Here is a 72,089-nt window from a genome sequence, read left to right on the forward strand (position 1 = left end):
TGGTACCAATATTTTGGTTTCAGAATCCACAAAGCTTTCATATAATATATAAAGTAGTACAAATTGCATACGTATAGCATCTTCATTCTGTTACTGACACTACCATCAAATGGATCATTCCAATTTGGCGATTTTTATTAAATATAAAGGATGGCAAAGTGGCAAGTTCATGTATAAATACCCCTAGAGCTCAAATAAGAGATGGCACAGCTGCAAGTTCATGTATAAATTACCTATAGAACTCATAGCAGGATGGCACAGTTATTTTACACGATTTACTGCCTTCACAGATCTCTGGCTTTGACTGGAAAGTGGACCAGTAGCTGCACAGACAATTTTGAAAAACACAAAAGCAGAGCCACTGTCCGTGCGGGTGAGAGGGAGGTGAGCAGGCTGCAGAGTTTAAGTTTAATAAGCAGCTCCTTTCTTGTTTTTTTTTCCCGCGCTGAAAGCAGGGACCTGAAGGGGGCGGGCAGGATCAGTGCTGGCCAATCAGCTCCACACCTGCTGCTAATGCTCTCTCTCCTTGTCACAGCCCAAGTAGTTTGATCCGGCTGCAGGGAGTGTGACAAGGGAGGAGCGAGCACGTCGGGCTGCAGAGAAGAAAAGATCTGAGGGGGTGGGGCGTCTGACAATTGGCTTTTGGGGGAGGTGCTGTATTAAAGAAAAGCCGAGAAAAAGGGAAGGGCTCAATAAAGAACCGCGCGTTGGAGTCGGTGCGACAGCGACAGTGGCAGCAGCAGCAGCAGGTGTTTGTGTGACGCGATATAGAGGTGCGAGGCGCAGAGGGAGCGGCACTTGACAATGTTCAGGGAGATATTTGGGTGGTACTTGGAAACTTTTGGAATTAATTTCCCGGGTAATTTAGGAAGGTGCGCCACATGCATATTTGCGCACAAAAGGCTCATGTAATGTTCTGCGCTCATTGTCCGTCATTATTTATGAGGGGCTTGTGCTGAACAAACTTTGCATTTGTTGTAAACGATGCAGAGACTTAAAGTCCGTGGGGAAGAGCATGTATTGGTTCAGTGGCTGGAATCATTAGCCTCAGGCCAGCAGCACTCACTAAGGGAAAAACCACGTTCCTCCGGTAACTTTATGCAGAGAGTGCAGCCCCATCTAACATGGGCAGGGACGTGCTCAATATAAAACTTGATTGATGATTTACTATATTGGACATGTGCTGGGTAGGATTGGCTCTAAGGATACCTTGAAGTCTGATACAAGATGGCGGCACTCTCTGTACAAAAATACTCCAGGCCCAAAGAGTTTTGTTCTTTAAAGGAGAAGGAAACCCCCTAGGTGCAAAAATCCCTCCCCTGTGTGGCCCCTCCTTCCCCCTGGCCTACTTGTCCCCCCGGGCAAATGCCCCTAACTTGTTACTCCTCTGCGCAGGTCCTGTCCACGGAGATCACAGGCGTCTTCTTCCTCCTTTGACCGGCGTTTTTTGGCGCATGCGCAGTAGGAGCATTTACCGGTACGGATCTACTGCGCATACACCGGAAGTCACATGAAATCGGAAAACTTTGTGACTTTCGGTGCAGTAGATCCGTTTCGGTAAATGCTCCTACTGCGCATGCGCCAAAAAACGCTGGTCAAAGCAGGGAGAAGATGGCGCCTGTGAACTCCGTGGACACGACCTGCTCAGAGGGGTAACAAGTTAGGGGCATTTGCCCGGGGGGGGGGCAACAAAGGGGAGTTTCCTTCTTTAAAGGGGAACTATAACAATTGAAAATTTTGTATAAGCTTCATCGTACGGAAATAAGAAATTTTCAGAATACCATCAATTAAAAATTTCTGTACCCTGTCGGTAATAATTGTTAATCTTTACTACCGCCCTCAGCAATGGTCTCTCTTCATACAGGAGTCTAATGTTGATTGATGCCTAGACCTAATAGGCTTTTTGCCTAGATGTATTAGAGCTCACTCTTTTTTGAAATTACCAGAAATACTGTCTCTACAGGATTTATGCCAAAGTCTGTTGTTTGATATTATTTGTGCCGAAATCCATTATTTCAATGTCTTGCCAAGTTTGCAGGTGGTTGGCCAGTGCGGTGACCTGTGTATGTAAAGGGTCACATATTGATTGGGAATGCTGGAATGTCCCATCAGCACAGGAATTGACAAAAGGCAATTTCGGGTCACTGTGATGCATATGGTTTAAAGTAAAGTCTTCTTCCACTTGTGGGTGCCAAATGTTAAGCAACCTCAAGTGAATATAATTACTTACCTGAAACTCCGGGCCGGTGCTCCTATCGGCAGAAAACTGCACCAGCCCTGGGTAATTCCAGCGAGCACCACGGAGCGATCCTCTTCCAGCTTCTTCTTCCTTCAAATTTACCGAGGCAGACGCATGTGCAGTATAACAAAATAGCAGACTTTTTAGTTAAAGTTTGGCTTTTCGCTCTACTGTGCATGCGCAGCTGCAAGAAGAACCCGGAAGAGGGTCCCTTCGTGGTGCTCACTGGAAGAACTCCGGGCCGGTGTAGTTTTCTGCTGATGAGAACACTGGCCTCGGGTTTCAGGTAAGTAAATAGAATCACTTGGGGTGCCTAACATTTGGAACCCCCAAGTGGAAGAAGACTTTCCTTCTCGATTAATACTGGCTATGTAAATTAAACCAATACCCTTAAAGGGCACCTGTTGGGCAAAAATATTATACCCATAACCAAAGGTGCCAGCTAATAGTTTTATTTTTTTTAATTGCCCCCCGCCAGCACTAAGACACACACTGGGAGAGGGCTCCTTTTTCGAGCAGCCATGTCATACATAGCGTGTGCATAATGTGCTTCTGACGTCATTTGCATAATGAGCAACTCGCAGCAATTGCTCATTATGCGCATGCGTGTACCCAAACATGGCTACTTATACCGGGAGCTCCATCCCAGTGTAGATTGCCTAGCTCTGGAATGGGGGGGCAGTTTAAAAAGTGTGGGCTCTATTAGTCCGCACCTTTGGTTGGTTGGGGATAATATTTTTACCCAATAGGTGTCCTTTAAAGGAGAAGGAAATATTCCACATGTTAGGCACCCCAAAGTGATTGTATTACTGACCTGAAACCCCGGGGCTGGTGCTCCTTTCAGCAGAAAACTGCAGCGACCCGGGGTTCTTCCAGTGAGCACCACAAAGCGATCCTCTTCCAGCTTCTTCTTTTTTCTTGCGCATGCGCAGTAGAGCGAAAAGCAAAGCATTAGCTAAAAAGTCAGCTATTTTGTTTTACTGCACATGCGTAAAATTTTAAGAAAAAAAGAAGCAGGAAGAGGATTGCTCCGTGGTGCTCAATGGAAGAACCCCGTGCCGGTGCAGTTTTCTGCTGATGGGAGCACCATCCTGGGGTTTCGGGTAAGTAAATACAACCACTTGGGAGTGGCTAACATTTGGCACCCCCAAGTGGAAGAAGACTTTCCTTCTCCTTTTAAGGAGAAAAGGACTGTGATTTAAAAACTTAAGGACAGGCATGATGTGCAGGCATATTGGTAAAGGTAGGGATCAGGTTGAGCAGGAGATGAGAACCAAGATTAGAGGCGCATATTTGGCTGTTCTAGAATCTGAACTACAACTTCTGATATCGGACAATAGAAATTTTTACACTTATAGAAGAGCGGAGAGTTGTAAATTACCATATAGCAGCTGCTTGTTGAACTTCTAGCATACTACTGCTCTTATTGGGAGTCTGTCTTGTTTTTTTGCTCCACAGATAGGTGTAATTTATAAATGCAAGTTCAGTAAATCCAGACATAAGTGATTGCTTCTGTTTTTGTTTCAAAATAAGCAATTTCGCTCTTGTCAGGATGGTGTCACTTCCTCCTATGTCAGTAGGTGCAGTTGCACAGTGTGGGGGCAGATGTAGAAGTGCAAGATGTGGCTTTGGCTGCCGGTACAGTACCTTTAAAGGGCTCTATTAGCCCTCTCCTTTGGTTGGAGGTAACATTTTTACCCAACAGGTGCCCTAATGAACTACTCAACTTTGGGCAGCCACTACATCGCTCTTTGCTTGACTGCAATGGCAGCAGTGCTTTAAACATAAGCTCTCTGGGAACCTTTGGTTTATCAATACAGGTATAGGATCTATTTTCCAGAATGCTTGGGACCTGGGGTTTTCCAGATAAGCTGTGTTTTTGATTCCCATATTTTAAGTCTGCTGAAAATAAACTAAACCCTAAATAAGTCCAATACGAAACGAGTACAAGGTACTGTTTTATTATTACAGAGAAAAAGGAAATGATTTTAATAGATTAGACCAGGGATCCCCAACCTTCTGAACCCATGAGCAACATTCAGAAGTAAAAGGAGTTGGGGAGCAACACTAGCATGAAAACTGTTCTTGTGGTGCCAAATAAGTGCTGTGATTGGCCATTTGGTAGCCCCTATGTGGATTTTCTACATACATTGAGGCTCTGTTTGGTAGTGCACCTGGTTTTTATGCAGCCAAAACTTGCCTCCAAGCCTGGAATTAAAAAAGAAGCACTTCTTTTGAGGCCACTGGGAGCAACATCCAAGGGGTTGGAGAGCAACATGTTGCTCACCAGCTACTGGTTGGGGATCACTGGATTAGACTCATTTGCTTTAAATGGAATATATGGGAGATGACCTTCCTGTACTTTGGAATTCTTTTTTTTTTTACTGGGTAAAGCTGCACTACAGTATATGATGTAGAAAAGGGCCAACATTAAATGTGGCTTGATTTTTGTTCTTTATATGTAAATTGTCTGAAAGGGATAACCATAGACTTTTTTTTCCCATTCCAGCTCCCATTTTGAGTAGTATAGATCTGCAAGTGCTATGAGTTTTTTTTTTTATATTTAAAGCATGTTAATATGACTATATACTATAATGTGTTTTTTTTCTTTTAAGTTAGCAATCTGCAGTCATGGACTATGTTTGGTGCCCTTTCAATTCTGAACATAAAGTTCGTGGCACAGAACTTAGGATGCACATGACAACATGCCAGGTATTGCTTTTAACAAAGCGTTAATGAAGAAGTGTTCTTTCATGTATTGAATATCTTTGCTGCCTTATAGCATATGTAATATGTGGGTGTGTATAAATGTGAATATGGACTAATAATAATAATAATAATATTAGCTGTGAGTGCTGTGTGTATAAATCCATTATTAAGCATTGAACTGCAAGTGTGCAAGGTTTTACTGACATGACACAAGCACCCTCTACTGAAAAAAGTATAGAAGTGCATAGGAATACCATGCTTTTAGTGAAGGAAAGTGACATGCAATAAAATGTATAACTCCATACATGATTATTTCCCATCACAATTATATCTTGTGTATTAACTCACTGATTTAGAATATGTAGAAAATACTGGGGGGAAAAAAGCAATTTGTAAAGGAAAACACTTTATTTATTTGAAATATTATGTTACTTGCATTGTAATGCAGTGCGTTGATATAATTCTGGCCAGTGGGTCTCTAACCATAGAAACCGTGCAGGAAAATAAGAACATTCTACCCCGTGGGTCTGAACTTATGGAAGCATGCACAAATTCTGAACACAGAATAAAACTAAGCCAGTTAACACTGGAATGCATCAAAATTCAGATGAAGCTTTGGTGGAGTTTTCCGTTCCTTACATTATAAACATTGCCATAACTCTAGATGATCTCTCACCTTCATAGAAAAGTAATTAATCGTGTACAGTGGTATTGCTTGTTTTTTGGAGTATTCTGGATTTCCAGATAATAAATCCGACATCTGTATGTGTATTGGATGGGGGAGGTGATGTTTATGGAAATTAAGTTGTGGTCGAGTATTGCATAAAGCATGTATGTATTGCATAAAGTGTGTATACTTTTGCTGAATTTTAGAGCATGCCTGTAGAGAAGCCAGCTGAACCACACTTACCGGTACCTAAAAAGAGGACAAACTGGAATACTATGCTGCCAAACCCAACAAGGAATGTTGAGGTGGAAACCAGATTTTATGGTATGAAATAAGCTTAAAATTATAAAAAATTTGACGCATTAACATGTTTTTCCTCTAGGCATTCATAAGACTGCTAGTCATTTTGGGTCACATAATAGGGGAACCAGACATCCCCCTGGGACAGATGGAAGGGTTGAAGACCAGCACCCCATGATAAAGATGGGCATGAAGCAGGAAAAGGAGCAGACTTTAGCAAACAAGTTTATATAAGAATACATTTGTTTTTTTCATGAAAAGCCTTTGCTAAAGAGGATGTGTTCTGTTAAAAAACAAACAAACAGTATTAACTCTTTAAGTGAGTGCCATTCAAGTCACAAGAAATTCCAAAATCCTTAAACACAAAGCATAGGTTTAGGACTGAAAGCCCAAAAAAATGGTACATTAATAGCAGACGTACCAGTGAATTCAAAGGCTTACAGCATATTTCATTTTCTCTGTCGTCTAAAGGGGGACACAGGGACTCTTGGGGTTTAAGCTCCACCCTCCAGGAGGCAGGACACTAATAAATTAAATTTAAGGGGCGTGCCCAGATACTGGCTTAACCCCACACACTGTAACAATCCCTCAGTTTTTAAGTGTCCTGCTTCAAGGAGGATGGACTCCGTCGTCAAGACAGACATCTTCATGGGGGATCACCAGGGCAGGACTGCCTGTTCCTTGGAGTGAAACCTCCCTCGAGGGATGCCTCACCGGGGTCATTTCCCTAGCCATCTTGGCTATATCCGACCTGTACAGATAATTCCTGCCACCCGCTGGGGACAGCAGAGGTTCTGACCGGTGAGGAACCATATGTGAGTAGGAGCCCTTATCGTACTCCTTCACGGGTTGCTCTCCCCCCCCCCCTCCCCTCTCTCAGCCCATGCTGCAGTCCCTACCTCCGCCTAAACTGTCTTCGTGTGTTCAGGCGATACACGCGCGTTCCAACTGCGCAGTGGAACGCATCGCGCTGATGCGTTCCAGCGGCCATTTTGTTTTTTCGGCGCGAACTGCAGGAGGAGGCACCAGCAAGCGGGGAAGATTTGGGCGCCACTCTTGGCTCATTTAGACGGCGCACTCCTGCTTCCTGCACACGCCAGTAGCCTTTCCCTGCTCCAAGGCAACAGAGGTACCGGAGACAGCTTTCTCTTGGGGATTTTTTCATCTCCCTGCAGGCAGCAGGCTTGGGCTCAGCCTTTTCAGCACTTCCTTTACAAGGCACCTTCCCCTGTCACCATTCCTCATCAGGTACCTTAGATACTGCTCACATGGCAGAAGGTAAGTCAGGGGGACTTTTCCTCAGGGCTGGGGGGAGAGCACCAGCAGCACAGGTGACTTATTTTACCTGTAAATCCTGCCAGCTTAAGATCCCTGGGGGCCAGGCTGATCCGCTCTGCAGATCTTGTTCAAAAGGGCAGGGGCCCGCACCCACCCAAGGGGCCATCCCAATGATCCCCGAATCCGGGGACCCAAAGATTCTACTGCTCCTGATGAGGTGGCAGGCACATCTTCAGACCCCCCTGCTCCCCTCTGGGCCCTTCAGCTTTCTCAGTCCCTAGCATCCCTGCAGGGCTTACCATCTATTGCTAGTAACTTGGGCAAAGCCCTTGCCAAGCTGAGCCACAAAACTGGCGGAAAGCGTAAAAGGCTTCCCAGTCCCAAGGGGGACACTGACACTCATTCCCCTTCTGACGTCTCTTCGGCTGGAGAGGACGATTATCATTCAGAGGGTGAACTGCTGCCATCTGATGTCTCCTCAGAAGCAGAAGAGGAACATGAGGAAGAAGCTAAGAACAAGGAACTCCCTCACGACGTAGATGCTATCATCAAGGGGGTGATGGAGGTCCTAAAAATCACATTGACACCAGATCAACAAACTTCGTCGACTAACCTGTTCAAGAGGAAGCACAAATCCTCGGTATGCTTCTCATCGCATGAACAACTCCTCAACATAATACACGAGGAATGGAATTCGCCGGAGCGAAAGTTCCAAGCTACACGGAAATTCTCGAAATCTTACCCGTTCCCCAAGGATTTGGTGGAAAAATGGTCCATGCCTCCAACAGTGGATGCCCCAGTTTCGAGGCTCTCCAAATCCACAGCCTTACCAGTCACGGATGCCGCAGCCTTCAAAGACCCATCTGACAGACGTCTAGAAGGATTCCTAAGGGCAGTCTACTCATCGGCTGGGTCGACTCTACGACCAGCACTTGCTTCCGCTTGGGTGGCTAGGGCCATTCAAGCATGGGCAGAATCTCTCGTGGCGGACATTCAAGATGGTGTTCCCAGAACAGACCTTCTGTCTTCCGCACAGTCCCTCACGGAAGCGGCAGCCTATCTATGCGACGCCAATCTGGACACAGCACAGATTACCGCACGCACTTCAGCGCTGTCTGTCGCAGCCCGCAGAACCCTCTGGCTAAAAAATTGGTCAGCGGATGTCAGTTCCAAGAAGTCCCTCACATCACTCCCCTTCAAGGGACAACGACTATTTGGTGAAGAACTTGAAAAGATTATTTCACAGGCCACCGGGGGGAAAAGTACCTTCCTTCCCAGAATAAAGCAAGACCCTCACCCTCTTCCAGGAGAGGGAAGTTTTTTCGTGGCCACAGTGGACGGTTTTCCAGACGAAACAGTCCTCCCCAACATTCCCACTTTCGCTCCAAACGATAAGGGACGTCCGCCATGGAAGAACAAGTTCCACAACAAGTCATCAGCTGACAAATCCACTTCAGGCTGACGGGTCATCCCCTCCGGGGTCTCAGCAACCATTAGGGGGAAGATTGCTAAGATTCCGGGAGGTGTGGAACATACATTCGTCAGACGCTTGGGTAAACGAAATTATTTCCGAAGGCTATCACCTGGATTTCGCATCTCCCCCTCCCAGAAAATTCCTTATGTCCAGGGTTCCGTCCAATCCCACCAAGGCCCGGGCCTTCTTGGATTGCATCGCAAGCATGGAACACAACGGAGTTATCATTCCGGTTCCCTCGTCAGAAACATTTTGCGGATTTTACTCCAATCTGTTCCTTGTTCCGAAGAAGGACGGCTCCATCCGACCTGTACTAGACCTCAAATACCTCAACAAACACATACAGTCAGTACGGTTCAAGATGGAGACTCTACGCTCAGTCATTCGAGGAATGGAACCGGGTCAACTGATGATGTCCTTAGACATCAGGGATGCGTATCTCCACGTTGCCATATGGCCTCCCCACCACCGTTTCCTCAGATTCGCATACAGGAATCTCCACTACCAATTTGTGGCTCTGCCCTTTGGTCTGTCCTCTGCCCCCAGGGTGTTCACCAAACTCATGGCAGTGACAGCGGCAACACTACGTCTTCAAGGGATCTCGGTCACTCCATACCTGGACGACCTGCTGCTGAAGGCCAGAACTCCAGAGAAGAGCAAGAGGGACCTTCAACAAGCAATTTCACTTCTTCAGAGTTTCCGGTGGTCCATCAACTGGAACAAGTCCAGTTTGCTTCCCAGTCACCAGATGCTGTTCCTGGGCCTTCATTTCAACACAGTAACCCAACGGGTGTCATTACCTCAGGACAAGCAGAGGAAGATACGAGAACAAGTCAATCTCCTCCTTTGCAGTCAGCATCCCACAGTACATCTCGCGATGCGGGTTCTGGGTCTGATGGTATCCTCCATCGAAGCGGTACCCTTTGCTCAAATACATCTGAGACCTCTACAGACCAACATTCTGTCAGGCTGGAAAGGCGGTCCCCTGTCCCAGCGGATTTCTCTGCAGCGCTCAACAAGAGAATCGCTTCTCTGGTGGCTGAATCACCAAAACCTAGCCAGGGGACAGTCCTGGGCAACTCCAGACTGGACCGTGATAACAACGGATGCAAGTCTTCTAGGATAAGGAGCAACCTGGAACAACCTGTCGGTGCAAGGTCCTTGGTCTCCACAAGAAACAAGACTCCACATAAACATCCTCGAACTGCGGGCGGTCAAACTAGCCCTCAGACATTGGTCCTCCCTACTCACAAACAAGTCGGTCCGAGTACAAAGCGACAATTCGACCACGGTCGCGTACATCAACAGACAAGGAGGAACTCGAAGCACGGCATCTCTAGCGGAAGTGGAGCAAATCCTAACCTGGGCGGAACTCAGCTCGGTGAGGTTGTCCGCCATCCACATCCCAGGGGTAGCCAACACGCAAGCAGATTTCCTCAGTCGGAACCAGCTGGATCCGGGAGAATGGGAGCTTCACCCCGAAGTGTTCGCAGACTTAGTAAAAAGGTGGGGACATCCTCAAGTCGATCTCATGGCGTCCAGAACCAATCGCAAAGTGCCAGCCTTCTTCTCTCGCTACCGGGACCTGACAGCGATGGGAGTGGATGCCATGACACAAGTTTGGCGGTTCGACCTAGCCTACGTTTTCCCTCCGTTTCCCATGCTACCTCGGGTTCTGAAGAAGATCAAGCTCTCACAGACAACAGTCATCGTGATAGCTCCGTATTGGCCCAGGAGAACGTGGTTCTCGGACCTTCAAGAAATGTCCATAGCGCAACCAGTTCGCCTTCCATCCAGGAGCGACCTTCTCCAGCAAGGCCCCATAGTTCATCACAACCCGGGCCTGTTCGCTTTGACGGGATGGCTGTTGAGATGGCCATTTGGAGATGAAAGGGCATAGCAGAAGACGTCATCACCACCATGCTGAAGTCACGCAAAGCCACATCATCTAAAGCTTACCATAGGGTGTGGCGCACCTACTGGAACTGGTGCAAGGAGAAGGATTTTCCCTATCTGGATTGCGACATTCCCAGAATCCTGTCCTTCTTGCAGAATGGTCTTCAACTGGGCCTTAAACTCAGTTCCCTGAAGGTTCAAGTTTCTGCCCTTTCCGTCCTGCTTCAGACTCGTCTCGCATTTAACGACTCTATCCGCACCTTTCTACAGGGAGTAGCACGCATTGTCCCTCCTCTTCGGTCACGGATACCTGGATGGGATCTCAATCTGGTTTTGGAGGCTCTCCTCGATCCTCCCTTCGAACCTCTGGGAACCATTTCTGAACAGTTGCTTACTTCGAAAGTGGTCTTTCTAGTAGCCATCTCTTCTGCACGACGGGTCTCAGAACTCAGTGCCCTATCGTGTGACCCTTCCTTGCTAGTTTTCCACAAGGACAAGGCAGTACTGAGGACAGTCCCTTCCTTTCTACCTAAAGTTGTGTCATCGTTCCACGTGAACCAAGAGATTGTGGTTCCATCTCTCTGTCCGGAACCTAAAAATGCCAAGGAACGACATCTTCATGGTCTAGATGTGGTCAGAGCCCTTCGGTGGTACCTTGAACGTTCCAAGTCGTTTCGTCGTTCTCAAGCCCTCTTTGTCATCCCTTCTGGACCTCGGATGGGCATGGCAGCTTCTAAGACTACCATCACACGTTGGATCAGAGAACTCATCAGACGAGCCTATCTAGCCAAGGAACGAGCCCCTCCCATCAATATCCGAGCTCATTCCACGAGATCCTTGGGTGCCTCCTGGGCGTGGCGCAACTCGGCATCTTTGGACCAGATCTGCAGAGCAGCTACTTGGTCCTCGGTGCATACATTTACTAAATTCTACAACCTGGACACGTTTTCTTCAGCGGAAGCCGCCTTCGGCCGCAAAGTACTACACTCTGTAGTACGGTAACGTGTCTTTCAATTCCTCAACAAATTTCGCTCCCACCCTGCTGTCTGGGGCTGCTCTGTTAAGTCCCCAAGAGTCCCTGTGTCCCCCTTTAGACGACAGAGAAAACAGGATTTTTGATACTCACCGTTAAATCCTTTTCTCTGTAGTCGATAGGGGGACACAGGGCTTCCCGCCCTGAACGAAATATTGACCCTGTTGGTCTTATGGAGAAGTTTCTTCTGATTTACCAGTTCTGCAAGTTGAGATTATTTTTATATGTTTGCCTTTCAGCAGTTTCTTTGGTACCAACTGAGGGATTGTTACAGTGTGTGGGGTTAAGCCAGTATCTGGGCACGCCCCTTAAATTTAATTTATTAGTGTCCTGCCTCCTGGAGGGTGGAGCTTAAACCCCAAGAGTCCCTGTGTCCCCCTATCGACTACAGAGAAAAGGATTTAACGGTGAGTATAAAAAATCCTGTTTTTATAATTGTTTCAGTAGCTTTTTGGCAAAATGTGTCACCCCCACCCCTTCAACATACAAGTCATCAAATACATATTCATTACAGAAAATAAATTCCTGAAAATAAAATCCGGCAAACTTTTTCGTTCATATGGTACCAAAATATGTGACTAACCCCTGGGGGGAAAAAAACCCTTTTACAATAAGTCAGGCCTACAAAAGAGTAAAGTTAACGAGCAGGGAGCACTCACTGATCCTTGAAGGAGACACCACTGTGCTGCTACGTGTATCCTCTCCCAAACTGTGTATATTCCAGCAAGAAAATCCTCAATCACAGAGCACCAGCGGTGTTGAAACCATCGCTTTATTTGGAAAATGTTAAAAGCATGAATGGAGCACACAACAAACAAACTCTTGATGCGTTTTGTGGATAGACGCCACTTCCTACAAAAGAGTGAAATACAGGTTATAAAGATTAAACGGTGGTGTATAGATACCATATACAGTACATAGTGTGTGTATACATTTTCAGCGGTATTTAAGCCGTTGCAAATAAAACTCACTGGAGCGGATTTCTGAATATAGATGTGTAAGTGCAGTTTCCAGTAGCAACCACTACTGTTCACTTTGTCTAGCTTGTAGCACACTGTTTAGAGTTAATTGCACCTAATGTATGTTTGTAAATCCGCCTCACTGTAAGTAAAATGCCATCAAATAAAATCTACTCTTGTACGCTCAGCTGTTTTGTTTTTTTTTCAGGCAAATGCATTTATTTTGATTATCAAGCCCAGTTAATGAAATCTGTATACATTTTTAGCTTCACAAGATCCAGAGAAGCTTCTGCAGTGCCCATATGATACAAATCACCAGATCAGAGCCTGTCGTTTCCCATATCATTTGATAAAGTGCAAGAAAGTAAGTCTGCCATTTAAATTTACTCCTGGAACTTGTGGCTGGGCTTACCGGTGCCTGACTGAAATTTTACATGTGTTTTTAAGAGCAGTAGTGTCAGACTGATAACAAGTGATCAAGAAATTCTCTAAAATACTTTTCCATTGTTGTAAATGTACACCTGTACGGCATGCATATTCTATTTGCAGTAAGAAAAGATTTTAATCAGATTGTAAATGCTGTTCGGGCAGGGCTCCTTTAGCTATTGTAATGGTTGTAATCTGTGTAAGTGTATGCATCCATTTATTGTACAATACTATGGAATAGTATAGAATTGCTTTATAAGAATAATTATTTCAGTGAGGAACAAAATTTTACTTTTCTCCATAATCTGCTTGGGGGACACAGGGAACAGTGGGGTATAGCTGGCACCACTTGGAGATAGGACACAACATGAAGGTAAAACTAACTCCTCTGCTGGCTATACCCCCCCCAGCAGTAGGCAGAGCCATATCTGTTTTTGTTGTGTCCTCAGGAGGATAGGATCATTTACCAATGTGTTAAAAGTTTTTTTTCTGACAATGGGAGACAGGACAGCGCAGGACACCTACACTAGGCTGCCCACACTTGAAATCTTACAACGCGTGTGCCTGTCACCAGGGTCATTTCTGCTATGCCTTGACCACCAACCTAATCATACTCTCCATTCCCCTCTCATGAGAATAGTTAGCTTCTTGGAGACAAACTAGGGACACAAGAACGCCTTGGGGAAGGTGAGTATACTCCCCCCTTCCCTCCAAGCATAAAGCTATTTGCGTCCCCACCTCTGGCCCCCTCAGTCCTACACAGCCCTCACCTCTGACTGAAAGAGTTTAGAAACTGGGAAAGAGATAGACATCTCTCCTAAGACGGGAGCAATGCTGGTTTGCGGTATACAAAACCACAAGCCCGGTGAGACAAAGAGATTACCCTATCAGGCAGCGCAACTACTCCTGTCATACAGGGTGCAAGAGAGGAGAATTTGCGCCCTTTTTTTTTTTTTTTTTTTTTCCTCAGCGTCTTCGTCTCGCGCTGCCATTGCGCAATGAAGTATCGCTCACACGCGTTGACGTCAAAAGAGCGTCCGGGAATCGCATTTCATAACTGCACAGTTAGACCAGGAGATTCTGTCTCTCTCTGAGGCAGCCCAACTCGCCACAGGTATTCCAAAATTAGCCCTATCTTTGGATAAACTACTGTCCAGACTAGACAACCTAACATACAAGGTTACCAAATGCAGAGCCCTTCTTCCTCGTATGAAGAGAGGGAAGGTATGTTTAGAAACCAATCTCCACCACCAGCAGAACAAGAGGAAGACCATTACCTCTCTGAAGTGGAATATCTCATAGTTCAGACTTACAGGGGGAAGAGTCCACAAGATTCTCTTCCTAGGCAGTAGACTCCTTGATTATATCAGTTTTAGAGACTCTTAAACTGCAAGAACCATGAATCAATCAACCCGGGTACATTTAAGGCACTTTTCAAGTGCAATAGTAGGTCTTCAACTTTTCCATCTCACTCGCAACTAGATCAGATAGTTCAACAGGATGGGACAAGCCTGAGAAATGTTTTGAGGCAAATCGTAGGTTCCTGAAACTCTATCCTTTCTCGTCTGACCTTGTGGACAAATGTTCTCACAACCTTCAGTGGATGCTCCAGTATACCTGTCCCTGATGCCTCTACATTTAAGGATCATGGTCAAGAAGTTGGAAGGACTCCTTCGCTCCCTATTTCCTGACCTCCATCTGCCCGGTTTTAGCCATAGCTTGGGTTAGGACTATCCAGACTTGGTCCGATTCTCTCCTGCTAGCAACTCGCAGGGGCACCACGCCACAAATTCTCCCAATGGGCATCCCAGATCAAGGAGGCAAATGACTACATTTGTGACGCTTCACAAGTGATAAGTAGAACATCGGCATTATCAGTGGCGGCACAAAGATCCTTATGGATGAAGCTCTTGTCTGCAGACTTTTCATCAAAAAAGTCTTCCATTTAAAGGAAATCTTTTCGGCCCTGATCTTGACAAGATCATCAGTCAAGCTACAGGGGTCAAATGTACTCTACTCCCTCAACCAAAAGCTTGTTCCTTCTTTCGTAGGGGAAAAGGTTTCGTCCATCACAAAATAAGACAACCAGGACATCTCCTCCACGACAGTGATCCTCAAGCAGAGGCAAGCAGATCTTCCTTGCAAACCCATAAGTCCTCCTGTAGACCGGCAGACAAACAGGTCTCGGCATGACTGGGTACCCCCTCCATAGCAAGCCCTGAGGAAGATTGAGACACTTTGCAGATATTTGGCTCACAATCACCCAAGACTCCTGGGTTCACGAGGTTGACGTGGGGCTAAAATTTTCCTCCCTACCTCCCCCTTGCTTGTTTATGTCCAGACTCCCTCAGGAACCGACCAAGCAAAGAGCTTTTCAAGAGGCGGTGACCAACCTCCTGACCTCAAAATAAAAGGACGACCCAAGATCCCGGTTCAATGCCGAGTATAGGTTCCAATTACTGGTCTTTCTAGGTGTTCCTAAATTCATATCCCATTGATCTTCTCTGGATTTTCTGACTCTTGGTTTGACTAACTTTAATCCTGTGCTGCCTACTTTTGCCTATTGGGCAAATTACTAGCAGTGAAACTTGCTATCGAGGACTGTTGTCATCTCTTCGAAGGTGCACCTCACCCCGTTACTATCTACACTGACCACAATCTTGAAATTCATACAGACTCTTAATGTAACAGTTCAGTGTAAAAATAAAAACTGGCTATATAGGCTGTGCAAAATATAAAAATGTTTAAAATATAGTTAGCCAAAAATGTAATCTACACAGTCTGGTGTGACTGGATATCTAACATAATAGGGCCTCCATCCAGGGAGGGAAGCCCTGTGTCCCCCCCAAGTGACTGAGGAGAGATTTTACGGTGAGTACACCAAATCTCCTTTTATCCTTCATCTGACTGAAATAGTGTTCTGGCTATTATGTTAGACATCCCCTCACTCCAGCCTTTATGCATTCCATTTTTGGTCAACTAACTATATTAGGAACATTATTTATTTTGCACATCTCTTTATCCATTTTTTGTCTATTGCAACCTCTCTCTCCATTACCTCTCGTCTTTGAACTCACTTAGCCACGGACTTTATTCTTGATTTGCCACTCTCTCTAAGGGGAACACTGTTTTATGGGTAGTTATTGATTGCTTCAGTAAAATGACACCCTTTGTCCCTCTTCAGAAGCTCTCTCAGCAGTTGAACTCTCTCTTTCATCCAATACATCTTCCAGCTACATGGCTTCCCAACGGAGATTCTTTCAGACAGAGGTTCCCAGTTTGTATCCAGGTTCTGGCGCTCCTTGTGTAGTGCTCTGGGTATTGCTCTCCAGTTCTCAGCGTACCATCCTAAATCCAATGGAGCAGCAGAGAGTGTAAGTCGAGCACTGGAACAGTTCCTGAGAAATCACGTTTCCCTCTGCCAGGACGATTGGTCTGATCTCCTTCCTTGGCAGAATTTGCACGCAACAAGACGGCAGTGGCCTCTTCTACATAGGACCTCATTCCCACCCTAATATCGGGGACAGCTTTGGGACATCTCCACTGTTTCCTGTGTCCCTCAAGCAGATGATGGATAAAAGATTTTGTGTACTCACCCTAAAATCTTTCTCTTCAGTCACTTGGGGACACAGGTCTTCCCTCCCTGGATGGAGGCCGTCTCGATCTTTCTGACATGGTTACCTGCCGTCAGGTACGGTTATTGAAATACGTTATCTAACCTAGGCCTTTGGTACAAACTGATATGGCTCCGCCTACTGCTGGGGGTATAGCCAGCGAAGGAGGAACTAGTTATTTCATGTTGTGTCCTACCTCCTAGTGGTGCTAGCTATACCCCACTGTTCCCTGTGTCCCCCAAGCGACTGAAGTGAGAGAAATTTTACGGTGAGTACACACAATAACGGTATTGGCTAAACTATGTTTGCCAGTAATATATTATGGTGGATTATTTCCCAGAATCCAAGAACGTTTTAAATTATGTATATCTGTTTCTGTATGACCAGTGCACCCTCACCATATAAGTGTTATTGGATGCTAAATTAAGCAGGTATTTTACTATGAAACATGAAGTATGCTAAACAGTGGGGGTGTAGATGGTAGAATACTGTTTAAAATTAATTGCACCCTGCATTTTTACATACTGGAAATGCCCTCCATGTCAATCTCCTTGGAAAGCTCTGTGCAGGTTTGGGTGAATACTGAACCCTCTCCCAAGGTGCAGTAATCCCAAAGAATTGAAAACTGCAGAACTCCTGTATATGTCCGAAAGTTTATGCCTGAAACATTGCCTTTGGCAGTTAAGTTTTAAACTCTTATCGTGTCTGGCATGCAAATATCTGCTTAAGCAATAATAGATTGGCTCGACTATGCCTACAAAGTGTCAGTCGCTGCCTTAAGTTAATGGCCAAGAAGGAGATTTTTGTCACCCATGTTAAATTGGTTCTACTGCGGGTGACCTTTCCAAAAATGCTTCTCCTCCGTAATTGAAGTCGCCTGCGGCAAAACCTACACGTAACTTTGTTTTCTGAAGTTGCTATGCAAGGGAACTTTAGGTGACTTTGCAACGTGTAGGATTTACAACCAGCGATTTTCAATTATTGCCGGTGGAGAAGCATTTTCAGATTTGTAGCCTGCAGTAGCGCCAATTTATTTTTTCTTTCCTTCTATATTGCATCCCTAAAAAAGTTTTTGTTTTTTTTTCTATAGAATCACACTGATATTGCAATGCAGCTTGCAACCTGTCCCTTCAATGCTCGTCACCTGGTTCCAAGGGCTGAACTCAGTCGCCACATCTTAAGCTGTGATGATAGAAGCTGCATTGAACAAGATATTGGTAGGACATTTAAGGGACATTAACTGTAGTTTCTTTAATAAGTTAAATTTTAGCATCACTTCTCCTCACTCATGCCTTTTGCAAGGAGTCTTTTGACTAAGATCAAGTGTAGTATCTGAGTGGGATATCTCCCAGCTAAGGTATGTATGGAAGACCCCACCTGGTACTGGGCAGAGAACTACTTGATCCTATGGGCAAAGGCACTGTATTTGATTAAGCCCAAGAATGTGCCCCAGGCCTTGCAAACTTGGGGTACCAGAGAAACATGGTGGGGTCAGACAACATGATGACTGGCACTTTGTAATTTTTATATGCTCTTTTGGCATTAGAGGCAAAAAAACTATTATAATCCGGCCAATAGGCTGGGACAGTACACTGCCACACTTTTTAATGATCTTTCTTACTTATATATACTCCCAGTGAGTCACCTTGCACTTTTTTCTTTTTAGCACTTTTTTAGGATTGGTGCAATAGACCCTGGGGTCAAACACACTGGTCTAGGGGGCCAAGATGTGTGGCCATTAGGCTCCTCCCCTTGAAACCTAGACCCATTCTGCGTGCGTTTGACTTTGGTTTCTCCTCAAGTGGAACACTTGTGTTCCGACCGCTCAAATGCATTTTGGCTTGAGGGGAAAAGGAGAAAGGGACCCCATGCCTTGCAATGGAGACCTAACAACCCTTGCTTCCTTCAGGCCTTTTTGCCAGTGAGGTTAGGGACAAAGGGCCTGCTGTAGTCCTTTGACGAAGGCAGGTCTGACCATTATGGATTACTTTGCACTTTTTGGTTGTTACCCTGGAGTTTTTGAACTTTGCCTTTTGAACCTTTGCTTTTGCACTTGGGTGATTAGAACACTGGGCTTTAAAATACTAGTATGATGTACACAGTGATTTTCTGACACAATCTGCAACTGGTCTTCATTAAATCGGGCATCAATTTAGAATTTGAGAGGAGGGGTTTGGTTCTCCTTGTAACCTTTATGGTCATCATAGTTGTGTATTGCCTCTAGAGAAATCTGTCGCCCCTGCAACTAAGTTCACCTCATCCTTGCATGTTTCTGTATAAAGAAGAATTACGAATATAGAATGTTTTTAATTAATGTCTTTGTTAATTTTTTATAGTTTTTGTTTTGTTTGTCTTCTGACTCTTTCCAGCTTTTAAATGGCCCCATCTAAAAAAAACTTCCCTATTAATATTCCAGTCTCTTATTCAAATCAATGCATGGTTGCTAGGGTAATTTTAAATTGCAAACTGGAGAGCTGCTGAATAAAAAAGCTAAATAACTCTGAAACCACAAATTAATATTAAATGAAAACCAATTGCAAATTGTCTCAGATATTCTCTACATCATACTAAAAAAGGTGCACAACCCCTTTACATATTTTCATTTTTGGTCTGGATAGTTGGTATGCATGTGAACAATTTTATCGACAGAATATTTCTTTGTTTCCATTTATGTTTATTTAGCTGGTGAAAAGAGTTATTACCAAAGAGATGCAAGTCCCTGCACCTGGAAAACCCCACCATGTGAGGAAGATTGGGACAAAGGTAGGTGGAAAAAAATGCATGTCTTAATCAAAACTTTGATCTATTGAGACACATTGTGGCATATTTATTAACAATGAAGACTAACATTACCTGTGTTGTTACCCATAGCATACAATCAGATCTTTGCTTCTGTTTTCCAACTTGTAGGTGACTGTTCAAATCTAATTGCTAATTCATTGCTATGAGCAACATCACCAGTGATATGTGATAAATAAACTCCATTTTTTGTTCTAAACCTCTAAAACAGTCGTTTGTATATTAAAAATAATACAATAAGTCTGATGTCATGGCATTTAGGTTGATATTTAGAAGTGGGTTATACTTTCCAAAGGTATCAAAGCATCCCCACAAAGTGAGTGAATGCACAGTACAGCATCATACATTCTCATCTGCCTGGCAAATCTGTTATAAATGGTAAAGTCTCTTAACTGCATAAATACACTTTTGGCTAACTAAGTTAATAACAAGACTTAAACCATGTATTTAAAGGTATACTGTCATGGGGTAGAAAATTTTTTTTTTTTTCAAAATGCATTAGTTAATAGTGCTGCTCCAGCAGCATTCTGCATTGACATCTACCAGTCATGCGACTTGTGCTCTGATAAACTTCAGTCACTCTTTACTGCTGCACTGAAAGTTGGAGTGATATCACCCCCTCCCCCAGCAGTCCATCAGCAGAACAATGGAAAGGTAACCAGATAACAGCTCCCTAACACAAAATAACAGCTCCCTGGTAGATCTAAGACCAGCACTCAATAGTAAAATCCAGATCCCACTGCGACACATTGAGTAGGAGAAACCACCTGCCAGAAAGCAGTTCCATCCTAAAGTGCTGGCTCTTTCTAAAAGCACATGACCAGGCAAAATGACCTGAGATGGCTGCCTACACACCAATATTACAACTAAAAAAAATACACTTGCTTTTCAGGATTTAAATTTTATATTGTAAGTTATTTGCAGTGTAATTTAGAAATAAAAACATAAAAATCATGATAATGTAACTTGTGCAGCATGTATGGAACCACTTCTCCCCTGTGGATAACATGGCACCCCTTCTCCCCAGCACATAATTAAACACCTTAGGGGCCCCTAACAATAATTTTCAAATGCTATAAAACCCCCAGAACAAACCCTACCCGGCTTATGTTCCACATGCAGAGCAGGACACACACAGGCAGTTTAGGGCAGGCAGAAAAGAGTAGGAGACGGGGAAACCTATCGGGACCTCTCTAAGATGAACTACATACAGTGACACAGTGCTGGTGTCCCTTTGTATGAGAGTGCATGATGTGGGCAGTTTCAGTCTGGGTCTGAGGTGTGAACAGTACATGTCTTAAGGGTGTGAACAATGCAGTATTTTATAGTCTGAATTTGAGGTGTAAACAATGCAGGGTCCAGTTAATCTCTGTACTGATGCCTTTTAAACTTGCACATGGTAAGCAGACACAGCAGACAAACTTTCATGTGGGGGCCACACAAGAAGGGGTCGCGGGCGGGACACCTGTTGGACAACACTGAAATTGCTCCACTTATCACTTTTTAATGTAACTATGAGCCATTTCTCTAATTACAGAAAGCAAGGCTCTTCTTAATGTGCAACTGTGCGGTTTCTAAGATATTTGCATATATTTTGGGCTTACGTATTCAATAAGAATAACCCATTTAATTTTTTAGCCTTATAACAGGAATAGATTACTATTTGATGCTGTCTCCAGGAATTCATCAGGCTTCTTCTAACTCTTGCTGTTACCTTGGAAGTAGAGATACTTATACTTTTCTTGTTCAAAAATTACTCTCTTCTCTCCTTATCCATCTATGACGATGATATGCGAGGAGATTTTCCAGGTTTTGTTTTTTCCGCCTCAGGGGATGTCAATGCAAGAAGATGCTTACAATTGTGCTGATTTTCTGTGCTTTATTGCACTCTGGTTAAATAACCTATCATTTTTATTATTCTTCAGATCTGCAGAATAATAAAGCAACATTTATGTGGGGCATTCCTTCTTACCCTGTACCTAGGTAAGTTTCAAATTTGTGTGTTTGTATCCAGCCAGGCAAAAGAAAAACTATGCCAGCGTGATGAGTTACTAAAGCCTCCTTCTCTGATAGTATTTTAAAAAAAATAATGGTACTTAAACATGGTGCAATATAGTTTATGACTAGTTAACATTAAAGGTTTTTTTTCTGTAGTAAGTGAGGGTTGCCACTACATCGTGCTCTTACCTGTTTGATTATATTTATATAATACACAAAAGCCATGAATATCTTGTAAATGATATCCCTATAAACAGTGAGTTCTGATGTCATCAGCTATAAACGGTGAGTTCTGATGTCATTTCTGTCATGACTCACTGAAATTTGTGTATTAAAATAAATAAAATACCCCCAGTTGTAAAATATGAGAATATTAGAAGTTGCCTCAGAGTTACTCCTCGGTAACTTATAATATCCTTATATTTTACAAGAGGGGGTACCTTATTCACTGTATAAACACGTGTATTCACATCACTATGGCCCTATTTGTTCTCTTATATGATGATTTCATAACTCTTCATTAATAAACAAAATGGTATTTGGACAAAAGGTTACATTCTATTTTTACCTCAACTACTATGCTGCTCAGGGGCATTTATAAACACTGGGTAAATTTGCTCCTGAGCAGTAACCCATGGCAACCAATCAGAGGTTTGCTTTCAGTGTTAATTGTATTACTAAAGGTCCACAGTTCTGTGTGAGATAAGAAGTGGTGCTTAATCCGGAAACCCTGCTGCACAAGGTTTCAGAAGCCCATATATACCAAGAAAAAGTCAGATGGCACTCAAAACAGCAAATGTACTGAAACCCTTGCTTTCAGTGTTCAACCTTACAGCTGGCTGAAAAAAACTGATCACTGATTGGTTTGTGCAACTTTGCCCAGTGTTTATAAATGAGACTTGCTATGATACACTGATCTGCTTTTTGCTAAGTGTCCCTTTCATGAACACTTTTCTGACTGACATGACATGAACACTTTTTCCAGTAGCAACATGTATCTTATTTATTTGAAGTGGAAGCAGCTGTAGGTGGTAAAGTGAGTGCTTTCTATGCTATGCACATGATTAATTGCCTTCTTCTCTTCCTACAATTACTCAAAAGAACCAAGTGATTGGGATATCTTTTAATTAAAACAATACTGAGGATGTATACCCAATAGACTTATTGTAATCACTGAATGGAATCACTATGAATATGTTTATTACACCTTTTAAGCTATGAGAATCAACGAAGGCTAACAAATTTTAACAGTTCTGTTTATTCTGAGGATTACTGTTCAAACTAAATATTCTTTCTCTTTTTGTGGAATAGCACTTCTGGGACAAACATCTTAATGGATGCTAAGAATAACCTTGGTTCAAGCCTACGTGCTCCTAAATCGCTGCCTTACATTTTGCCTTGGAAGATGCGTAAGTAACCTAATGCAATAGAAATTTCCAAAAAACCTTTGGAGGGTTCTAGAGATTCGTTATATATATTAATTGGGATGCCCTGTTTCACGAAAACGGGACTCTACACCACACATAACTTGGGTTTGGCTATAAGGGGTTACACTCGGTCTCTCAATCACCTTACACACAGGTTAGACTAACATCAGACACCACAAAACATACCAATACCCAGAATACTAATTTGCGGCCACCATCTATAATTAACAGGCTATAGAAGGGTTAGATCCTACTAGTTCAACAAGCACTCAGCAGCCAAAGGGTTAATTTACACCCTCACACACTTTCCTGCTAGCCATACTAATTATTCAACACCTAAATAGGCAACTTTCCCTTTCCACGCATACAAAGAGTTAATACACTTGAGCACAAGCTTTCATGTGGGCAATGAGTTGGTTAGAGCGCAAGGAAAAAAGTATTAATTTATATTACCGCAGTAGACAGTGCATGTGTATAAAAAAAAAAAGTTACAGAAGAAGACAGAATTGCAAAAACAGTACATAAAATATAAGGGAATAAAACATTAAGAAAACCCCTAGGTACATCACCAAGTTCAGAATTTCCTGTTGCTGCCTCTGAGGAAAAAGTTGGGGAAAAACTGGGCATACAATCCATGGATTTGAAGCCTTCTTGCATGACCTGGGGCAATGAATCCGTCACATTGGTATTGCCTGCTGGGTCATTCTCCTCATTACCTTATGCATGAGGTAGGAGTGCCCAGGAACTTGTCATTTACAACATTTTCAGGCCAGATTCCCCAATATTGGTACTTGCCAGAACCAAATATTATAGTGAAAATATGGGCACGCATACAGTATGTGGGCGATCAGAAAATGAGTGGTGTCTCATGTTCCAGTCCCCAGGAACCATCCCTCCTAACTGGTGGGTATAGGCTGGCCCTGTTTGGTGTTATTAGGAAGCATGTGACCTCCTCATAACCAATATGTAAGTTATGAGGATGTGAATCCTATGACACAGGAGATATAGATTCTTTCCTATAATACATATTTTTCTACTAACTTCCCCCCTGCAATTTAGGCTCCTGGCTACTTTCTTTTTGATCAATTGATCAAAGAGCTGCCTGGCCCAGCTTCCTTGCCCAAATGGTGTGACTCCAAATTGTCTCAGAAGGCAGATATGGATAACCTTTGCATAGCCCCCTGTGGAAATGTCTAAGGGTCTATTTGTGGGGCCAAAAACAAGTGCCTCCAGTGTTAACCCTTTATAATGCCAGCACAATACTACTCTGGCATGGCGCACACCAATCGTTTAGACGGCGCACTCTTGGAGTCCACTTCAAAGAATCGCTTGTTTCTCAGATTGTAAGTAAAATACTAAACATCTTGATACACTGCAAACCCAGCACCATGAGATCTGACGTGTTTCGTGTCACTGCACTTCCTCAGAGACCTCGTCTACCATTGGTACAAATGTTATTTAAACCCCACATGATCCACCCCTACAATTAACATGTTAACCCATTAATCACATTGAATTAAAATACAAAGCTCATGTAAACCGTTAAATCAGTTAATCAAGTATGTACAAGTTAATTTATTTTACACATTCCAGACAAAATTTATATAAGTAAATCCATAGTATAATCTGTAAAAAAGTCTTTCTATAATTTCATTTAATAGCTAAAGCTCAAATCCATACTATTGTGAATACATTGCATCCAGTCAAGTTACAAATTTAATTAGGTACCTAAGTGGATACAAAAAACGTATTAATTTCCTCTAGTTTTTAACTTGTTGCGAGGAAGTGCAGTGGCACGAAACGCGTCAGACCTCATGGCGCTGGGTTTGAAGTGTATCAAGATGTTTGAATAAAGTATTTTACCTACAATCTGAGAAACAAGCGATTCCTTTGAAGTGGACTCCAAGAGTGTGCCGTGTAGAGGAAGCATTACAGTGTGCCATTGTGATTGGATTAGTGGAAGAGTTTATATGCCGAAAACTTCCCACACCAGTCAGTTGAACTGAAGATGTTTTCCCCTTCCCAATCCTAATTTGTATATGAAAATTCTGATTGATATTCGGACAACTCTTTTGCAAAGTGTTCAGCCAAATCCAAAATAGCAGATTCGGTGCATCCCTACTTTGGATATACACAACAGATTTCCAGTCATAACTAACATTAGTCTTATCCTCCTAACATTCTATGGTAACATGGCAGTTTTTACTTGACTGTTCAAAATAAGGCACCGTTTTTGCTGGAATAAATGGGCATTTTTGATGCTCTGTGACTTCAGAGTTCCAGAGCCTGTGGCTTCAAAAGAACACATAACACGCAATCACCATGATTGGTATTAGTTGGTTAAAGGCTCTTGCTGTTTTGTTTTCAAAAGACATTCGCTGCGCTCCAAAGTTTTCAATTCTTCAATGCAATTGCATGACAAATTAAGAATTCAGAGCAGTGTTCGAGATCAGTGCTGCCATTTGAAATTGTGTTTCACTGCTCAAAGCAGTCAAACATATTGATTAAGCCCCCGGACCCAGATGCGTTTTTACCACGCGGTTTGTGCCGTAGTGTTTTTTTTTTTGTTTTTTTTTTTGTTATATATATATTTTTTTAAAAAAAAAAAAAAAAAAGCTGACTGCCGTGTAAATATACTAACATAATGTGTCATTACCTAGCTTGAAACGGCTATGGATATTTACGCGACGGACTGGTTTTTTGGGGTTTTTTTTAAGAACTGCGGCGAAAATGCGAATGACAGGCGCATGTGTGTCCGGGACCTAATTGACACCTGTCTGCATAATATCTGTGTGATAAGGGGATTTATACTTACGATAAATACTTTTCTAGTAGGCCCGAACTGTCAGTGCAGACGCTTGGGTTTATGTCTATCTTCACCTCTGGAGGCAGGACAGAAGATTAACCCCTGACCCCTCCCCTAGTATATAACGTCTGGTTCCACCTACCATCCCCAGTTCGGTTATAAAGCTAAATTAGGTGGAGTACCCCAAACAATAGGAGAAGTTTTGGTCAAGAGTAGTAAAAAAGTGTAGTGCTATAAACTAGTGTCCACTGACCCATACTAAAATCAGCCTGGGTGGGACTTACTGCACTGACAGTTCGGGCCTACTAGAAAAGTATTTATCGTAAGTATAAATCCCCTTTTCTCTAGTCGGCCCTCCTGTCAGTGCAGACGCTTGGGGACGTCCAAAAGCAGTCCCGTAATATCAGGGTGGGCAAGACAAACTCCAAGCAAGGTAGAACTTTTTACTAAGAATCACCACATAAACAGGAGCAGTATAAATACGGATAGTGCGTTATCATAAAAGCATGAACATAGTTGCATATCGGAGAAAAACACTGAACATTGGGTGAATCATAATGAACTTGCAGGAAGAAAAAACAGTGAAAATAATTTGCTGTCACATCCCTTGTAGCAATAACGTGAACGGTACGAGTCTCAGAGATTGAAAAGTCAAATTGGGACACCTCACATTACTGTGTTACCACTGCTTGTAAAACTTTACGGCCAAACACGGCTGAATTCGAAGCAAAAACATGTAGCTTGTAGAACTTAATGAAAGTGTTGGGGGAAGGCCAAGTGGCTGCTCTACATATCTGTTCAGGTGTAGCCAAATTCTGAAGAGCCTAGGAGGTGCTCTGTGCTCTAGTAGAGTGAGCTTTGACTTTGAAGGGTGTAGATTGCTGTTTCAAGTCGTAAGCCTTGTTAATTGTCTCTACCAGCCATCTGGCAATGGTTCGCTTGGATACCCCAAAACCCTTTCGAGCTGTGGAGTACGAAACCAACAGTGAATCCGACCTGCGAAACGTAGCTGTTCTGTGCAAATAGGTCCGAACAGCCCTCACAACATCCAGTTTGTGTAGTTGTGCCTCCTCATCATGAGTTGGGTTAGGACAAAAAGATGGCAAAACAAGTTCTTGATTTATATGGAAACCTGAAACCACCTTGGGTAAGAACCCAGGTACAGTCCTGAGGACAACCTTGTCGGGGTGGAGAACCAGCCATGGTGCTTTGGAAGACAAGGCTGCCAATTCCGAGACCCTCTTTGCAGAAGTGATCGCTATAAGGAAAGTCACTTTTAAAGACAACCACTTAAGGTCGTAGGACCCGATAGGTTCGAATGGAGCGTCCTGTAGCGTGGAAAGCACCAACGGTAAATCCCAGGTGGGGGTAGGGTCTTTGAATGGTGGCCTAGCATGTAGTACTCCTTTGAGGAATTGTTGTATAGTGGCTTTCTCAGCCCACCTAGTGTTTGACAGTGCAGAAATAGCCGAAATCTGCGACTTCAGCGTATTGAGTGCCAGTCCTTTAGTGAAACCATCCGTAAGGAATTCTGTGAGGACTTGTGCGGTGCTGTCACTCCAAGTGATCCGTCTGGCGGAACACCAGTTTATAAAAGTACGCCATACCCTGTGATATGCCTTCTTTGTTGAAGATTTTCGTGCCTGAAGTAGAATCTCTATGGCTGGTGCAGAAAATCCTTTTTGGGACCACAACTGGGCCTCAAGTGCCAAGCTGTCAAACTTAGCATGGCTAGATTGTGGTGCCGGGCTGGCCCTTGAATGAGCAGATCCGGCCGAAGAGGTAGTCGCCACGGCCTGGAAACTGACATATTGATCAGGTCTGTGTACCACAGTCTGTTCGGCCAATCCGGCGCAATTAGTATAGTCGGAACTTGTTCCTGCTTGATCTTGGCAATTGCTCTGGGAAGAATTGCTAGAGGTGGGAATGCATACACTTTGTTGAAGTGCCATGGAATCACCAGTGCATCCGTGAACGCTGCTCTCGGATCTCTGGTTCTGGAGCAGTAGCATGGAAGTTTGAAATTTTGTCTGGATGCAAAAATGTCTATGTCCGGTATTCCCCACATCTGCAGCAACTGGGCAAATACCTCGTCGTGCAAGGCCCACTCCCCTTGGTCTATAGTCTGTCTGCTGAGGAAGTCGGCTTCCCAGTTCAGGACCCCTGGTATGAAAACTGCTGATATCATGGGTACTGTCTTCTCTGCCCATGCCATCAACTTTGCTGCTTCCCGCATTGCCAGGTTGCTTCTCGTTCCCCCTTGTTTGTTGACATAAGCAACGGCAGTGGCGTTGTCCGACTGTATACGTTGGACGTGCTTTGTCCAACGTCCCTGCAAAGTGAGAGTGTTGTACACCGCACCCCAGCCAAACTTGCTGGCGTCGGTTGTCACCACTTCCCAGCGTGGCCGAGCCCAGCTTCTGCCTGCAGTCAAATGTATGTGGACTGTCCACCAAGAAAGACTGTCCCTGGTCGCTGTGGACAGAGGAATTACTTGCTGAAGGTTCTGATGGTCTTTGTTCCAGTGTTCTTTGTTCCGCTGCTGACACCACTCCCTTGCGTAGGAACACTTGAGTGTTGACAATTATTGCATGAATTTTGTCTGTTGTGAGTTGGACAGTCTGGTGTTTGGAGTCGAATATTAGACCCAGGAACTGCATACGCTGTGATGGAATTAGAGAACTTTTGCGGTGGTTTATCAACCAGCCGTGTTGACTGAGGACTTGTAGACAAACCCTTGTGTCTGTTGTTGCCTGTCCTGATGACTGAGCTCTCAAAAGTAGGTCGTCTAGGTAAGGTAGAACGTGTATCCCCATGCACCTTAAATAGGCCATGAGTGGTGCCAGAAGTTTGGTAAAGACCCTTGGGGCCGTGCAGAGACCGAATGGTAAAGCTGTGAATTGGTAATGCTGGTCTCTGAGTGCAAATCGTAGGAACGGTTGGGACTGTGGATGAATTGGCACATGTAAGTAGGCATCCTGTAAATCGATTGAAGTCATGTAGCTGTTGGGTTCCATAAAGGCTATGGCGGAGCGTATTGACTCCATTTTGAATTTGTGGTTGTAAACGAATTCGTTCAGCTTTTTCAAATTGAGGACTGGTCTGAAAGAGCCTTCTTTTTTTGCTACCAAAAAGAGGTTGGAGTAGAAACCCTTGAATTTTTGGGGTTCTGGCACTGAAACAATTACTCCCGCCTGTAACAGGGTGGATATGGCCTGATTCAAAGCCTCTCGCTTGGCTGGAGGAACTATTGACGGCACAAAGCGTCGTGGTGGCATGTTGATGAAAGGGATCTTGTATCAGTTTTTTACAATCTGTAGGACCCATTGATCTTCTACATGTGTTTCCCAATGGTAGTGAAAGAGACTCAGCCTGCCCCCTACCCGAGCATCTGAGTCCTGCGGAGACCAGTCATGATGACGTAGGCTTCTGGGAAACAGGCTTTCTGGATTGCCTAGCTGGGTGCTGCCATTGTGGTCTGCCCTTGTTTGCCCCCTGGTGTGAGTTTGTGTGTGCCCCCCTGAATGAGGGGGATCGAAAGGAACGGTAGCTCCTAGTTGTGGTTGACCAGGGCCTTTTGTTGTGGAACTTGTTAGTTTGGTCGAATCTGCCTTTTTTTCCTGGCGGAAGAAAGGTACTCTTGCCTCCTGTCACATCAGTGATTATCTGCTTCAGTTCTGGACCAAACAGGGACTCTCCAGAGTATTTTAAGTTAAGCAGTTTGTTCTTTGATGCTGTGTCGCCTGACCAGTGACGTAGCCATAATGCTCTCCTGGCAACTACGGTGTTAGCGGTAGATCTCGCTGCTAATTGTGCCACCTCTATGGCTGTGTCTGCAAGGAATGCCAGGGTGGTATGAAGTTTATTCACCTCTGAGGCTAGTTGTTGTGCCGATTCTGGTGGTTGGGACATCAGCTCTTGAGCCCAGTGTTTTGCAGTGCGTGCCAGCCCTGCTGCCGCCGTCGCAGGGCGCAATATTGCTGTGGATTGTGTATAAGCTCTTTTGAGGGCAGACTCCAGCTTTTTGTCCATGGGATCTTTAAAGGCTGCCTCTTCCGTTGGAAGTGTAGTTTGTCTAGACAAGCGTGCAATTGCTGAGTCAATCCTTGGGGTGGATTGAAAAGTGGATTTAATCCATTCTAGAAAATCCCCAAATTGTGGATGCAACTGGGAAGTTGAGGGTTGGTGCTGTAATATTGGAGCTGAACCGTCTTTTGATGCCACAGGGGAACTGGTGTGGCTCTGGTGCTGTTCCTCTTCACTATGGGCATTATCTCTGAGATTAAAGTTGCTCTCTATAGTGGTGGGAGGTTGTGGTGTTAGAATAGGGGCCTCTGTAGGCTTGCAATCAGAACAATAACTGAACTGAAGCTCTGACTTCCTCAATGTGTGCCTGCATTTTTTGCATTTAACAATTTTCTCAGTCTTTTTAGCGGGCTTTTTAGCTGACTTTGCGACTTGAATATGCTCCCTTAACTCTGAGTGAATCTGACCTGTCCATGGCGAGATTCCTGATCGGCAGTACTGCTGTGTCGCCTGTTTTATTATATTGGCTGTACTGAAAGTCCTTTGGGGTCGCCGTGTAGTTATCACACCGCCGCGACTCTCGTGGAACTGATGACGTGTGACGCACGTTGCGAAGCGCTACTACGCTCTTACTGCGGCTGTGACGTCAGCCGTCTGACGCTCCGGCTTCGCGCCACTATGCCGACTGCGCGCCGAAAGCGGCGCCATGTTTGTAGAGAGGAATGCGGGAAGGGGAAGGGAGTGTAAGTAGAACTCTCTTTCCCTTTACTCTCCGATGGAACTTGTCAGGAGCGGTCGCATATATTAGGGGCCGGTCTGAACTCCCCCAGTCCCTTTCTCAGCCCACCTAGCTTCTGGGGAGCAAGCTCACCAACTAATAAAGCCTGAGGCAGTAATGACCCTCTAATGGCGGTGCACACAGGGATTGTCCAGTCTTACTCCGCATCGCTGTCAGGCCAATTCCACTTGCTGCGAGTTGCCAGTAAGGAGGGAAATTGGCTTAGTTGGCATATAATACAGTATCACTGCATGCCCTTCACTGTGATCGTGGTAACTCCTTTTGCTGCAGATGCCAGCAAAGAGGGAGAATGTCATACAGTGGGTCTGGAAATCCCCTTTTGCTGCAGATGCCAGCAAAGAGGGAGATCTCTTTACGCTGGGAGGCAGCTCTGCATGCCCCCATGTAGTTCTCTGAAGAAAAAGAATTAAATAAAAAAATAAAAAAGATTAATAGTGAAATTTTCTGTCCTACACCTCCGAGGCAGGACAAAGAACTGGGGATGGTAGGTGGAACCAGACGTTATATACTAGGGGAGGGGTCAGGGGTTAATCTTCTGTCCTGCCTCCAGAGGTGAAGATAGACATAAACCCAAGCGTCTGCACTGACAGGAGGGCCAACTAGAGAAAAATTTATATGAATCAAATACTGATAAATGTGTAGTAAAAGCTCTACAATTCCAGCTATTGGAAATCATTTGGAAAGGCCCAGTTTAAATTGTAGTAAAGCCATCCTTATTTTGGCTTTTCTTCCATACTGTTATGCCCAAACAAACTCTTGGAACATTTGCTTTGGTTTCTGTCACAACTGCTCTTGAACCTTGTTATGGCTTCCCTACAGTGACTTTAACATTTAACTTGGATTAACATGGATGGCAGTTTATTAAATGAAGATTTCTTACTGTTTAGCACATTTCACTAATATTGAAAAGGGGTTATACAACCCTTTAAACAAACTGCTCCTCCAGGTTTAACTGCCAAACATTCTGATTTTTACCTTCATGTACAGGGTGGATGGCTACTGTGAGGCCACATTTGGTGCTGATGATGTAGTGCATGTATGATGTAGCAGTGCATTATTGTCCTTTGCATACCCCTTCAGTTTTTTCAGTTCATAATTTACCCCAGATGAAAATTGTGTTTCACTGCTCAAAGCAGTCAAACATTGATTAAGCCCCCGGACCCAGATGCGTTTTTACCACGCGGTTTGTGCCGTAGTGTGTTTTTTTTTTTTTTTGTTATATATATATATATATATATATATATATATATATATTTTTTTTTTTTTAAAAAAAAAAAGCTGACTGCCGTGTAAATATACTAACATAATGTGTCATTACCTAGCTTGAAACGGCTATGGATATTTACGCGACGGACTGGTTTTTTTGGGGTTTTTTTAAGAACTGCGGCGAAAATGCGAATGACAGGCGCATGTGTGTCCGGGACCTAATTGTGCATTATTGTCCTTTGCATACCCCTTCAGTTTTTTCAGTTCATAATTTACCCCAGATGTCGTCATCCACATTGAATACATTCTGCAATAGTGATAGTACTTCTCCAGCGAGCCAGTACTTGGCTATCCATTAACCCTTTAGGTAACACTGACATCCAAAGCATGTGATGCATGGTATGTTCACCACAAAACACATTGCCAGTGACTTGCAAGCAACTTGTTGCTCACCAACCACTTGGGTCTTGCTCCCCAGTGGCCTCAAAGCAGGTTCATAATTTTGGTTTGGAGGAAAGTTTTGGTTGCATTAAAAAACAGGTATAAAGCTGCCAGTTCACATAGAGGCTACCAAATATCTAGTCATAGCCCTTATTTGGCTCCCCACTGGAACTTTTTTCATGCTGGTGTTGCTCCCCAACTCTTTTTGAATTTTAATTTAGTAAAAATGGCTGGGGACTCCTGCTCTATGGAGTTTCTACCACTTAATATCTTTGAGAAGCTCCTGTTAAAAGCACTTTTTATTTGTCTATAAGGGAGAACTAAAACTTAACTTAAGAAGTAGATAGAAATATTGTACGTTATGTTTTGTGCTTCTGGACCAGCCCAAGGCAACCACAGCCCTTTAGCAGTAAAGATATGTCTCCAAAGATGCCCCAGTAGCTCACCATCTTCTCTTCTGCATGCTCTGTGCTGCTGTTACTTACTGAGCTGAAGGACACCGAATATAAATGTCACACTATAAGGCTGATTGATAATTAATATAGATAATTACTATGTTGCAGCACAGAAACCAGTGCAACTAGCATTCAAATCTACTAATCAGCCTTGTAGTATCAGCTTATATTGCAGACAAACCTCATTTTCTGCTTGATAATTTGTGACGACCCCTAAGCTTCATTTCTCAACAGCTGCTCAGAGCCCACTGAGCATGTGAGTGTTGCAGACAATTTCCAAGATGGTGACCCCCTGTGACAAGTTTGAAATCCTGGATCATTGGTGCTATTGACAAGCTGAAACTTTAGGCTGGTGCAATAGGTTCAGTAAATAAGCCACATTTTTTTTTTTTTTAGGGTATAGTTCTCCTTTAAGACACAAACCATGGTGAGTAAGGTGTTTTTGCCATTGATACCAGAAGTATATCTTAACCAGTTTTAAATTGTCTTTTGACAGATACAAAGAGAGACTGATTTAATGCAGTTGTAAGTATTTATACCATTAACAGTATTTTTCTGTTGGTTTTGCTATTACACACTGATGCTCAGTTATCAACAGAGGCAAATTTGCCCATGGGTAGTTACCGATATCAACCAATCACTGATAAGCTTTTTAAAGCTTATATGCTCTGTGTCTGGTTCATACTGTATTTCTGCTGAGAGCTGCATATTTGGAAATTGCTTTAAAGGGAAGTTCACCCTTAAGTTAAATTAGTTTGTAATTGACTGCCCTATTCTTAACACATTTATCACACCCTGGCAGCCAAAAACGTTTGCTCTATGAGGCTATAATTTTATTGTTATGGTTACTTTGTAATTGTCTTTCTTTTCAGCCCCTCTTCTATTCATCTTTTAGTCCCTTTATTCAAACCACTGCCTGGTTACTAGGGTAGTTTGGACCCTAGCAACCAGCTGCTGGAATTCCAAACTGGAGAGCTACTGGGGGGAAAAAAAGCTAAATAAAAAAAACATAAAATATGAACGCCAATTGCTAATTGATTCAGAATATCACACACTTGAAAAGGGGCTTGTGATGCGCGAAGCATGTCGTGTGGACATACCCTTTAATGCAACTCCTTATCCTTTCTCTTCAAATGAATTTTGTAAGCAACAGTCTTAATATTTAGCACAGAACTCGTACATCCATGTGCTGGAATACTGAACCAAATCCAAACCCTTTGTTTTATGTTAAAAACTCAGCAAAATGGTGGGGGGGATCAAACGGTCTGTATAAAATGGGTTACCTTTTTTTTTTCTTCTTTTTTTTGCAATGCACATCCTGCCAGTGTTTGGGCTTTGCATTCCTTTAAAGGGGGTGTTCACCTTTAAATTAACTTTTAAGATAATAGCCACCAATCAGATCTTTGCTTTTGTTTTCTAACTGATGGGTGGCTGTTTAAATCTAATTGCTGATTGGTTGCCATGGGCAACATCTCTCCAGATATTCATCTACAATGTTAAGCTCCCCATAGACGCGACGATTCTTGCCGAACGACTGATTTTAGGGAAGTCAGACCAATCCTTTGAAATTATTGCGCAGTTAGTGGGATTCGAACGATCGTACATTTTAGGATTTTTCGGCCGATCTCTGTCACGAAATTGATCGGCAGGTTAAAAAATCTTTGTTGGTCCCAGTGCAATCTATCTATGTTTGCAGGGACAAGCAGGCGCTCCCCTTATTTTCCTGGCAAATTGTTCTTTTTAGTTGCGATCGTTCCGAGAAAATCATGGTCTCACGATGAGGATCGTATCTTTTAAAAATCTCAACATCTATGGCCAGCTTTAGTAAACATGCCCTTTAGTATGATGTAGAGCGTGACCGTCTGAGTCAATTTTCAATTGTTTTTTATTTGTGGTTTTTTACTTATTTAGCTATTTATACAGCATCTCTCTAGTTTGGAATTTCAGCAATCTGGTTTCTAGGGTCCAAATTACCCCAGCAACCATGCATTGATTTGAATAAAAGACTGGAATATGAATACAAGAGGTCTGAAGAGAAAAATGATGAGTAATAAAAGTAGCAACAACAATTAATGTGTAGCCTTAGAGTTTTGTTTTTTTAGGTGGGGTCAGTGACCTCCATTTGAAAGCTGAAAAGAGTCAGAAGAAGGCGGCAATAATTCAAAAATTATAATGAGTAATAACTATTGAAGACCAATTTAAGAGTTTCTTAGAATTGGCCATTCTATAATATACTAAAAGTTTAACTTTAAATGTATACCACCCCCTTAATTCTGTTTTCTCCAAAAAATGATTTGTTTGATCACATTGCTGTAGATCCCAACTGTTTTCTTGTGGTCTGTATGTGCTCATTTTCACTCTTGATTTGGGGCTTCCTGTTGGATTACACAGTTTTACAGATAAAAATGCAGTTAACAGAATCTCCTGTTCCATCTCTTCTTCTCTTCTTCTCTTTCAGAATGTCCAAATCTAAGAAGAAAGTTTACTGTTCTGTCCTGTGTTTTGTGTTAACTGTTAAGAGTTCAGTTTGATGACCCAACTGTGAGCTGGGGAGAAATATCTGGTTTATAATTGTCAGTAGATGAGTTGGCAAATTCTTCTACTCCTGGAAATAAAGATGCAAATATTCATGCTTTGAGTGAGAAACTTGTAAAATACACACAGCTTTCAACTACCTGTAACAACAAACACAACTGTGCAATGGAAACCTGTGTTTCTTGTAAGTCCAGTGGCATCTGTAGCCATTTAATTTTGTGTGTATGATTGGACCGGATCGCTTAAAGGTCACCATTTGCTAGAAATGCGTTTTCCTGCAGTCCAGATGGGGGAATAAGGAAGTACGGCTACAAAGATGCACCCCTCTTATCGAGTATTGTGGTGGTCCAAACTGGCTGCCTAATCGTGATGTGTGGCTTTGCTGAGGCATGCATAGGTTTTTATTCGGTTCCTACAGCCAGGACACTTACTCACCTGGAAGCTTTATTACACATAAGCGTACTGGGGGGGGGGGGCATCTTTGAAATAGTATTACTGTGTTAACTGAATAACAAACCCATCTGTTGATTTTCATTTAATTTCCAGCGCCGAGGTTGGCAATATTTGTTTTAAAGCCTTTTTAGGCCATCATTTCCGTCCTACCCGTAATCCACTTTATTATAGGCAAAGCCTCAACCACTCTGTTAGTAAAATATAAAATACTGAGGTAACAAGACCTAACACTCTTAGCAAGATTAAGACAATGTTATTCCTTGTTATAAGTTGGTCGGATTGTTACACGCTCTGCAGGATGTTATGTTAAGTATATGCAAGATCCAAATCAAGATCTTTTCTCTGTTGGTTACTCTTTAAATAAAGTAATATTTTGATTCTAGTTTGTCATTTTTTTTTATCAAATCAGAATGTCCTAGTATGCTGTTAATACATTCCAGACTGTTGCAGGCTATGGAAGTACAGAGACTGCAAAACTGTAAGTTATTACTAAGAGATGCAATTAGAAACAGAATTGCTCTTTTTACTGCCTTCTCTGTAAAAAAAAAAAAAGAAATTAAACGTGTGCCTAGAGGAATAGTTACAGGTAAAGGATATTTCCACCCAAATGAAAGAAATTGTAATTCTAAGCAATATATTAATTACACACAGCTGTGCATATGTTAAATCATTATGAAACATTTTTAATATATAAGGGAAAGAACACAAGTGGCTTTTTGTCACCATGACAAAGTTCCCTTCAGCTGCTGAGGTTTTTTGTGTTTGGCTTGGTTTGTTAACTTTTATTATGTTATAGAATTGCTAGTTCTAAGCAACTTTTCAATTGGTCTTCATTATTTATATTTTTGTAATTATTTGCCTTCTGACTCTTTTCAGCTTTCAAATGGGAGTCACTGGCCCTTTTATAAAAAACAAATGCTCTGTAAGGCTACACATGTATTGTTATTGCTTCTTTTTATATCTCCCATTTCTATTCAGGCCTTTCATATGCCAGTCTCTTATTCAAACCAGTGCATGGACCCTAGCAATCAGATTGCTGAAACCGCACACTGGAGATCTGTTGAATAAAAATTAAAATAACCCAACAACCACAAATAATAAAAAATGAAAACCAATTGCAAATTGTCTGACTTTCAATCTCTACATCAGTGATCCCCAACCAGTAGCTCGTGAGCAACATGTTGCTCTCCAACCCTTTGGATGTTGCTCTCAGTGTCCTCAAAGCAGGTGCTTATTTTTCAATTCCTGGCTTGGAAGCAAGTTTCAATTACATTAAAACTAAGTATAGTGCCAAGTAAAGCCTCTTGTAGGCTGCCAGTCAACATAGGGACTACCAAATAACCAATCACAACCCTTATTTGGCATCCACAGGAACATTTCTCATGCTTGTGTTGCTCCCCAACTCTTTTTACATTTGAATGTGGCTCACGGGTAAAAAAAGGTTGGGGACCCCTGGTCTACATCATACTAAAAGTTAACTCAAAGGTGAACAACCTCTTTAACATATTTGGGAAACTTAAAAAAGGACATTTTTTGGGGGGGTTGTCATCTACCCATGAGCTGCTCAGTAAAATGTTGTACATCACATTAAATTGAATGGGACACTTTGAATTTCTGGTTTGTGATTTTGGTGTAGAATTATAAATCCCCTACCCCAACTCCTAATTTTGCCCGATTTGTCAGATTATGAGAAAGACGGTACCACTGAAGGTGGGTGGCATTGGGTCTGCTTCCTCTGCACTTGTTGGGCCAGGAGCCTCTGTAATCTCACAACTTCAGGAAGCAAAACAGAGGTGCAGCGTTTCTCAGATGGATCCCTTCTTTCAGTAGGAGCAGGAGAAGTCTGTTTTGTAGTGAATGTATATTACAGCTGGACACCCATGCTACATTTCCCAAAGTTACTACACAATTGTTTTACAATTTACATTTATTTAGTGCACAAGCACATAGGATGTTTGTGGCTGGTGCTTAAAGGGATACTGTCATGGGAAAACATGTTTTTTTCAAAACACATCAGATAATAATAGTGCTACTCCAACAGAATTCTGCACTGAAATCCAAAAGAGCAAACAGATTTTTTTATATTCAATTTAGAAATCTGACATGGGGATAGACATTTTGTCTGTTTCCCAGCTGCTCCAGTCATGTGACTTGTGTCTGCACTTTAGGATAGAACTACTTTCTGGCAGGCTGTTATTTCTCCTACTTAATGTAACTGAATCAGTCTCAGTAGGACTTGGCTTTTACTATTGGGTGTTGTTGTTAGATCTACCAGGGAGCTGTTATCTGGTTACCTTTCCATTGTTCTTTTGTTAGGCTGCTGGGGGAGAGGGGGTGATATCACTCTAACTTGCAGTAAAGAGTGACTGAAGTTTGTCAGAGCACAAGTCACATGACTCTGGGCAGCTGGGAAACTGACAATAGGTCTCTCTAGCCCCATGTCAGATTTCAAAATTGAAAACAAAAAAAAAAATGTTTGCTCTTTTGAAATATGAATTTCAGTGCAGAATTCTGCTGGAGCAGCACTATTAACTGATGTGTTTTGAAAAAAAAAACGTTTTCCCATCACAGTAACACCAAAAAATAAGTGTTTTAAAGCAATGATGAAATAATGTAGTGTTGCTCTTCACTGGTAAAATGGGTTTGCTTCAGAAACTCTTACTATAATTTATTTAAACAAGCTGCTGTGTAATAATGGGGGCAAAGCAGGATCCCGCACACCCAACAGATAACAGCAATATGCCTGGTGCTCACTGGCAGAGGTTCGGCAGCCCCACAACAGAGTACAGCAAAGGAATTCCAACGGCACACAGGACTGTGAGAAATCTTCAAAAATGTATTTCATTGCGGAGTGCGATGCAACGTTTCGGGGAGTAGAACCCCTTTGTTGCTGTGTGCCGTTGGAATTCCTTTGCTGTAATAATGGGGGCAGCCATTCAAGCACAGGATACACAGTAAATAAGATAAGTTCTGAAGAATCCCATTGTATACTACAGAGCTAATGTTACCTGCTGTGTATCCTGAGCCTTTTACAGCTTTGTACGGCTGCCCCCATGGCTACATAGCAGCATATATATATATATATAATGTACAGTACATTATATTTTTATAACTTCAAAACACTTTAATTTATCAGTGTTACTGTTCCTTTCATATCCTCATGTATGGGCAACAAAATGTCTGAAGTTCCCTTCGTACCAGTAATAAGGAAACTCGACAGTGAGAAAATTTATGCATAACAGCAATAGTGAAAGTGTGCTGCAAGGCCACAAAGCTACAGTGCTATTTGACACAAGAATAAATGGACTTTTATTTTCTTTTTTTAACCTGGCAATGCCTGGTAATGTTTGAATTTCATCCCTGTTTTTACATAGCATGATAAATAGGCTCCCTATGTATTCAGCTTTGCCTTAATTTTGTCTGTTTTTTTTTACTCATATATGAGGCAGACCTGTAGAGAAGTCACATGGCCATGTGGAAGGATACGTGAATGAAGCACTGTGATAATAAATAGCCCCAAGGGAAGTCCTAAAAATTGCCTATTTGAATTCTAGCTGCTCCTATGAAGCATTTAATGGCACCAGATCTGCTAAATTAGCGGTTTTATTGGACTAATGGATAGTTCCTTGGGCACAGGCCCTTTGATTCCTACAGCGAGTTCATGTGGTAGCAATAAAGAGAAGGAATCGTATTGCTGTTACCAGTGCTGAGTTCAGGGGTCAGACCACAGGCTGAGGAGATGTATGAATAAAAAAAACTGTCAGTGTACTTTGCAATGAGCTAAATTTCACATAGTTCCTTTGTCATCCCGTCCTGAAGTAAAAGGAAATCTGTTTTGTACTTGAGGAAGAATCATCATACTTTGATTAAAGGGAAATGAAAAGGTTAAATCACCAAGGGGGTTCCAAAATGGTCTTCAGTTTTGAAGTTATGTTATTGCTTTGTGTGGCTACAAATGTTATTGCCATTCATCTTCCAGTCACTCATTCAAACCACTTGCTGTTTGCTAGGGTAAATTGGACCCTAGCAACCAGATTGCTGAAACAAAGCTAAATAATTAATAAAAATAGAAAATTGCAAATTTTCTCAGAATATCAGTGTCATCAGGGATCCCCAGCTTTGTTTTACTGGTGAGTCACGATAACATGTAAAAAGAGTTGGGGAGCAACATAGGTACCGTATTAAAGGGCTTGTTCACATTTGTGGTTTTTGAGTTATTTAGCTTTGTATTTAGGAGCTCTTAAGCTTGCAATGTCAGCAATCTGGTTGCTAGGGTCCAAATTACCCTAGCAACCATGCACTGATTTGAACCGGAGAGGACCTGAATAGAAAGCTGAGTAATTAAATAACAATACATTTGTAGCCTTACCGAACATTTGTTTTTAGATGGGGGTCAGTGACCCCTATTTAAGAGTCAGAAGAAGAAGGCAAATCATTAAAAAAAAACTGTATAGAATAAATAATGAAGACAGTTGAAAAGTTGCCTATAAGTGGCCATTCTATAACATACCAAAAGTTATCTTAAAGGTGTGATTAGCTATTTGGCAGTGCCCTGTGTGGACTGGCAGCTAAAGGAGGCTCTGTGTGTTAGCACACATGGGGCCAGATTTACTAAAGGGCAAAATGACTAACGCTAGCGACTTTTTGCCAGCGTTACCATCTGCAGCAACATCGCCAATTCGATAGCGAAAGAGACCATTGCTAGCATTCATTTGCACTCTTATCGCCAGACGACTTTTCGCTCTTGCGAAAGGTCGTTACTCCACAAATTCTGTAACGTTCGGATTTTACTGAACATTACCTCTTTCGCTAGAGTTGACTTTGCCACCACAGACCAAGCGAGGTTCTAAAATGAAGCTACATCTTCCTCAGTCTTCTGTCACTTACATCATATCCTGTTTGCCGAAAATGCATTAAAGTTCAAAAAATGCTGGCGACTTTTCCTTTTTTTAAGTGGGATTGGCTGCAAAAGTCCTAACTTAAACTTTTTTTGTTCGTTTAAACACTTTACAGTGGGCTCATGTGTAGGGCATTATATTAACTCTCTTGTCTTTATTAAGGTTCCCTGGACATGTGTAATAAAAAGTGGTAACTTCAAGCATTTGCTCCAACATTTATAATAAAGACCTACATACAACTTTAAATTACCCGTTGTATGCAAATTGACCTAAGTGCAAGATCACTAGCGAATTTACGCTAGGCACAAACAAACGCTAGCGCATCTTCGCTATGAAATGCTCGCACTGCTGAAGTATCGCTAGTGAAAAGTTGCTACCGTTTGGCACCCAGGGCACAACTTTGCATATTAGTGAATTAGCGCAGTGGTAGCGAATTTGCACCTGACGAAGTGCTGCAATGTGTGCGAAGCTGACACTGGCGACAATTCGCCCTTTAGTGAATCTGCCCCGTGGTTTTTATGCCTCAAAAAGCTGCATCCTATTTAGGAATTCAAAAATGAGCACCAGTTTTAAGGTCCCTGTGAGCAACATCAAATGAGACAGCAAGCACCATGTTGGTTAGGGATCGCTGGTCTATAGCATACTAAAAATTCATTTGAAGATGAACTACCTCTTTAACTGCTTGACTCTTATGTTTGCTTTTAATAAATTCAATGGAGGAAGTAAACATTTTTCAGCTGTGGGAAAGGGAACATGACTTTGTATATACATTTATTCCTAATGTGCTAATTCTCAGTAAGCAGAAGCTCTATAAGTATATGATGCCGTTGTAAAGAAATTCTCTTCAGATATTTACAGCCATGAAGGGGCAATTTACACTTCTGGTCATCAACCGAATAAATAAGAGGGGTGTAAAATAAAAGTAAGTTCAGTTCCACTGCTGCAAATAGGAAGCGTACCCCCTTTTTCAAAGGAAATTGAAAGTAAAATCGCATTGTACTTCCTGGTTCCTACAAGCACAATCAAAGCAAAACTCCAGTCAGCGGTGAAACCCTCTGTAGCTGTTCCTAACAAAGGCAGCCACTAAAGGAAGGGTTTGTTTATACAGAGGTTTAATTTTTTCAAAACTTTTTCTTTTATTAGAAAAAAACAAACCTATTTACCAGTTTCTGTGTCTTTAACAAGAAGACTCCGTATTAGATGGCGGTTTCAGATTATTACTGGATTTTATCTCTGTTGGTTTCATTCCAGCAGTAAATCCGTGTTGGTGTAGCATCAGTGTGGTTTCAATCAAGGAGACAGATCAGAAGTGGCAGGAGTTATACCCACCCTGTTCTCTGGCATTGACTTGCCCTCATGAGTCAGCAGAGGAAAATCTATCAAGTTTTCTTGTAAAAGAACATGCTGTACAGTGCCTCATGCCAGTGCAATGCTGGGAACAACACTCTTCTCTGCTTATTTACTATACAGTGAGTGCTGGGCTACAGAGCACTGATAATGAGGGTACAATGGCCATACTATAAATGCTTGGGAATACAACTGGCAGCCAAAGCTGTGGCACATGACATGTTTTAGGCACGGATGTGATTGGCTGTGGGACGCCAGCCTCAGAGGAAGCTACTCGGTAACCACTAATTCATTTCATATTTAATACACAAAACTTTTAGTTGACGTTTACAGTTACCCATTCTCTGGCACTAGCCCCAGTCCTCTGCAACCTCCTAGGCTCCTATTTATGTAAAACTGGTAATTTCTCCACCCTTCTTGCAACACCCCTTCCTTCCTAACTTTGGTATTGGCTTGGCCCCAGTCTTCCTGTAATTGCAGACCTTTTCTTTCAATCTGGTACTGACACCAGTCTTCTGAAATCTCCTGTGCCCCTTATATTCCAACTTCAGCACTGACTTCAGTTCTCCTCAATCCTCTGTGTGCCTTCATTGTAACTCTGGCACTGCCATCAAAATCTCAGTCCTGTGCCCCTTCTTTCCTAACTCTGACACTGCCTTCAACCTTCCTCACTCCTATTCCCAGTCTTTATTAACTGGCACTGCCATCAACCATCCTCAGTCCTGTGCCAATTTTTCCCTAACTCTGGCACTGCCTTCAAATTCCTCACTCCTATGCCCAGTCTAATAACTCTGGCACTGCTATCAACCATCCTCAGTCCTGTGCCCTTCTTCCGTAACTCTGGCACTGCCATCAGCCTACCTTAGTCCTGTGCCTATTCTCACTCAAAAGATTTTGAGATTGCCTATGACGCCTAAGTGCTGGGTAAGCAGGAAACGCATTAGGCTCCATGATGGGTAATTGATATGTATTTTAATATGACAAAATAAACATATATTTTAATAACAGCATGTATATAGAGTTATTTTTTCTTAATTTGTACTGTGCCTATTCTTTCCTAACTCTGGCACTGCTATAACCCATCCTCAGTCCTGTGTCAGTTCTTTGCTAACTCTGCCATCGGCCTTCCTTAGTCTTGCAGCCCCTTCTCTTCTAACTCTGGCACTGGCCTCTGTCTTCCTCAGTCCGTGTCCTTCTTAACTCTGCTAATTGATCCTGCTTCACATACCCTGTGCCATAATATTTTAACTCTCCCCCCCCCCCCACAGCTTCTTTATGCTTCTTTACATTGTTGTTCTACTGTTTTGGACCAGCAGATGTTTTTATAGACGTTGTTCTAAGAGGCATTGGATTCCTTTACTTGTAACTCACTAACACAACTACGTAACATCATGGCCAGTGTTTAACAGCAGGTGGGAGTAAATGCACACGCACCTCCAGTTTATAGGCACTTGTTGTTCTGATACAAGAGGCCAGTATATAGGGGCAGCTGAATACTACACAATAAATAAGATGGCTACTTTAGCCACTTCTATATGAAATACTGAGGGCATGCTGTGAAGCCAATGTGATAGAGCACTAAGGCTTTTGCCGCAGTGAATACATATTTCAGTTATTAGGCCTGTGCTGTGTAATATTTCCAGTCAGCAACAGTGAAGGAATATCATCTTGTGTGGGTATAATAAATACATTTATACATGATACAGGAGGAAAGCAGACACCTATAGTTCAATGACTGCTGAGAAATATGCCTCTGTCTGTGGGGTTAGTCTGGGAGGAGACTAATAAAAAATGCACATATAAATGCTGCACTGATTAACCACTGTTTGCCATTAAAGTAAATATTGATTTAAAGCAGTGTGTCTTGTTAATCAGCATTGCACCGGGCTATCAGACACAGATCATTTCTACTTTGTATGGGCCATTGAAGGGCATCTGTTAGAAGATCTGCTCCAAATAGGATGCAGGTGTCCGACTGCCAAGAACAGGACATTTAAAGGGAGATATGCCATTTAGTGGGAGTTTCTTGCATTTATTTCCCTCGCAATAAATGTAACATATGAAGGCACATCTTTTTGTGGTTGCCGGTTTACAAACTGAGAAAAAAGTGATGACTTATTGCAGTTCTAGAACTGTGGGGCTGGCCCTCCCCGGAGCTACAGTGTGATGTCTGTGACAGTTGTATAAGGAGTAAATGCTTGTTTTTGTTGTGGCACAGCAGATAGAAGTACTGTGCCCAGTCTGGATCCCAGCCAGGGCACTATCTGCAGGGACTTTGTATGTTCTCACCATGTTTGTTTTCTCCAGCACCCCAAAAACATACATACAGGCAAGTTAATTGACTTCTGATAAAATTTACCATAGCGTGTGCGACTGTAATAGGGGCCCTAGACTGAAAGCTCCACTGGGCCAGGGACTAATGGGAATAATGCTGAAGAATATGTTGGTTCAATATGAAAAAAAGGATAATGTAGTCTATGATTTGATAACCTTATACAGGTATGGGACCTGTTATCCAGAATGCTCGGGACCTGGGGTTTTCCGGATAACGGATCTTTCCGTTATTTGGGTCTTCAAGCCTTAAGTCTACTAGAAATCATTTAAACATTAAATAAACCCAATAGGCTGGTTTTGGTTCCAATAAGGGTTAATTATAACTTAGTTTGGCTCAAGTACAAGCTACTGTTTTATTATTACAGAGAAAAAGGAAATCATTTTTAAAATTCGGATTATTTGGATAAAATGGAGTCTATGGGAGACAGTCATTCCGTAATTCGGAGCTTTCTGGATATCGTGTTGCCGGATAAGGGATCCTATACCTGTAATACACAAGAGCCATGAATGTCCTGTAAATGATATCAATATAAATGGTGCTTAGTGATGTCATCAGTTATAATTGGTGCTTAGCAAGCGCCCCCATAAAAGTTTTTAAAAAAATCAATGATGGTCCGGGCCCCCCATAAGTTAAAAAAAATGGCGCCAGGGCCCCCTTTACAAGTTAAAAAGGAACATTGGGGCCCTAGAGAATATTTTTTTTTAACAAACATTGGTGGCAGGGGCCTATTGAGTATTAAAATAGTCCATTGGTGGCCAGGGGTTTAATAAAATTTAAAAAAAGACATTGGTGTTCAGTAGAACTGAACTCTTAGCTTCAGGACTTCAACTTCTGCTACTTTCGCAGCTTCAGGACTTCAACTTTGGCTCCTTTTGTAGCTTCAGATCTTTTCACGGCTTCAGGACTTCATCTTTGACTCCTTTCGTGGCTTCAGGTTTTTTCATGCCTTCAGGACTTCATCTTTGGCTCCTTTTGTGGCTTCGGGTCTTTTCACGGCTTCTGGACTTCATCTTTGGCTCCTTTCGTGGCTTCCGGTCTTTTCACGGCTTCAGGACTTCATCTTTGACTCCTTTGGCTTCAGGGTCTTTTCACGGCTTCAGGACTTCATCTTTGGCTCATTTTGTGGTTTCAGGTATTTTCACTGCTTCAGGACTTCATCTTTGGCTTATTTTGTGGCTTCAGGTCTCATCACTGCTTAAGGACTTCATCTTTGGCTCCTTTTGTGGCTTCAGGTCTTTTCACGGCTTCGGATCTTCTGGACTCCGACTCTTCAGGACTTCGGCTCTTCGGGACTTTGGCAGATGCAGCAACGGTTTTGGTGCTGTCAAGGGGCCCTTTAGGCCCGAGCCCAGTACAGCAGTACCCCTCCCCCTGATGACAGTCCTGCTTATAATAGCATAATATTTTAAATTAGGGGTTCATTATATAGAGACTAAAGTACACCCTATTGTAAAATATAAGGATTTTATAAGTTACTGAGGAGTTCCATGACCATGAGGCAAAATAATCCTTTTGGGTTTAATTCACTTTGAAATTACTTTTTAGCAGAATTAAGGTATGAAGATCAAAATTATGGAAAGATCCTATACTCAGAAAACCCTGATCCCAAGTATTCTGGAAAACACGGGCCATACCTGTATTTGCATTTTTCAAACTTCTAATATAAAGAATCTAAAACATCTACGGAACATCAGAAAAACGTCAGGTGACTCTTCTCTGCTTACTAACTTCCTTTTCTAAGCAGAGCAACATCACAAGATGTTCCTTTTCTCACAAAATACATTTTCAGTCATCAGTAGCCTGGCCATTTACCAAACATTTTGGGGTTTATTTACTAAAATTCAAATTTATCTCATAATTTTAATAAAAAAGGCTAAAACAAACTCCTGTTCCAATTTTGCCTTATCTATTAATAAAATAACTTGATAAAACTGAGCAAAAACCTGAATTGCTAAATTTTTTGGGGATTTGGGAATCGCTTGATCTTTTCATGCTATCTTTTCATAGTTTAGGGTGTATTTAGAAAATCTCTGATGCAGCACATGAAATAAAGTGAGTGCTATTATCGGGAGTTACTGCTACAAAGAGATTAGACAGGTTGTATTTTGCTGCACATTGCTATATATATTTATCATTTATGTACCCAGCTCCATGAAGAACACAGTAATATTTGGATGTATGTCTGAGCAAGGGAGCTCTGTGTTATTATTTCACCAACAGACACACAGTTCATGCCAGACCCCTGTCTTTTTAAGGGCAGCTTGAGCTGCAATTTGGCTGCTTTGATTGTTGGAATGCTGATTAAGACATTACATCATCATGGGTAAGTAAGCAGACAATGATGCAAACACTTCCTTTTGCTGGAAATGTTGGCTATGCTATATACAGCACAGTTGTAGAGTTACTGATGATTGCCTGCTCAAGGTGAAATACGATCACAAGGGGTTTGCTTATAGAAATTCTGTTTATTTTTGGCCCAGCAAAGCAGCACAGGCTTCCTATTAACATCTGATACTTTCTATTCTTAACTTCCTTCTTCCTAATCCTAAACATTTAATTATGTAGACATGTTGACTCACTCAAGTTTATCAGGACCCTGATTTGCCCCCTCTCACCCTGTCAACTGTCTGCGGAAAGCATCAGAAATCCTCCAGTCTGAATGGGTCTGGTGAAATTGGTACTTTACCTGATTCTTGCTATGATGCGTATGTCACGTTGATTCTAAAAACAGGCAAGCCGTCTGATCGATGTGAGTTTTAACGTCCAATTTCCCTACTAAACTCGCGACCATCCATCCTGTGGCACTTGATTTCTGCTCCCTGGCTATTTCACTGACAGCATGTCCTCTGCCCCCATCTCCTTCTCCAGCTCTTCTTCATCCTCCCAGGAGCAGCAGTAGGAATGTGAAGTTGGCGGGCTCCCCATTGGCTCCACAAGAGGTGCAGGAAGGTAGAGGAGGGCAGCGCGTCCATTCCGGCCTTGCCAAACCGGTGTCGATACCTCCTCCTCCTGCGCTGCCGGGTGTGGCTGTTCAGTGTGGAACTTCGGTTGAATGCTGTGTTAGGGCAGCAATTGTGTTCCTCATATTCGCATGGAGTTCAGCAGTGGCCACATGGAGGGGCATGGAGCACTGAGTCGCGTTCAGCACAAACAGCTCACAGGCATTTCTTCTTCTCCTCCTTCTCCTTCTTTCTTTCTTTCTTTCTTTCTTTCTTTCTTTCTTTCTTTCTTTCTTTCATTCTTCTTCTTTCTTCTACTCTCAAAGAGCATGATGAGAACTGTAGGATATACAAATACACTGACATTGAGGAGCAGTTCCATGTTAGGCCAACAGTGTCATCCTTACAAAGTTATATACTATGGGGCAGATTTAGCAAAGGTCGAGGTGAATTTTCGAATGAAAAAAAATAGAATTTCGAGCTATTTCTTGTGTACTTCGACTAGGGAATAGTCCAAATTTGATTTGAATTTGATTCGAAAATTCAATTAATGAAATTTATCATGTACTGTCTCAACTTTGACTTTTCGCTATCTACAACCTGCCGAATTGCTGTTTTAGCCCATATTGGGCCTCCTAGAACCTATTTGGAGTCAATTGGTGGACTTTGAAAAATCTAAGTTTTTTTGGGGAAAAACTTTGAATCGAATGTGATATTCCTTTGATTCGTACGATTCTAATTCGGCCGCATATGGACCTATTTGGTCGAAAACTGACCTATTCGACCAAAAAAAACCTTCGACTTCATTTCGGTTGGTCCTTTTGAATTAGAATTTCGAAGTTTTTTCAATTCGAAATTCGACCCTTGATAAATATGCCTCTTTAAGTGAGGATGAAAAAAAGGCATTCGTTCGTCAAGTTCAAGCCTTCCAAAAATCCAAACTATGCAGCTGTCTGTTTAACTTTTGTCAATGACCCCAAAACGACTGTTGCTTAACGTTCCTGGTCAATTACTGTTAAAAACATGACAATAGTATAAATGTGTTTTATTGCCAGCAAGGCATAGGCAAATAGTCCGTTAAGAACCCAATAGTGAATCACTCATCGCCACCTCTTGCTATGGAATCCATCACATATACAACAGCATACCTGTACCAGTGTTAGTTTTAGTATCAAGCTCCCAGTCTATAAACCTCGCTAGGTGCCGTCTGCATGGGGCTGGCTGGAATTTATTGAGTTCATTTGGATTTATTAATAACACTGGAAACTGAAAGGCCTTTGCTGTGTTAGATCAACCCAGAGATAATACTTTGCAGCGCCCATAGAACATCATTTAGAGAACTGATGACTTAACCGGTGACATGTAATGGATCACTTGGAAGGCAAGGAAATCAAGAACAAAGTCCTGGACTGACAAAGTTATACAAATTCAGAGGCAAATAAACCATGTTTTGTTTTTCTTGGCTGACCTGCTGCTATTAACGTTTGCTTGTGTGCCGTTTGATGTGTGCATAGACTGCCCTATATAGGGAGGCCTGTACTGAGCTGAACCTCTCACCTTATATGGCTCCATCAAACTGCAGCCGAGCATGGAGCCAACTGAATAACACTGCTCGGTATAATAACAGCTGGCTGAATATTGAAAGATAGACACCTTTTACACTGAACAGGTTTGGGTTTTAAGGCAGGACAAAGAAGATATTTTTCTTGGGCCCCTAAACTATGAAAACAGCCGGCTGAGAATTGAAATATAGACACCTTTTACACTGAACAGATTTGGGTTTTAAGGCAGGACAACGAAGATATTTTCCTTGGGCCCCTAAACTATGAAAATTCTTTTAATAAAAGTACCAATGAAACATTCTCAGATTAAGTTTTAAAGGGATACTGTCATGGGAAAACATGTTTTTTTCAAAACACATCAGTTAATAGTGCTGCTCCAGCAGAATTCTGCACTGAAATTCATTTTTCAAAAGAGTAGACATTGTCAGTTTCCCATCTGCCCCCAGTCATGTAACTTGTGCTCTGATAAACTTCAGTCACTCTTTACTGCTGTACTGCAATTTGCAGTGATATCACCCCCTCCCTTTCCCCCCAGCAGCCTAACAAAAGAACAATGGGAAGGTAACCAGATAGCAGCTCCCTGACACAAGATAACAGCTGTCTGGTAGATCTAAGAACAACACTCAATAGTAAAAGCTAAAGGTGACTATAGACACACAGATCCTATCGTACGAATCGAGGATTCGTACGATTTTCGGATCGTGTGTGGGGAGTGCCGACAGCTTTCGTCCGGTGGAGATCGGTCGTTTGGTCGATCGGTCAGGTTTGATTTTGACCCAACCGATCCCGCCGGAGCCCATTGCACATCGTAATCGGATCATTCAGCCATACGGCCGAACAATCAGATTACCCGCGATATAGCCATTCTCGTTAATGGCATATCGGGGAAAGATCCGATCGCCAAACGAGCGGGTCTTTGTGTCTATGGCCACCTTAAGTCCCACTGAGACTGATTCAGTTACAATAAGCAGGAGAAATAACAGCCTGCCAGAAAGTAGTTCCATCCTAAAGTGCAGGCACAAGTCACATGGCTGGGGGCAGCTGGGAAACTCACAATATGTCTAGCCCCATGTCAGATTTCAAAATTGAATATAAAAAGAGAATTGGATTTCAGTGCAGAATTCTGCTGGAGCAGCACTATTAACTGATGCGTTGAAAAAAACATGTTTTGTCATGACTTTTCTCATTAATGTCAGTACAGCATCCCAGAAGTAGGACAAGTTATAGTATTCCCTGTAATCTTCAGACAGCATACAGTACAGCAGGAGATGACATTCCCTAACATTGCTATGCTGTACATGAACTCTTACCATGGGCCCATGACCCCTACGCAAACTCATAATAAAAACCGAAGTTCAGCTATGAATTTTTTTGTCCAGGCACTTTGCACTTTTATTTCAAGAGATCCTGCCTAAAAAAAAGGCCTCTATTGCAGTCACCGAGCTTCTGGCAGTCTCATATAATCACTTTATGGATGGGACCCACCTTCTTCTGTTTTCTGCCCAGATTCATCCAGTCTAACTCTGTCTTGTAGGCAAATGTAGCTTTGTCTGTCCCCTTTGTTTCCTACAGTCTGTTTAGTTGCACTTATGTCTCCCATTCCCTTCTACTGTATATTACTTAGCAGCATCTAGATACCCCCATTCCTCTGGTACATATCTCTAACATTTACCCCTGTCTGGGCCCTTTCTATCCCTGGTTACCCCATATTTTTTCTAGATACACCCTAGTTGTTCTTTTTCACATTTAAAAGGGGGTTGTTCACATTTGAGTTAACTTTTAGTATGATGTAGAGAGTGATATTCTGAGACAATTTGCAGTTGGTTTTCATTTTTCATTATTTGTGTTTTTTAGTTATGTAGCATTTGTTTGCAATTTCAGAAGTCTGGTTGCTAGGGTCCAAATTACCAAAAGAGACTGTAAAATGAATAGGAGAGGGCCTGAATAGAAAGATGAGCAGTGGCAAAAACAATACATTTGTAGCCTTTGTAGCCTGCCAGAGCAGTGGAGTAACTAGAGTGTACCGGGCCCCCGGCAAAAAAATCTTTAGAGGGGCCCGGCGGACTCCGACTCCACTCACATACCCTTCCTCACCAGTACGAGAGAGCGGCTGGGTTTTTTTATTACCTATAGAGAAAGCAGACCCCACAGTCTGGGCCCCCTGTTCCTCGGCCCTCCTGCTTCTGAGGGTTCTGCTTCCTCAATAGTTACGCCACTGTTACTGACCATTTATTTTTAGATTTTGGGGAAAGTTGTGCTCACCACTAATTTTGAACCATTAAGGGGGGTGCAATGAGGTTGTGACCACAAAATTTATATAGACAAATACAAGAGGTCCTCTGCACTCAACCCATATAATATATATAAGGAACAATGGGGGTTATGTGATAAAAGGCAATACGTTTGCCCAGGAGCAGTAATCAATAGCAACCAATAAAACAGGTAGCATTTACTCGTCACCTGTTTAAATGCAAACATTTTATTGGTTTGTATGGGTTATTGCCCCTGGGCAAACTTAGCACATTTTATTACATATGGGGGAATATCCTTAATATATTGATAATGGGCTGAGTACAGAGGACTTCTTTGTCTGTATGAATTTTGTGGTCACAGCCTCATTGCACCCCCCTTAATGGTTTAAAAATTAGTGGTGAGCACAACTTTCCCTTGTTTGTTACAGTCTATGGTAAATGGCCTTTCCATAATTCAGAGCTTTTTGGTTAATGGATCCTATACCTGTTATAATTAAAACTGTAGCCTCACAAAGCAACAATTGGGAGCAGGCAGGGCATGGTTTTATGGTGCACCAACCCTAGTCCCCCAAACTTTAGCATTTTCCATCACTCCCCTCCACTCCAAGATGGCAACACTGATGGGTACTGAAGGGTTAAAGCTGGATGCGAAGATACAGTTGAATGAATCTTCGTTTCGTACAATTTTCAGACCATGTGTGGATTGTCCCAACATTTTTTCATGCCATGACAATCTGTCGTTCAGTCGATCGGACAGGTTAAAATATTTTAGTCAGCTAATGATAATTTATCTGCATATAATACTCAAAAGCCATGAATATCTTTTAAATGATATCCTTATAAACGGTGACTAGTGATGTCACCAGTTATAAACGGTGAGTAGTGATGTCATTTTTGTCACATGACTCACTAATGTATTATAATAAATAAAGTACCCCCTGTTGAAAAATATGAGGATATTAGAAGTTACCTCGGAGTTCCATGACCTGTATAAAAACACTCGGCCTTTGGCCTTGAGCTTTTATATGGTCATGAAACTCCTCGGTAACTTACTGTATAATATCCTTATATTTTACAAGAGGGGGTACTTAATTCACTATGTATTGCCTATCTGACGATATCAGTGGGTGACTGTCACTACTATTTGTCAGACATAACTTGTGTATGATAGCTGGCAGTGACAGAACATTGCCTGCTTTGTTCTTATACTACTGTATTTGATCTTGATCCAATATTAGGCTATATCTGCACGTCTATGGCCAGCTTTAAAGTTGCCATGTGGCTGGTAAAAATGTAGCTGGATGTAAACTTGAGCTATAGGGAAGAGAAGAAACACACAGGAAGATTGTTATTTTTTGCTCCAAAAGGTGCCATCCCTAGTAACACTGCTCTCTATGTAAAATTCATTGTTTATTTTTACCATCTGTCCATAAAAAAATCACAGGCACCTCCTGCAGGACCACCAGGTCTTTACAAGCCTAATGCACAATACTTGGCCAGGGTCCGGCGGGTTTCGTGCTCTCTTTCCTAAATCCCATTCTCTTTGAGCCTCTCAGGAAGTCTCTAATGTTAATTGTTTAATTATCTGCTCCGGAATCGCTTTTCGTGGCGAGGGTGAATAAACAAACGGGAGAAAACAAAGGCTCTGTGGAACAGGAACATAACTAATGAAACTGAGAAGTGGCTTTTAATGTGTTTTTCCTTCTATGGTGACATAGCTAGATGGGGCGTTGGTCTTAATATTAGAATGTTTCTAGACAATGCTAGATATACAGGTATGGGACTTATCCAGAATACTGGATCTGTGGTTTCCCAGATAACAGATCTTTCCACAATTTGGATCTTCAAACCTTAAGTCTACTAGAAAATCATGTAAACAGTAAATAAACCCAATATTTATTATATTAATTATATCTTAGTTTGGATCAAGTAAAAGGGGCTGATATTTTGTTTGTTCATATTTTTTAAATTTGGATTATTTGGATAAAATGGAGTCTATGAGAGATGGCCTTTCAGAGCCTTCTCGATAATGGGTTTGCAGAAAAAAAAAATCAGATTTTTTTTATTTTATGATGATTTTATTAGGGTGCCTCTGTCCATAGCAACGAGGCAGTGACTTGAATGACAGACTGGAAGATGATTAATGATTATTAGGCCGGGAGCTGCATTGGTTTAGTGCAAGACATAGCTACTCATCACTACTCCTTTAAACAAGAGCTGGCCTTCGAGTGCAGACCTCAGCCCGGAACAGGACTGTTTATCCAGCATGTCACATATATAAACTGACTTCCATCTGTTCTGGCTCTGCGTGTGTGGCTCTTGCTGGCCCTGTGCAGACTGACATATGTTACACTACATTAACAGAGGTAAACCATTTCTTGTAAGTTGCGGCCACCTGCAAGCCAGTCATCAGCCATTTTTATGTGTAGGCACCCTGTTGTCCTGGCACTCGCTGCGCTGCCATATTACAGTACCGATTGTTGTTCTAAGCCTTAACAGAAATCCTTGTTTAATCCAGAAAAGTCTTCCGATAACAAATCACTGGCAATGAAAGACATTAATAGAAACCCATGGTGTTAACCGTTTGATAGGCTGGAGGCATTCGCTCTATGTTGGTTTTTGTAAAATACCTTAATCTCAATATCCTAAAGAAACACTGTAGGGTAATTTCCAAAGACCATAAAACTCTTTAGTAGGGTTGCCAACCAGCCAGTATATTACAGACCTCGATGGTAAACACATGCCAGGGCCCAGGCCTGGACTGGGAGTCAAAATAGGCCCTGGCATTTCAAATACAAAGAGGCCCAAACTACCCCCCCTACCCCAAAATAGTGACTGTCTATGGCAACTTACCACATCCCCTCTGGTATTAGCCATAGCCCACATATTGCCAGTCCTGGCCTGCTACAACCCCTTTGTTCCACTCCTGTCCTGTCCCAATACTTACACATTTCTCTGCCTATCCGTAGAAAATATGTCATCAGCACAACCACGTATTTCACTGTTCTGCCTAAACACATCATCATGCCTATACAAACATCACCAATTCACCCAACAATTTCTCTGATTCCCATAGAGCAGGGGTCCCCAAACGTTTTTACCCATGAGCCACATTCAAATGTAAACAAAGTTGGGAAGCAACACAAGTATGAAAATAATTCCTGGAGATGCCGAATAAGTGCTGTGATTGGCTATTTGGTAGCACCTATGTGGACTGGCAGACTACAGAAGGCTATGTTTGGCAGTACATCTAGTTTTATTCAACCAAAACTTGACTCCAAAACAGAAATTCAAAAATAAGCACATGGTTAGAGGCCACTAGGGGGCAACATTCAAAGGGTTGGTGATCACTGCAATGCTGTCCAACTGTGTCCATAAAGTGGGTCAGTTAATTGGCAAACAACATGTTTGTGGACCAGATTATATCAAAATGATGCTCCCATTGTCAGCAATCTGTGGAATCCATAGACAGCAAAGTGCCATAAAAATACCTTGGAAGACCACTTCTGGGAAGACCACAGTTGGACCTCTCTGCCATAAAGTATTATGAGAATCCTTGGGCAGAAATGATCCCAGTAATATCATTCACTCTGTTATTTCTCCAGTTAGTCTGTCGCTTATAATTGTGCAATATTTTACTGGGATTCTTCATCAGTCCCTGTCCAAGTGGCGCTTACAGTCTATATTCACACTGTGGTTTTTTCAGGAGCTAATATATGTTTGGATTATGAGAGGAAACCACCCATGTTGGACTCAGACTCAGAAACCAAGCCAATCAGTCAGCCACTCAGCTAATGCCACAGCAGGATGTTTCTCTAGCTGTATATAAACGCAGGTGGTAAAAAGCTAGTCTGAGAGATTTAGGCCACGCATGTGCATGAAGATCATAGGGGCTTGTGACCAACACTGGGCAACAGGCCTGGACTGTCAATCTGTGGGTTCTGGCAAATGCCAGAGGGGCTGCTATAAGGTGCCATAGAAAGTCAGTATTTAGTGGGCTGGTGGGGGCTGTTTGGGCCTCTGTGTACCTGAAATGCCAGGGCCTATTTTAATTCTCAGTCCGGACCTGCTGGGCAAATCAGAATGTGAGCATTAACCCATAGCTTCAGATGGGTTGTTTTGCCTTCCTCTGGATCAACTGGCAAATAGGCAGGTTAAAAAAAGTAAAAAGGTTGAACTTGATGGACGTGTGTCTTTTTTCAACCTAACTTACTATGTTATTATGTTACTATAGCAACCAGTCCATGATTAGCCTTCTTTAGGGCTTATTTTGGACTGAGTGCCACTCTGAGGTGGCCCAGCCACCCCCCATCCACCACCATATAGAGGGGGCACATTGAAGAGTGAAGAGCAAAGCTGTGAGTGCTGGCCATGTATCTGGGAGTAAGTACAGCTCAGGACAGGGACATGTTTACATGTAGGAATTCTAGGAGTTTGTAGCCAGCTGCTGTATAGGTCAGGGAGAATGGGCAGTAAATCCTCTAAATGAGAGGGCTCATTGTTTCATAAATCAAGTATCTTTTAGATGGGTTGCTTTGATTTATAAGTAGCACACTCACTAGTATGAAAGGGAATTTCATTTTATACTAATTAGTGATGCTCAATTTTCCTTTATTAAATAAATATTGTTTTGTAATAAAAGCCAGCTGTGGTGTTGTTTCCCTTGGCTTGTTAAACTTCCTTATCACAATCACTTGGCAAATTAATCCTGTTAAGGCTAATATCAGATATAGTGTCCAGCAGCAGTCAAAATGCCTTTCACCAGCTGTCCTATATTAATGCAAGGGCCTCCACTCCTATACACTGGCTTGAGTATTTCTGAGCCCATCTCTCCCTATCACTGCTACAGCGTTTTTCTGCTGCTGCTTTTAGGTGGACATCAGTAGTGGACAAAATGTCTATTAATCTAAAATCTAGCAGTGATGTTAAAGGCGTTGTTTACCTTTAAGTTAACTTTTAGTATGATGTAGGTGAGTGATATTCTGAGACAATTTGCAATTGGTTTTCATTTTTTATTATTTGTGTTTTTTGAGTTATTTAGCTTTTTATTCAACAGCTCTGAAGTTTGCAATTTCAGCGATCTGGTTGCTAGAGTTCAAATCACCCTAACAACCATGCATTGATTTTAATAAGAGTCTGAATAGGAGAGGCCTGAATAGAAAGATGAATAATGAAAGGTAGCAGTAACAATACATTTGCAGCCTTACAGAGCATTTGTTTTGTTTTTTTGAAAGATAGACAGAGTCTGATGAAGAAGAAGGCAAATAATTCAAAAACTATAAGAAATAAATAATGAAGACTAATTGAAAAGCATCTTAGAATTGGTCATTCTATATTTATAACATACTAAACGTTAACTGAAAGGGGAACCACCCGTTTAAGAAATGGTTTCATCTTAGATCTTGGATTTGGACCTCTGTAGTCTTAATAATCTGTCAGATAGAGCCCTATACCTAATCTGAGGGATTCTCAGTGTTTTGTGCCTGTTTCTTTTTATTTTTTTCCAAAACAGATTTTGTCACTTTAGGTGGTACGCTATGAATTCATGGACTAATCTGAATCTGACATGATTATCCATATTGATATAGTGTCGGACTGGTCCACCAGGAAACCAGGAAAACTCCCGGTGAGCCCAGCTGTCAGTGGGCCCTTGTGCTGCTAAAGATTTGGCCTATTTCATGGCCATTCCCTATTTATATGAGAATAAAGAGGCTAAATAGATGGAATAATAGATTATAGTATGTAAAGAATAGAGACTAGGAGAATAGAGGTTGAGTGAGGAGGAGAAGAATAATAGTACTGAGAGTGGGCCCCTGGTCTATGGTTCTTTGGTGGGCCCTTGGTCTAAGGTTTTTGGGTGGGCCTCTGGTGTCCCAGTCCAACACTGTATTGATGTGTCTCTTCTCATGGGGGTCATATCATTAAATGTGAAACTTATACACAGCCAACAGCCTGTTTCAGACCAGCAGTCGTCATAAACAGGGATACATTAACACTGACTGCAAATGTGCTGTGAATTCATGACACAACTTGTACGAGGCCTAGAGGCTTGCAATCTTTAGTCTAATTACATTTTGTTGCTGAATAGGGTTTACCTAAAACAGACACTTTACATTTCAGGAGAGATATACATTGTGTGTTTGGGGGCGATGGATGGAATAATGGAGATCTGCCAATCTGCTCTGTACAACCTCGGTAGCTACGATATAATAACAATCTCTTTAGCAACATCCTCTGTAAATATTACAGGGAAAGTGGACCTTGCAAACAAGAGTTTCCTGTGCCATTTCATACATACAATACATTTCCTACAAATAGCCCGGCAGCCAGCCAAACGGTGATTTGCAACCTGTGGATTATTGCCTATTATTGTACTGCAACTGCCTCTATGGGGAATGAGCAGATTTGAGTTCAGCCCTATCTGCACAGTTACAGAAGCACAAGTTTGTCTGGGCTTAGACGAGTAGGAAAGGTGCCCAGGTGCAGGTGAAAACACAGGGTTTACATCAAGTGAGGCACCAGGGCAGGCATTTTTAAGGTCATGGATGTAGCAGTACATTAGATTCAGACAATAAAAAACAATAAAAGTCTTAACTGTAATTGTGTCTCTCCCCTTTCCAAAAATGGTTTTGCCATAGGGAGGTGCCTCTGTATAATGTCAGCTATTAACAGGCAGAATTGAATGCACGTTTGATGGTTATTTCAGTACAGAAGCTATATATGATAGATATTCACCATTGTATGGCACTAAATCTTAAGGCCCCCATACACGGGCCGATAAAAGCTGCCGACAGACCGAGTCAGCAGCTTATTGGCCATCTGACGGCTGCCCCGAATGTTATCTGTCCGAAAGTCAGCCAGATCTCGATCGGGCAGGTTAAAAATCCTGGTAGTTGATGGCGGTCATATGTGTGCCACATAAAACCCAACTTTCACACTCAACATATGCCATAAGGGAACACAAAAGAATAGTCTGTCTGACTAAGTATGATTATTGCCATCCCTTATTTTCTTTGTGCACCATTTTCCCCTCTCCACACACAGTGATACCTAGGGTTGCCACCTTTTCTAAAATTCTTTACTGGCTGGTGGGGGCGGGGACACAAAGGGGCGGGCCGTGACGTCAAAATGGGCGAGCCGCGCCACGGACACTAAAAGAAGCAAAAGAAAAGCTAAGTTTACTGGGGATTGGGGGCAGGCCGAGGGCTCTTTTTAAGCATATTACAAATTTACCGGCAGCTACATTGCCGGTAAATTTGTAATACCGGCTCCGGCCTTGGCAGGTATTTTACCGGCTAGGCCGGTAAAATACCGGCCGGGTGGCAACCCTTCTGATACCTGAGCTTAGCAAGCTGATTCACTTATATTCATTTGAGTGCCATATTTATCTAAATGCAAGTTCCCCCAGACAATATATTCATTGCCCTTTTCAAACTATGAATGTGTTCTTGTCTTGTCTGATTCACTCGCTCTCCTTTGCCTCCGTTCATGACACACCGCCATGTGTAAACAGACAAAATCCTTTTCCCCATAACAAACAGTTCTTGGCTCAGTGTAATTACCTATTATGTACAATTCATTTTATTCCTCAGACAGCAGGTTATAAAGTCCTTAATAGGAATCAGCAATGTTTGTGCAGATATTTATCACTATTGTGAATCATTGGATCTTGCAGGGATCATCATCTGATAGTCTTGGCAAGTCAAGGTGACACAAGTATTCCTGTGTTTTATGACCAGCAATAATATATCCACATATAATCTTGACTAATAGATTCATGTTTCCTGTTCCAGTGACCTGTTATATAGAATGTTTCTTACTTGATACAAGTGCTGTATATTCAGTCTAATAAAGCTTCTCTACTTCTAGAACACCTTGTCCTTCCCTTAGTTGACCCATCACATTGGTTTGACTTTCACAGATTCTGTTCATAATATTCCCTTGTTTATGCAAATGCCAACACAAAGCAACTGTGAGTATGATCCAGAGTATTTCTGCCCTTGGAACCTTTTTTTCCACAAAGGATGCTGTACATACCATTCATAGGGGCAAATTAACTAACCTCCGAAAATTCGCCGGAGACGGCTTCGCTCACAGCGCAACTCTTCGTGTAGCTTCGCCAGGACAACGCTTATTCACTAAAATCCCAAGTTGCGTCCAGGGCGCTGAACACTGGTGGAGTTGCGCTAGCATTGCCTACTTTGCATACGACGGGAAGTTAAAGTACAATAGACGTATATGTTGCAGCAAATACATTACACTACACAAGCCCGGGAAACCTTAATAAAATAAAATAGAGTTGTTATATTGCCCTACACATGAGCCCAGTGTATAGTTTATGGGCCATATGTTAGGAAATGTAGGGGGTAGCTGGTTACCCCAAAAAAAAGTATGCTCTTTTGCAGCCTATCACCCTGAAAAAAGGAAAAGACACCAGTGTTTTTGGGACCTAGAAACTATTTTTTGAGGAACTCCTATCTACTCTATTGCACTTCGCCTGGTCTGAGGTGGCGAAGGCAAGTCTGGCGCAAGAGGTAACGTTCAGTAAAATCCGCATCTTGGTAAATTTGCGTAGTTACATCCCTTCACCAGAGCGCAAATTCGCCGGTCATTAGGGACCGAAGTACCGTTATCTCCTATCTAAGTCTAACTCCTTCGCTAGTGAAGTTACGCCAGCAACCATTGATAACTCAGCGAAGTTCCGAAATGACGTCACACTGGCAAATTTTCTCCACAGTTAGTCATTTCGCCCTTTAGTAAATTTGCAACGTAGACTGCAACTAAAGTGTGCCTCCAGTATTTAATTCATTAACTCATTAATGTTTCAGTTGGTCTTTTGTAATCATACTGTCGGCACATGATCATATCTGTATAACTCATTTTCTTTATTAAATGCCATGTATCTCGTGTACCACCCAAGACTGGCATACATTGGCCAATTGAGACAGACCCAAAATATCCCATGCTCATTCCCACTGTAAATGGGAAAACTTACACCCTGCGTAGAACCTTGTACCCCACTTGGATCCTGCTCTTTCCACTGGTAAAGGAATGGGATCCATTATCCGGAAACCCATTATGCAGAAGCCTTCAAATTACGGGACTACCATAGACTACCAACAGTCTACCATAGACTCAATTTTAATCAAATTATTCGGAATTTGGCTGTAATAAAGAAAAAGTGTTTGATCCCAACTAAGAAATAATTCATCCTTATTGGAAGCAAAACCAGCCTGTTGGTTTTATTTAATATTTAAAGTTAAGTAGACATTGCATGAAGATCTAAATTACGGAAAGACCCATTATCTGAAAAATGTAAATCACCAGTGGGATGGGATGCCGGTGGGATGGGATTCGGAGCGATACGTTTTCCGAAGTTGCCTCACAAGGAAATTTTGGGTGGCTTCAATAAAACGAATCGCTCCGAGTGCCATCCCGCCGGCGATTTACATTTTAGCTGGCGGGAAGGCAGGGGAGGCAGTTCAGGGAGATTAGTCGCCCCGAAGAAGAGAAGATTTGTCACCGGGCGACTAATCTCCCCAATCTGCCTGTGTGCCCTTACCCTTAAGCACTGCAGAAATGTGTCAGCGCTATATAAATAGCAGCAAATAAATCATAAATAAAAAATAATGACACCAGTGCAAGTTATCCATAGCAACCAATGAGATCTTGACTGTAATTGCTTTAAAAGAAAACTATACCCCTCAAAATGAACACTTAAGCAACATATGGTTTATATCATATTAAGTGGCATATTAAAGAATCTTATCAAACTGGTATATATATTTAAGTAAATATTGCCCTTTTACATCTCTTGCCTTGAACCACCATTTAGTGATGGTCTGTGTGCTGCCTCAGAGATCACCTGACCAGAAATACTACAACTCTAACTGTAACAGGAAGAAGTGTTGAAGCAAAAGACACAACTCTGTCTGTTAATTGGCTCATGTGACCTATGGTTTGTTTGGTGTGTTTGTGTGCACTGAGAATCGTACGATCTCAGGGGGCGGCTCTTATTTTTTAAAATGGTAATTTTCTATTTATGATTACGCAATGGCACATACTACTAGAAAAGTACATTATTATGGAAATGGTTTATTTACACGAAGCAGGTTTTTACATGTGAGCTGTTTTATGAAATATCTTTTTATAGAGACCTACATTGTTTGGGGGTATAGTTTTCCTTTAAACTTCAAAGCTAATTAGTGATATGTTGGATCATTGTGTGATTCCCAGGGGTGGATTTACCCAATCAACTTTAGGGGTCCTTAAAGAAGTAACAAATGCTGTTGACTTTGCCCAGAGATAATTTTTATCTACTCACAATGCTCTCTGCTTATTTTATGCTTCAGTTAAAATCTCCCTATAATAATGAAGGCATGGCAAGGGTGTTTTTGGCACTGCACAAGGACTGACATCTCCTTTGACTTCATTGTTTAGATAATCACATCTTTTTTGCCGTTAAGTTTAGTTGAGCTGTCAGGCACTGGTCTGTTTGATGTTCAGCACTGGCCATAGTCCAGCATTAGACATCCGGCAAGGATTCTCTAGAAATGATTCCTGCACCTTCAGCTGGCAAGTCTTTCAGCTACCCGTCTGCCTGTGATACAGTTGCACCCATAAGAGGAACACTGCAGATGATTCCAGTCTCTCTTTTGATCCATTTTGTTTCATATTTCACTTGTATGATTTATGGGTTTTCAAGGCACGGCAAGGCTTCATTTGTAGAGACGAAATGTAGAAATTATGGGCCAAGGCTGGGAATAGGGGCAAGCGGAGCATGGTGATGGGCAACCTTGGGCACCTGTATCACTTGACCCAGCTCTGGATCAGGCTCTACGTAATAAACATTGATACGCTTTTAGATTCATGGAGCATTAAAGAGAATATCAACCCCAAAAAAAATAAATTTTGCTTAATAAAAGAAGATACAATTCTCAACAATCTTGCAATATACATTCATTTCACATTTTCTATGGTTTTTAAATTATTTGTACACATAAGACTTTTGCAACAGTGATTAAAAAGTAACAACCAGGAGTTAAGCAAATGCTGCTTTCAATATCAATTGTTTTTACAAATAACTTTAAAAGCACTGAACATTTTTAATAAATGTGTATTGGAAAGTTGCTTTTATTAGGTAAGTTTTTATTTTAGGGTTGACTTAAGGTGGCCGTACACGGGCCGATAAAAGCTGCCGACAGACCGAGTCGGCAGCTTATTGGCCCGTGTATGGGGTCCCTGACGGGCTTCCCCGATCGAGATCTGGCCGAAACTCGGCGAGATCTCGATCGGATGGGAATCAAAATCCCGTCTGATCGCGGCCACATCTGTTCGTTGATGCGGTCCTGCGATCCGACCGCCCGTTCCCATTCGTAAGGATCCGATCCTTGGGCCCTAGGGCCAACGATCGGATCAGCCCAATATTGCCCACCTCAAGGTGTGTATATCGGAGAGAGATCCGCTTGATTGGCGACATCGCCAAACGAGCGGATCTCTCCGTGTATGGCCACCTTTTCCCTTTAAAGGAACAGTAACAACAAAAAATGAAAGTGGATGACAGTCTAATTTACGGTTACTCTGCACTGCTAAATCCGATCTGTTTGCTTCAGAAATACTACTATAGTCAGACATTCAAGCACAGGATACATAGCAGATAACAGATAAGTTCTGAAGAATTCCATTGTATACTACAGAGCTTATCTGTTATCTGCTGTGTATCCTGTGCCTTTTCTACATTTTTAGAGCTTAAATGGCTGCCCCCATGGCTACACAGCAACTTATTTATATAAACTATAGACAAGTTTCTGAAGCAAACACAACTGCTATACCAGTGCAGCACAACAGTACATTCTATTTTCTTTAATTTAAAACTCTTTCCTTTTTTATTGTTATTGTTCCTTTAAGCATATGCTTTATTTTATTATTTCTGCAATCAATTGGGAAATCTGAAAGGTAAAGTCATACATTGCTATAGCAGAAGCTGCATGAGACATTGCTGTGTGTGTGAGTAATTTCAATAAAAAAGACATAATTTAGCACCTTGAGACAACATTGTATCTGTTTAAGCCCCAGCAATCCTTTCCTAGGAGACATACTGACACTGGTATATCCCAGACAAGTCTATAAAAGGCAAAGTAACAGGGGGCTACTCCTGAGTCAACTTCCATCATCTGACGCAAGGAAAGCACTTTCTCTCCCAAGACTCCCTAGCCATAATTAGCAAATCGGCCGTTTAAAATAACGGTTTTAAATAATAATAATCCAATTATGTGTGTAAACTCAAACCGTTCCACTTGGCTCGCTGCCCTAGGAGAGCAAACGCCAGGCAGCCCAAGCACTTTAATATGTTTATCTCTCAGAGAGATAAGAGAAGCTGTTTGAGCTGGACCGGAGTTCTGCTGTTAGGAAACCTAACAAAACTCTGCATTTAACAGCTACTGTCATGGATGTGCTTCTCACAAGGCCATAACCATACATTCTGCTAGTGCGATACTCTTATTTTTTCAAAATTCAATGTATGTTTGTTAACTGAATTGCAGATGTGACAGTTGGCAGGACCCGCCGTGTGTAAAGTGATCATACTGCTCACAATCAAATACAACGGCTTCTTTCTAGCCTGCCCAATAGATATCAGGCCTATTTTTGGCTAATAACGGTCAAACAGGCCATTGGGGAGCTCCATACAGGAGTCAATAATTTGGCAACATGGTCTAAGGCAGTGATCCCCAACCAGTAGCTCATGAGCAACATGTTGCTCTCCAACCCCCTTGGATGTTGTTCGCAGGGTCCTCAAAGCAGGTGCTTATTTTTGAATTCCAAGCTTGAAAGCAAGTTTTAATTGCATAAAAACTAAGTATAGTGGCAAGTATAGACTCTTGAAGGCTACCAGTCCACATAGAGACTACCAGATAGCCAATCACAGCCCTTATTTGGCATCTCCAGGGACTTTTTCATGCTTGTGTTGCTCCCCAACTCTACATTTGAATGTGTCTCACAGGTAAAAAAGATTCGGGATCCCTGGTCTTTGACACCTTCAGGCTAAATGGACAGTCCATAGACAACAGGTCCGCATGGTCCCACCCCAACTCTTCCTAGCATTTGTGCAGGATTAGTACACAAGTTAATGTAGTTATTGGCCCTGTTATCCAGAATGCTCGGGAGCTGGGGTTTTCCAGATAACAGATCTTTTTATAATTAGGATCTTTACACCTTAAGTGTACTAGAAAATCATTTAAATATTAAATAAACCCAATAGGCTGTTTTTTCTTCCAATATCCAGAATTCTTGGGTTTTCCATATAGCATATCTTTTTGTAATTAGGATAATCATACCTTAAGTGTACTAGAAAATCATTTAAACATTAAAGCTGTGGTTCAACTTTAAGTTAACTTTCAATACAGAATGGCCAAGTATAAACAACTTTACAGTTCGTTATCATTATTTATTTTGTATAGTTTTTAAATAATTTGCCTTCTTCTTCTGACTCTTTCCAGCTTTCAAATGAGGGTCACTGATCCCATCTTAAAACAAATGTTCTGTAAGGCTACAAATGTATTGTTATTTCTACTTTTTATTACTCTTCTTTCTATTCAGTCCCTCTACTATTCATATTCCAGTCTATTATTAAAATCAGTGCAAGGTTGCTAGGGTCATTTGGACCCTACCAACCAGATTGCTGAAAGTGCAAATATCTAAAAGCCTAATGAATATTCAGTAGCAGGAGTAAATACAGTCTGGCACATACCGCATGCTGTGCACAAAAGCTTGCAATCTAGTAACAAAACGCCAATGAATTCAACTCTTCTGCACCACATCTGAGCGTGTCTAACCTCAAAGAGCTGTGCAGGTCATCAAAAGGTGCCTCATACGGGAAGGTAATTACAAGATGAAAGCAATGTTTAAGTACATGACATCCCACCACAATCACAGGCTGTGTTTACAAAACCACCATTTAACCTGCATGTGAGCTCGTGGCGTTACAAGGAGTTATTTAAAGGGTCCTTGATGAAATCACCAGTAAAAGAGATGCTGGAAGGCAGAAGACTGAGCTGTAATTAATAGGGTACTGTAATTACCATGTCCGGTGCGTGTGGCCTCTTGCTTGGGATCAATGCTCACAAATCATTCGCTATAGCACGAGTGGGCTCTGTGTTCTCCAGGGCATTTTCTATTTATTCTACCATAATCAGGAATAAAAGTCTGAAAATTTGCTGTGCTATTAGCAGCAACTTTTTTGTCCCTCTTTTTATTTCCAAAATGTTGAGAGTATATAAAATATATATAAAAAATGTATGTAGAGTCCCTTTCTTAAAATGTTCCTAATCTCACCACTCTGTCCTCCTCTAACCAGCAGATCTTCATGTGACACTGAATAATGACTTTCTAGCAGCTACTCCACTGCAAATCTGTCTCTGGTTGATGGTCTTTGCCCCCCCCCCCCCCGCTTATTACAGGGTGGCCACTTATGTATTTCCTGGTATTTATATAATGCAACACTTTTACACAGTGCTTTACAGAGATTATTCATCATTCACAGCAGTCCCTGCCCCAGTGGAATTTACAATCCAAGGTCCCTGTCACATTCACACACAGCAGGTCAATATTATCAAGAGTCAGTTAACCTGCCTTATGTTTTTGGGGTGTGGGAGGAAACCTGAGTACCTAGAGGAAACCCACACAGACACAGGGGGGAACATACAGTACAACTTGCCCGAGCTGGAATTAAACGTAAGACCCCAGCTACAAGGCAGACCTGCTGAACTACTGTGCTGCCCATGCTCATTTGCCCACAGGGTCGGACTGGGCCGTCAGGACAATGGGAAAAAACCCGGTCGCCCCCCGCCCCAGATCCGCACCAAGAAACACGATACAGAGGCTTCTGCGTGCCGGTGCATCGGCAGCAGGGGGACCCTAGGACAGCAGCCCTGGTCTAGATCTACTGATGTCAATGTCCATCCTCTTGGCACCACATATTAATTCCACAGTTTTCCACCAGTGCCAGCCCCATACTGCCTCCTGCCATTCACATTGCTAGTCCTGTTACTGCATACATGAGGCATATGTCATCCTGTAAATATAATTTGAGCAAAGTGAATGGAATCAAGCAGATGCACTATGAGGCCGGCACTAGTGTATCTCCTCCTGCTGAATTACACTGGCGGAAAGTTCACCAACCTAAAGGTGGCCAGACACAGCTCGATAAAAGCTGCAGAACGAGTTAGCAGCTTATTGGCCCGTGTATGGGGCCCTCCGAAGGGCTTCCCCGATCTATATCTGTCTGAAAGTTGGCCAGACGTCGATCAGGCAGGGCTAAAAATCCTGTCGGATTTGGACCATCTGTTCATTGTTGCGTTCCTGCGATCCAACTGCCCACACTCCTGCATTATGATCCGATCATTAGGGCCTAGGATCGGATCAGTCCGATATCACCTTCCTCAAGGTGGGCATATCTGGGAGAGATCTGCTTGTTTGGCAACATCACAGAGAAAAGGGACAGAGTCCCTTCCCCAAAGTCATTCTCTGCTTGCCCAGTGCTGCTTGTGTGTGCCATTCTCTGCTTGCCCTACACTACCTGTGGAATGTAAGCCTGTTAGAGGTTTGTTCTTGGGGTTTGTTAGCATTTGGAAATTGTTGTTAAGGGCCCCTAAGGTGTTTAATCATATGTTAGGGAGTTGTTGTATTATCCACAGGGGAGGATGAGGCATATAGATTTCCCTGCAGTGAGCACCAACCATTTGGTTTTTGGTGTGCTTCCATCGTTAATGTGGATATGATCTTAAACGTTCTTGTGGTAATATGGGTGTGGTTTACAGTGGGTGTGGTTTAAAAGGGGGAGTGGCCAACACTAACTTCCATTATCAGCCCTCCACCACATAGGCCAGTAAAATTTTGTCCCTCGGTACCACAGAAGTTGGACAGCAGTGCTACAGTCCATATTTTTTTAACAGATAAAAAAAACATCTTGATATCTACCCAGGGACAGGTAAAATTTCCCTATCCCCTTCCCTCTAAATTTAGGGGCAGTCTGAAACTTTGTAACTTTAATTTTACATATTGTTGCCAATTGCCTCATCCTAATTTTGGTTGTTAATTTTGTTATTTCATTTTTAATTAAATGAGTGGTGTTTCCCTTTAGGTAATTGATAAGGTTGGAATTTATCTTTCGCACTTAAGGACTTTTTTCAAGCACCTAAGGACTTACTTTTTCATGCTTCCAATTATGGACTATAGTATTTAAGAAATTTTTCCCGGACACTGAATTTGTTCGAGTTGGGGCCGTTCCACTTATTCTTACAGTTTTGCGAACTTTTCAGTGAAACAAAACTGGACTGAACTGGATTTGCTCATCACTACTGACAATATGCTCTAATGGCTCAGGAACCAAATAGTTTACTGCAAAGAAAATCATTATTTAAAGGGGAACTATCGCAAAAAATGAAATTTTAATATAAGCTTCATCATCCCCAAATAAGAAACCTTCTGTACGGTTTCTGAAATAATCAAGTTGATCTTCACTTTTCCTCTTTCAGCATCTGTTTCTCCTTTTTCTGTCTTCATTCAGGAGTTGGGTGTCAGATGAAGGATCCAATGTATATTATAGGGGGCTCCTTTTGTCTAGAAGATGTGTTAGAGCTGACTCTATTAAAATCAACAGACATCATGTCTCTCTACATGCAGAATTTGTGCAAAAGGCTAGATTTTGTTTGTACTGGAATCAGTTATTTGACAAATTCAGTGTATGGGTATTGATACCAAGAGGCAAAGGAATTCTGCTGCAAAGTGCCTTTATTTACCAACAAAACATGTTTTGAGCTTAACAGCTCTTTATCAAGTGTGAACAATACCACAGTGATACAAACTATAAATACTTTAAAACCCTCCCACCTTCATTTTGATTGGTGGGTTTCATTTTTGAAGGTAGTTTGTATCATTGTGGTATTGTTCTCACTTGATAGAGCTGTTAAGCTCGAAACATGTCGTGTTGGTTAATAAAGGCACTTTGCAGCAATATTCCTTTGCCTCTTGGTATCATTACCCATACACTGGATTTGTTGATTGAATTGCTCTGGATGGAAGCAAGGGTTCCTGATACCAGAATAAAGAAGGAAGGGTAAATATTCGGGTGCATATTGACTTTTACTTTGAATCAGTTATTTGAGTGAGCTGTAATACATCTACTACAAAAGGAAGCCCCCCTATAAGATATATTGGATCTAACTGTCAATGAATATCTGACACTCAACTCCTGCAAGAAGACAGAATGAAGAGAAACAGATGCCGAGAGAGGAATAGTGAATATAAACTTGATTATTTCAGAAACAGTACAGAATTTTTTATATTTAGAAAGTTCCTCACTTCAGTCTATTGAAGCTTATATTACATTTTCACGATAGTTCCCTTGAACTGTGTTAAAGGAACAGTAACACCAAAAAACGTAAGTGTTTTAAAGTAATGAAAATATCATGTACTGTTGCCCTGCACTGGTAAAACTGTTTGCTTCAGAAACACTACTATAGTTCATATAAACAAGCTGTTGCGGAGCAATGGCGGAAATTGAAAAACGGCTATATGGCACAGGTTAACGAATGGATAACAGATAACACCATTAGACAGACAGAGCTTATTTGCTATCTGCTGTGTAATCTGAGTCTTTTCTCCTTTGAATGGCTGCCCCCATTGCTACACAGCAGCTTATTTATATAAACAATAGTAGTGTTTCTGAAGCAAACACGGCAGTTTTACCAGTGCAGGGCAACACTGCATTATATTTTCATTACTTTAAAACACTTTTATTTTTTGACGTTGCTGTTCCTTTAAACGCTTCTGTTCCATCAATGAATGCAGATGGAACCCCTGCTTGAAGGCAACGTGAGCTGTAGTTAATGATGTATTCTTTAATGTATGACCTCACAATAATTACAGACATATAAAGATTCCAGACCTGTTGCATACATACTGGATTAAAGCAATGACTCACCATATACATGGAACTACAGTCTTTCTGCCCACTGCAAACTCTTCTAAGAGATTCCAGACAGTGAATATGATTCTCTAAGGGGAGCATGAGGCGCATTTCCTCACCAGCACCTTTTTCACATAGAACACAAAGGTGATTTATGGTGAAATGGAATTATATTGACCTTTGGTTTAACACCAGCCATGTATGCTTTGGCTATGAGATAAAGTGGGAAGACTGTTGCTTCAGGTGGTGCTCTTACATGAGCCAAGCTGGCCTGTGTTTGCCCACCTTTAGACAGAACAGAGAAAAGGTGGTTTATATTTCAAATTTTTGCTTTAAATGGGCTTATTTAAACAATTTCACATTTGGTTTTATTTTTTATATAGGGGCCGATTCATCAAGCTCAAGTGAAGGATTCGAATTAAAAAACTTCGAATTTCGAGTGGTTTTTTGTGCTCCTTGACTATCGTATTGGCGTAAATTCGCCTGAGTAGAATGATTCGAATAGATCGAGCGCAAAAACGCTGCGACTATTCGCCATTCGATAGTCGAAGTACTGGATCGAGCGCAAAAACGCTGCGAATATTCGCCCATTCGATAATCGAAGTACTGTCTCTTTTAAAAATACTTCGACTGCCTACTTCGGCACCTAAAACCTACCGAATTGCTTTAAAAGCCTATGGGAAAGTCCCATAGACTTGTTTTCCAAGTTTTTGATCGAATAAAAAGGCATTCGATCGAACGAAAATCCTTTGAGCGAATATTCGATCGGGCCCCTTTTCGCCTGGCGAATATTCGCCAATTCGACTATTCGCCAGCGCGTAAATTCGCCCGAATTGCCTATTCGATTCTATTCCCCAGTCGAATTTCGAGGGATTTAACCCCTCGAAATTCGACCATTGATACATCTGCCCCTAAGTGTTAGCAGTTCTGATATTCTGCCTTTCACAGGGTCTAACATTTTGTCTTCTTTATTATAAGGGTTTGGCCTAAGGCACATGATTATGATCACTGCTGTTTTTGGTGGAGAACAATGGTGATCAAAACACCTGTCACTGCCACTAGTTTTATTTAATGGAAGCAATTTTACTTGTATGCCAGCCTGGGCACTTTCTACTAAATAACATTAGGAGTGGTATCAAGAAGAATGGGCCATTTTATCTGCCAAACACCACCTCTCTTTTTCATTGGATGGCAGAGGTGTACCAAATACCCCCTGGTCTATTAGCCAAAGTAACCTTGCGGCTGGGGAAAATCACCTTAGCACAGTGCACTTTATTTCACAACAAGGTCCTGGAAACCCCATTCTCTTAGAATGTCACACTGTGAGATTCGGGGAGATTTATTCTCACGAGGAAAACTTTGAGTGCCATGCCGCAGGCGTTTTTTCATTCTAACAAGCGAGAGGCAGGGCGAATCAGTTTGGTGAAATTAGTTGCCCCAAAGAAGAGGCGATTAGTCTCCGGGCGACTAAATCTCCCCAAATCTCACAGTGTGACATTACCCTAAGGGCTTTTATCGGATGATGTTGGCTCAACAAAAAAAATTCAACACGTTGGATGTAGTAGCCTCGTTAAAAATATAATGGGACTGATAGAAAAATCTGATGTGAACTAAACGCTTGTCCGATGCAAACGCAGCATGCAGTTAAGTTGGATTCAGTCGGAGAGACTTTTTTTCACATTTAATAACTTTGATTGTTGGAGGTAAGATGCATGAACAAACCACACCATCCATCTTTATCTGATCTGACTGATTTAGGGCAGAGACAGACAATCAGATTCAGGGAGATTTAGTCGCCCAGGCCTTCTTCGAGGCAACTAATCCCCCTGAACTGCCTCCCGCTGGCTAGAATCTAAACCGCCGGCGGCATGGCACTCGGAGAGCTTTGTTTTCCGAAGTCACCCGAAGTTTCCTTGTGAGGCAACTTGGGAAAACAAAGCGCACCGATTACCATCCCGCCATTGATTTACATTCTAGCCGGCGGGAGGGAGTTTGGGGAGATTAGTCGCCCGAAGAAGAGGAGATTTGTTGCTGGGCGACTAATCTCCCCGAATCTGAGCGTGTGTCTCTCCCCTTAAACTATAGGGGGATCAGATTTTGTAGTATTTAACAGTATCTTTTGCTGTTGCGTGGTAAGATCAGATAAAATCTGACCCACAATATCTGATCAAAATCTCTTGTGAAGCCCAGCCCTAAAACTAAACTAGAAAACTAAAACTTAATCTAGAGCACTGCTGAACAAAAATATACATAACTAAATAAACATTCAATTTAAAAAAAGAGAGAAAATTAAATAGATTAAAATGTATTTAAATTAAAAAAATGTTGGGTTCACTTTATTCACAAATGTTGTATAAGCATTTCTGGCCACCGGCCACCATATCCCCGGTACTGGTTCCATTCCCTGTGCTAAATCTATCCTAAATGTTCTAATTTGGTTGAGAGGAGGAGACTGACTGTCAGCATTACAGTGACTCACAGTTTCCTTGGGGATCACTATTCATGGCTATGGGCTCAGCTGTAAATGTGCTAAAGCCAGTAGCACTGAGTCACTACATCCACTCATTTGGCCACACGTTGCCACTGTGACCTCTCCCCCTGGAATGTTTGGTTTGTGAGGATTATTTCCAAATAGGGGGAGAAGTGAAACATGAAAAGCCTGAGCAACGTGTTTATATTTGGGATGAGTTGAACAAGCAGTGAGAATGAGTCACTCTTATCCCATTCAGGGGAACCTCGACTGCATGTCTGGCCCATTCACACTTCATCAAAGAGACTTGTCAGCCATAAAGCATCAGCACAATACCTGTCCCAATTATCCTTCTTTGTTCTCATGGAGGCTGTCAAGCATCTGGCGTTACATGTAGGTGATGTAGGAATGATTTCCAGACATTTGACAATGTACCCTGTCTGTTTGGCCTGCAGACTTAACAGATAGAAGTATGGCTTAGGCTAGGGGCACACGGCGCGATTTCGCCGCGATTCTGCGCTGGGCGAGTTGTCGCTGCGTTTTTTAAGCCGAAATAGCTTTGCTAACTTTGGCGCTGGCGTCAATGCAAATCGCGGCGAAATCGATGCGCTAATTCACACGCGGCGATTCTTTTTCTACTGTCGCCCGGAAACGCCCAGCGAGGCAACTTCGGACGACAATAGAAAACGAATCGCCGCGTGTGAATTAGCGCAGCGATTTTGCCGCGATTTGCATTGACGCCAGCGCCAAAGTTAGCAAAGCTATTTCGGCTTAAAAAACG

General features: G+C 42.2%; 1 protein-coding gene across 5 annotated transcripts; it reads left to right on the plus strand.

The window, feature by feature from the left end:
• Positions 1–591: 591 nt before the first annotated feature.
• gtsf1.L (gametocyte specific factor 1 L homeolog) lies at positions 592–35,922 on the plus strand. 5 transcript variants are annotated; one of them, XM_018245369.2, is made up of 10 exons: positions 599–773; positions 4,855–4,951; positions 5,822–5,939; positions 12,822–12,919; positions 17,686–17,812; positions 19,278–19,358; positions 21,320–21,377; positions 22,704–22,801; positions 33,049–33,077; positions 35,011–35,922. In XM_018245369.2, the coding sequence occupies exons 2-9, from the start codon at positions 4,871–4,873 to the stop codon at positions 33,063–33,065; spliced, it is 678 nt and encodes a 225-aa protein (XP_018100858.1). In that variant the 5' UTR covers positions 599–773; positions 4,855–4,870; the 3' UTR covers positions 33,066–33,077; positions 35,011–35,922.
• Positions 35,923–72,089: the final 36,167 nt, after the last annotated feature.

This window comes from Xenopus laevis, chromosome 2L (assembly GCF_017654675.1).
Source record: "Xenopus laevis strain J_2021 chromosome 2L, Xenopus_laevis_v10.1, whole genome shotgun sequence".
In the NCBI taxonomy this organism is placed as follows: Eukaryota; Metazoa; Chordata; class Amphibia; order Anura; family Pipidae; genus Xenopus; species Xenopus laevis.

What these genes read in the sequence shown, in the direction of transcription:
- gtsf1.L (XM_018245368.2), top strand. Translation starts at nt 4,871, where the DNA reads ATGGACTATGTTTGGTGCCCTTTCAATTCTGAACATAAAGTTCGTGGC. An exon ending in ATTTGATAAAGTGCAAGAAA is followed by an intron (nt 12,920 to 17,685) that starts GTAAGTCTGCCA and finishes TTTTTTCTATAG; the next exon opens with AATCACACTGATATTGCAAT. An exon ending in TGAGGAAGATTGGGACAAAG is followed by an intron (nt 19,359 to 21,319) that starts GTAGGTGGAAAA and finishes ATTATTCTTCAG; the next exon opens with ATCTGCAGAATAATAAAGCA.